This window comes from Mercenaria mercenaria, chromosome 6 (assembly GCF_021730395.1).
Source record: "Mercenaria mercenaria strain notata chromosome 6, MADL_Memer_1, whole genome shotgun sequence".
NCBI lineage: Eukaryota > Metazoa > Mollusca > Bivalvia > Venerida > Veneridae > Mercenaria > Mercenaria mercenaria.
Window position 1 is genome coordinate 70,154,091 of NC_069366.1, and position 72,089 is coordinate 70,226,179.

Sequence of the window (72,089 nt, forward strand, 5' to 3'; positions counted from 1 at the left end):
TGTATTTCAAAAAGGCCTCCATTTGCTTCAAAAGACTGATTTTTTCCATTATTTATCGAACACTGCATGTTGAATAAACAAAGGATTTGTTTTGGCTAATGGTATAGTGGCAATTGTATGATATGTGGTATGTGGCATATTCAAGATTTTTAAACTGTGTGACAGTTGTTTTACATCCCTATGTAACTGCTGTAATTTACACTACAGGCATTTATGTTGCACAAATATAAGTTTGTGTTTTAAAATAAAGTTCATAGTCCAGTGTCATTTGTATTCCAGCTCGAAAGTACTTGAAAAATATAACCACATATACCAAATTATTCCTTGATCTAAGATAAAAACAATACGTATGTATCTCCTACGGGAACCGCGAGTGAAACCAGAAATGACGTCATCATTATGGCGACCGATTACGAAAATAATATTCCTGAATAATGTCTGAAAAAATCAGTAAAAATGCTTAAAATATCGGATATCATGTCATTAAACAAGCCACTGGGACATTACACATGTTAATACTTACACTCAGAACAATTATACTTAATTTACTTTAACTGTTTAATTTGTACCCCACCCACTTACTTTACAATGCATTTTTACACGTCGCTTCTACCTCTTATATCAATTATTTTTTACTGTTCTTATGGTGTTGAATTTGAAAGATGACTATTTCCGAAAGTAACAAAAAATATAACATACATGAAATAAGAACCTATATAGCCGGGGAGCCAAGGCATGAAAGAATGGATTTACCTGTCCGGTCATACTATAGTCAGTCTCTATACATATTATGAAAGTACAAAGTCTCGCGAATCAGAAAAATCGGGCCTGCAAAACAAAAGCTCTTGCGAAATTTGAGAATATCAAGGGGAGATAACTCTGTATATTTGCAGTTTTTTAAGCATCAGATCGTTTTTTTACTAACAAAACATGGCATCATGTTTCTAAAATAAGTTCAAATATATATCTTTTAACATTACTTTTACGCATAAGGCTTATGCTTGAAAAATACACAAAAAGGAATCATTTTATATACATTTTTTTTATAAGATTTGGCACCTAAAATACCAGAGAATAAAATAAAAATATTTAACCTAAAATTTACAGTATGAAGAAGTAACCTTTAAGATGGTCTTATTTCTCAAAGTCTTTAATTAATACCGCTGCGAAACAGTCTGTTAGAATAGAAAATCATCTAGATACTCTAGTTCAGGTTTGGCTAAGAAATACGCAAATCCAGGGTATTTTATATACTCCACCCACTTTATATAATGCAAAAAATGTAGAATAAAAATATTCGACCAACAACCAAGAAGATATATTCTTTTTATCACGTATACAATAAAATCTATATTTTTGACCAAATAAAGCTGGATGAGGGGTATCTAAAAGATTTTAAATAGAAAAAGGGGGTAGGAAAACCTATGTATTTTACAACCGATAATTAGAATTAACTATCCGTTATTAAATAAGAGCAACACTAATGAAAGGCGATGAAACCTTTACTTACACACTGTTCAGTTGGAAAGTAATTTAATTAAATACTCTTTCGTGCAATCTACTCCAGGCGTGGCTAAGAAATACGCAAAACCGGGGTATTTTATGTACCCCACCCACTTTATACAATGCAAAATATTTATAATAAAAATATTCGACGAAAAATCAATGAGATATATTCTTTTTATCACATATACAATATAACTTATATTTATGACAATTTAAAGATGGATGAGGGGTATTTAAATGATTCTGAATAGAAAAAGTGGGTAGGAAAACCTATGTATTTTACAACCGATAATTAGAACAAACAACCCGTAATTTACCATTTAATAAATACAAGCATCAATAATAAAGGGCGACGAAATCTTTACTTGCTAACTATTCATTTGAAAGTTAATTATTTAAATACTCTTTTGTTCAATTTTGTCAAAATTGTGAAATTGTAGGGGTATGAACATTACCCCACCCATCTAAAACTATGTATAAAATGTGATTGATCGATCAATACAGTTTTTACAAATTAACAAAGTATAAATGCTTGCTTCGGGGTTGTACATATCTGTTTTTACCTTTCTCATGATAAACAGATAGATGTAATGTAGTTCTAATGTGTTGAATGTAATATAGAAATTTGACATAATGTGTAACTTTAATGTTTATAAAATGAGACATTTTGAATAATCTTTAGTATTCAGAAGATTTTAAAACTAATTGATGTAATAATAATTCATTATATCACTATTCAAGAAATTTTACATATCGTACAAAAAAGTCGTAATTATATCCCCCAAACATATATAATTCAAATAGATTCTATCAGAGTTTTAGATCACCTGTCACGTAGTGACACAAGGTAAGCTTTTGTGATCGCCTTTGTCCGTCCATACATCAATCCACAACTACTTGTGAACACGATTATATTAAGTGGGTGGGGTAAATAAAATACCACGGATTTGCGCTTTTTGTCGCCAACCCTAAACTAGATCGCACGAAAGAGTATTAAAATGAATTTCTTTTCAGACGAATAGTTTGCAAGTAAAGGTTTCATCCCTTTCATTAGTCTTGCTCGTATTTATCAAATGGTAAATAACAGGTTGTTAACTAATTGTCGGTTGTAAAAGACACCATTTTCATACCCCTATTTTCTATTAAAGTCTTTTAAATACCCCAGGCCTCATCCATCTTTAAATTGTCAAGAATATGCATTTCATTGTATGCGTATTAAAAAGTGTATATCTCCTTTATTTTGGTCGAATGTTTTCATTATGAATTTTTTTTTTGCATTATATAATTATATAAAGTGGGTGGGGTACCCACTTTTTCCACTTAAAATATTTTAAATTCCCATCATCCAGCTTTATTTGGTCAAAAACACAGATTATATTGTATACGTGATAAAAGAATATATCTCATTGATTTTTTGTCAAATTTTTCTATTATACATTTTTTTTGCATTATATAAAGTGGGTGGGGTACATAAAATATCCAGGATTTGCGTATTTTTTAGCCAAACCTGAACTAGATTGCATTATAGTGTATCTAAATAAATTACTTTCCAAATGAATAGTTTGCAAGTAAAGGGTTTTTCGACTTCCATTAGTGTTGCTCTTATTTAATAACGGTTTGTTTATTCTAATTATCGGTTGTAAAATACATAGGTTTTCCTACCCCCTTTTTCTGTTGAAAATCTTTTAAATACCCCTCATCCAGCTTTATATGGTCAAAAATATAGATTATATTGTATACGTGATAAGAAGAACATATCTTCTTGGTTGTTGGTCGAATATTTTTATTATACATTTTTTGCATTATATAAAGTGGGTGGGGTACATACAATTCCCCGGATTTGCGTATTTCTTAGCCAAACCTGAACTAGAGTATCTAGATTATTTTCTATTCTAACAGACTGTTTCGCAGCAATATTAATAAATGACTTTGAGAAATAAGACCATCTTAAATGTTACTTCTTCATACTGTAAATTTTAGGTTAAATGTTTTTATTTTATTCTCTGATATTTTAGGTGCCAAATCTTATAATAAAATGTACATAAAATGAGTACATTTTGCGAATTTTTCAAGCATAAGCCTTATGCGTAAAAGCAATGTTGAAATATATATATTTGAATTGATTTTAGAAACATGATGCCATGTTTTGTTAGTAAAAGAGCGTTTTGAATCTTAAAAAACTGCAAATATACAGAGTTATCTCCCCTTAATATTCCCAAATTTCGCAAGAGCTTTTGTTTTGCAGGCCCAATTTTTCTGATCCGCGAGACCTTGCACATTCATAATATGTATAGAAACTGACTATAGCATGACCGGACAGGTAAATCCTGTTTCTAGGCACTTTTCGCACTTTTGGCTCCCTGGCTATATAAGGAAAGGGATTTGAGAAAAATTCAGTACAAATCAATGTAGGCACAAGCAGCTTTCTATGCTCTTACTATAAAATTGTGTGTAAATTACATGCACAGTTTGCAATTTTATCTTGATTAGATTTAAGCGTAATCAAGACAATTATGCCAGTAGAAGTTTAACAGACTTTTTTTTTTAACTTACTGTAAGTGTTAAATTCTTGATAGTCTTCAGAATTACACAAACTTTCTGGTTAATTATATTCATTCAAACTTGACATCAACACTGAGATAGCCCACGATAACAAAGCTGTCTACACACAGCATTATTTATTACCCCTGCATTCAAAACGTGGGCTTTTCGCAATTACGTTCAGCTAATTGCAGAAGGAAGGGCATCAGGGACAGGTGGTAATGTTGTCATAACTTGAGCAAAGCTATCATTTCATTTACATAATTTCTTCTCTGCAACTGAAAGTATTTCTCAACAGATTTGACATGTGATAAAGTCTGATTCATGGTAATGCAACGTTCCAACAAAACAGCCTCTTTAAACCGTAACACTGCACCCATGCATGTATAGTTTAGAACATGATAAATACTTGAACGAAGTAAAGAACACTATATATTTCACCCCACCTTCACCCCCCCCCCCCCCCCCCCCCCCCCCCCCCCCCCCCCCACACACACACACACACACCCCGAGACAGCTAAATGTCTTATTCAGGCAAGTGAAACAAAATACTGGGGGTAAATAATTATATGAAAACTTCTGGTCCTTTAGTATTATGGAGATCATTTAATATAATCAAAATAGAATTCCGCTTAAGCTGGTGCTAGAGAGCGGGAGGATATTTCACTTTTCTTAACTTCTAACGAATAAACTCATTCAAATCAAGTCTTCTGTTGTTTTTTTTGTTTTTTGTTTTTTTTTTTATTTGTTGAGTTCTATACTTTCACTGGATCGTCTTAAAGCTTTCAACAAAACATTTATGTTCTCCATGCCGTTGCAGAAAGAACGATTAAAGCTCCAACATATCAGAAATATATCAAAGCAGCCCTGTACAAGTGGGCTTTAAGAACTACTTATCATGGCGTCCTACACATCTTTCGATTAACACGATTAAAAATTAAAGTGTAGCATGCAGCTGACAAGGAACTGAACATACATCAGCTTAGGGAAATTTTAATGTTGTTTTTATAGAGAGATTTTTGCTTAGGAGAGGGTCGCTCTTGAAAGTCGCTCTTTCAAAGATGCCTACAGACAACATGACCTTCAAAGCTATTGTGCGACAAACCAGGTATTCAGTAACAGATACTTGCGTAAGGGAAACATTCCAACTCTCCATCTAAATAGAGAAAAAACTGCAGTAAATATGTGTACTTAAATCAATTTCAAAGGAGATATGGCGATATGTCAATGGCAAGCGATGCAGTACTGTACTCTTAAAATTGTTAGTTCCACCTACTGCACCTCCTCGGCATACAAATATCAACTATACGAGCAATAAGTGAGTATCCGTATATGAAAACATCATCAAGAATGAGTGAATTATTGTTGATATAGTAACCACACCTGACAGTGTATGACGTTTCCTAAATCATAAGATAACATCTGCGACAAGCTAGAAAAAAATAGTTCTCAGTAATACTAATTACCTCTCGAAAACTGCATTCCCTAACTGGACATCAATGTTGTTCAATAAGATGGAGGGGTTTTTAAAAGCTGCCTCCCAGGTTCACATGGAAAACATGCTTAGCAATGCTACAAGCAGAAAATGTTTAACTGATATTAAATGCACAATATGTGCGTTTAATTAAAACAGTTCCTTTATCATTCATTAGATTATTTGGTAAATAGGTATAAAGAGTAAATAAATCATATGAAAACGACTGAACAGCAAACCTTGTAATTGTTGGATTTTAAGTTTTCTGAGATTTTGCAAGATTTTATACTGACTATTTATGTTTTTGCTAGAGTTTGCATATACTTTGTTGCAATATTTTTTTCACGTGGGGTAAATATAATCGACATGAAGTTATATGACTAAAATAGTATTGGTACATGTCTTAGAGGTTAAATTAACTATGAAATGAGCTAAATGTGAGTGTATATGCAACTAAGGAATCAAACATAATTTTGCTCATCATCTATGCGAACTTTGAAAATACAAACTTCAGGGATGTGATTAGTGACCAAATCCTGGACTCATTGTGTAGGTTTTAGTACTATAAAGTTCCTTATGTAAAACATTAATATATTGTAGGCATTAAACGATCATGACGTCATATATCATTCATTATGCTGAAACAAAAATAGAGAAAATCTGATGATTCCTTTTCGGAGATGTCTTTAACTCAGGTTTACGGGAAATTATGTATTAATTTATCAATTATAACAGGAGAATCGACACTATGAAATAGTTTGCGTTTTTCAGCTTTTATGCATTAGAAACGACATTCTCAAGATGCACCATATAACAATTTTTTTTCTATTTATTTTGCGTTCTGACCATAGAGGCATTAACCTGATCTGACACTCATACAAATACCAAGGGTATATGGATATATATAGTGATAGATAATCAGATTATTTCTATTTTAATCGAAAATAAATGCGCCATTAAACAGAAATTTGCTCACCTAATATCGACATTTAGATATTTCTAACAGTAATGGATTTGTTTTCATTTTAAGCATAATAAATCGAATCTTCTTTTTCATAAAAGTGTTTTATTTGCTAGGAATATACATAATTTTCATTAAAATATCATTTTTACAATTATAACACAATTTTCAAAGATATTGTAACCTGTAACTATTCAGCATTGATACATTTTTGCCTTTCTTATTTTCTCTTTAGCTGCCACATTCATGACGTCATTACTAAATTTTCCAGTCATGTGCCCGGAATGAGATAAATGGGACATTACTCAATATTTTCTCACGGTTGCCCATATCCCCACAAATCACCACGTACTACATACTTAATTTACTGATGTTCAGAAGACTTTGGTGGGAAACAGTTGATTTTCGCTTTCAGGAGTCAGTTTCTTACACCACCCCTTTTTGGCTGAACTCGGCCCTGGTATTTGTTAGATATGACCATAAACCATAAACAGATAACATATCAAGAGCAGTGTCTTACCTTTCATTTTGTACCATTCGACTACTTCACTGACTAAAACTTACCAAGAAATAATTTGTATAACTTTCATATATGCCCATTTTAGCGAAATTTGGTCATACTTTTACATTCTCATTAATATTTATAGATATGCTAATTAGTTAATTTACATGAAGTAACTGAAAAGGAAAGGGCAATGCTTTAGGAACATTTTGATACTATTTGGGTTCTTATATATCTAAAATTGACCAAGATGCATAGTTCTTATTGGTTGCATCACTGAATTCCATGGCCGCCATTTTGAATTCAAGATGGCCGCCAAAATATTGACATGAAAATTTGAGGATGATACTTTTCTTCACAAAGTGAAGACAAAACCGATGGATCCCGATGACAAAGTCTCCGAAACAGGGTTGAATCGAAGAAATCGACGCCATGTTAACTTCTCCCGTACTTTCGATAATTTTTTGCCATTCGCCACAGAGTTATATATGGGTATTTTCTCGAATTCTTTGATTCGTTTTGTTTTCAATTTTGTAACTAATGCAAGTATTCAACTAACTTATAAATTAAATGACGCAAGTCTGGAGGTTTGTCCCTTTCAGTCTAAACTTTCGACGGTGTACAATTACTTTCTAGCATTAATTAAAATGTATTTTAGGTAAAACGTGAGATAAGAAACTCTTAGTTTAAGTGTTCATTCCGCAGAAATGCACATTTCATTCTAAATTTTGCTAAAGCGCAAGTCTGGTCAAAGTCCAAAATCTGTTAAAACATACCGGCGTCTGTAATACGTCTCATACGTTCTAAACCTGACCAGTAGCCGCCTCTTTCCGGAGATCCAAACCCTATCCTGTAGTCAGTCCAGTATTGGTCAAAATCCACTGTACCGTTCTTCCGTTCCATGATAGAAATTGCAGGACTACCTGATTCAAAGCGGCAGTAAACCTTCGTCCAAAATAATATACAATGCATACATCTCTTCGATCAATTTAAATTCAAATGTAAGATTTTAAATACAAGAAACGGTAATTAACTGAGATCAGTAATATAAAACAGAATCCGAGTACTTACGCTGCAGCTTCATGTGCAAAGACGTCCACTATGGACCCAGCTAGTAAACGTTGCGAAAAACTGATCCAGTGCCGTTTTTTACAATATTTTAGATGGAACAGAATCATGCAACTTTGTGAGCATCATCAGCTTACACAAATCTCTGAATAAAGTAGAACTGATGAATCATTGAACATAGCCAACAAAAACCTCAATCAGATTATGTAAACAGCTCACCCAAGGATCATGTGAGTATACATCCACTGTAAAATTATATGTACAAAACTGACCAATTCCCATGGCTGTTTTATATATTTTCAGGAATTTTGGGTCACCGAAAGAATATTTCTAAATCGGACCTGCGGTTAAGGAAGGGATTTTATTTGTTTGTTTGTTGTTGTTTTTATAAAAGCTCTAGCTGCTCCAGTGTGTAACATAGCGGAACAGTTTGAACAGGCTTAAAAAGAGACACTACAAGAAACATCCAGGCTAAGTTTCATCAAATGAAAATTTATTTATATATATATATATATATATATATATATAACCTTTATAAGTACAACACCATCGGGTTGTATGCGTACCACTTGAACAGGTGTGCGTAACAAAATATTTATCTGCTCATCCAGACATATTTCTGTTTGTTAAGTTTTCTTGTTAAGTTATTTCTGTTTTGTTAAGTTTCCTTTCCTTAAGTTTTGTTTTTACAAATATACAGTCATTAACTCTTACCCTGCATTACAGCAACAATTTCTAACCAGTGCAAATCATTACCAACCTGCAACAACATATCCGATACTGTTAAATTTTAGACTCTAAATTTGAATTAACCTTTACGGTGAAAACAGTACTGTACATATTCTGAATGATAGACAAATTTGATAATAAGCTGAAGTAGGGTAAGGGTTCATGTTGCTTCCAACAATTCCAGAAATAAAGTATGAACGTATTTCAATATTGTCTGCTTACTGTTACCATATTTTAAGCACCAAAGGCTCAAAGTGAGCTTTTGTGATTGTTTGGTGTCCGTCGTCAGGCCCGTAGGCAGAGGTAAGAAAATAGGGAGGCACTTTCTAGGGATGTCCAGGAGCATGCTACCCCAAGAAAGTTTTTTAAGCTCAACTGAACCAAAGGCTCAGAGTGAGATTTTGTGACCGCTCACCTTCCGGCTTCCGTCCGTCCGTCCGTCGCCCGTCCGTCCACACTTTCCTTTAAACAACATCTCCTCCTAAACCACCAAACCAATTTTGATAAAACTTTACAGAGATGATCCTTGGATGGTCTTCGTTAAGAAAATGTTCAAAGAATTGAATTCGTACATAACTCATAAAGGAAAAAGTTTGAAAATCTTCTTGTCCAAAACCACAAGGCCTAGGGCTTTGATATTTGGTAGCATCATCTAGTGGGCATCTACAAAGTTTGTTCAAATTATCTCCCTATGGTCAAATATGGCCCCACCCTGGGGTTCACATTGTTTATATAGACTTATATAGGGAAAAACTTTGAAAATCTTCTTGTCCAAAACCATAAGTCCTTTGATATTTAGTATGTAGCATCAACTAGTTGGCCTCTACAAAATTTATTCAAATTATCCCCCTAGGATATAATACGGCCCCGCCCTGGGGCGTCACATTATTTCTATAGACGTATATAGGGAAAAACTTTGAAAATCTTCTCGTCAAAAATAAAAGGGCCTATGGCTTTGATATTTGGTATCTAGCATCATATAGTGGACCTCTACCTAGATTATTCAAATGATTCCACTAGGAGGAAATATTGCTCCGCCCAGGGTGTCATTTGGTTTATATAGACTTGTATAGAGAAAAAACTTTAAAAATCTTCTTGTCTAAAACCACAAGACCTAGGCTTTTGATATTTGGTTTGTAGCATTGCCTTGTCGTTCTCTACCAAGATTGTTCAAATTATTTCCCTGGGATGAAAAGAGGTCCTGCCCTGGGGTCCAAAGTTTTACATAGACTTATATGGGGAAAAAACGACCATGAATATGACCGACTGACCTACTTTCTTGTTTTTGAAGCTTTAGCAAAGAAATTTGTTCAAGCAAGCAAGCAACTTTACTCAGGTGAGCGATATAGGGCCATCATGGTCGTCTTGTTTCGAGGGTGCCATTTAGTGCATTTTCCTGCATTTCAAACATGTTTTTGTTACTTTTAAGATATCTATTTTGGAAGAAAATAAATGGCATTTAAAAGCTTCGCATACATTTTTGAAGAAAAATAGGAATTTTGAAATAGCAAAGGTATTTGCGATTATTGTCACTCTAAAATGCTCTTTTAAAGGCATATGGTCATGTTTGCTTGGTTCTTACATCTTATGTTTAGTAAATGTATGTTCACTTATAAACTTTTTAGCATGATTGACATGAAACGAGAATTTGAAAGAAGCAACATAGTTTATGCATATACAAATACAATACAGATATGTAATTATAAATGTACTTAATACATAGTATCAGATACTTTTTTAAATAACTTACTTAAATTTTCACCTTAACTAAAGTAAAGATATCAGGCAGATGAGTTCCTTTTATCTTATGTTATCTGTGTTTCAGAATGCAATAGAAGCGATGTTGCCGTTGATAGAATTGTACCATAAATAATTATTTGCATAAAGGTTAATTCTTTTTATGAAATTACAGTACGCAGTTTAAGCCGTCCGACTTTACTACGGATACTAATTTCTTTGTGCAATTTATCATTATGTAGAGTCAAGCAGAAGGAAGGCATATAGGAAGCTGGCCATGATGAATAAACTTGCCGGAACAACGTGGAGAGCAAATGAGCAAATACTGAAGACAGTATATTAGGGAACGGCGAGACCTTATTTAGAGTATAGCTCAACTGCCTGGTCCATTACTTCTATACCTAACCAACAGGTTCTAGACAAGGTTCAAAACCAAGCATTGCGGATCATGACAGGTGCAACAAAATTTATACCAATCTCCTTCATAGAGAAGCTAACAAGTACATACGTTACAGGACAAGAGACATGCAAAGGTCCTGCTTCAAGCAGAGAAGTTCAGGTCTTTTCAAGGCCATCACATGAAGCCAATGTTGAAGGCTACACCAAAAATCGGCTCAAACGTAGCAGCTTCGTTCACGAGGCAAAGAAACTCTGTCGAGAGTTTTAAACTGATCTGCACATACCAACGACTCTCCTAGGTAGTGAAGACATTATAAACCCACAAACGAATGACCTGTTCTCAGCGACTGTGAGACTTGCTGTTCCTTTTCTTGACCGCGGGAAGCAAGAGGATGAAGGCATTCGGAAGAGCCTCACACTTGCTATGATCAATGAAGACTATCCTCCGATAAAACATGGACTCATGTCTACACAGATGGAGTAGTCACATTCGCCATCAAAGATGGAGAAGCAGGAGTTTTTATTCAACCCATCTGGCAAAAGAGAAACACTACATGCAGCCACAGGAAAACACTGCAGCAATAACCAGAACGAGAGTAAAGCATTTATGAAGACTGTCTCAATGGTTGAAGACTTGGCAGAAGAAAGCTGCTCAGTCGTCTTTCTCACAGATGCACTGTCTGTCATGGAAGCTCTGTTCAACAATAAAGCTCCGCAGCTAGCCAGGAAAATAGAGAGCCTGACTATAACCTGCAAAGTAGCACTTTAGTGGATTCCATCCCATTGTGGACTTGCAGGCAATGAAGAGGCAGACCATCTGGCTAGGCTAGGAGCTCAGTCAGAACAACCAACAACACCTGTGAGCTATAAAGAGAAAGTCACCATCATCAAGGCACTAACGAGACCAAGGATTGAGGAAGATGCTTTTCATCTCCTTGATCGGTCTGAACAAGTGATGCTGGTCCGGCATCGCTCAGTGCACAACAAGCTCAATGCTCACATGTACAAGAAATACAGACTGGCACCATCACCAACTTGTCTATGCGTAGAGGAAGATCAGACTATGGAGTATAAACTTCAGATATGTAAAATCATAGCCAGGAGCGAGCTGCAACTTGGCCGATAGATACGGTAACCTCAATCCGCCAGAATCTATATGGAGGCATTGAGGATCTGCGGAAAATCACAAGTTTCATCGAGGCTACTGGTCAAACAGTATTGTCGTGAACGAAGAAGAAGAAGAACAATTTGACCTGGCCGGATGAAGTTAATCTCTGGCTGATACAAATAATGGTAAGCGTAAAAATCGAGCAAAATAGGTGGAGCTACAGTGGTTCCAGTAGAAGTTAGATGGCAAGTAAATAAAAAATCAGGTTGCCGAATATACAACATATCCTGCACAATAATGCAATGGACGGCCGCGAAACCCCGCCCCGCCAGATCGTTTAAAATGCACTATAATAAGACTTAATCAAACGCTATGCCCTGAGTTGAATCCCATTACTTTCAAATTCAAGGCTTTTTAACTTCAACGCAATGTCATTAAGGCGGGTTTGCAATGCGACTTATATGACAAGGTATAATGCAAGTAGTATTAAGCATACTTTACCAAGATATAGTTTTACGTACTGTATCAGATACTTTTTTAAATAACTTACTTAAATTTTCACCTTAAGGAGGTAGGTTACCTTTATATTTGTATGTGCGCATGCCCAACCGGAAGCTAACGTGACGATTTACGACGACGTTTACGACAAACTAAATGTGTTTGTATATTCATTCTTCTGAAAACAAATCATAGACCTGTCTTCGATCTGACGCTTTATGGTTTAATAATGCAGAAATAATGAATAAATTGCCGCAGAAACGCTTCAAAACAATGTTGCCTTAAAATGACGTCATTGACGTCATGACGTTACGTGCCAGTTACCGCGCATAATTAATAGCTTTTATCTTGTAAGTACGTAATTCTGTGCATTTTCTTTATTCAAACTATTTTCAAATAACCATTATTTGCTGAAATATTTTTTATAAATCTTTTGCTCTGAATAATAGTCAATATTTTGCTTCTTTTATGCAGTTATATTGAAATGTTATGCGGAATGTAAGAAAATGGATGATGGTAACCAATGTTATTTGGAATATAGTTGGGTGAGAGGTTACTTGTTACGGCCATTTTCAAATACAAAATCTAGCAGTTTGATTTGTAATACCTATTTTACAGGTTCCGTTGATAATTTGTTACTTATATACTAAAACTAAGATCTAAAATTGTTCAAATTTCTGTAGAAAATTGTGGTTTCTTGAATTGAATTGATGTTACCATGGAAACGAAGCCCGTGACCTATGTATCTAAATGTAAAATTCAAAAGCGTTGACACTAGTCTATTTAAGAAACACAGCTTCGGCTTTTTATTTTCATTTCAACAATATCCATGAGAATAATAGTAGCATGCTGAACGATTTTTCCATGAAAAATGCCAGACGAGGGGTACTACTGTAAGTATTCTAAGCTTAGAAATTTGTTTGAATAAATGCAGATAACACGAAAATATAACTTACGTTAGAAATAATATGTTTTAAAGCTACATCAACTAGAAAGATAATCTTATTCAATATTATTTTATAAGAAATTACGACAAAAAGCAAGATATAAGCCATTTTAAACATCTCTGTTGCCATGGTTACTTTAAACTTTAAGAAAAATAGGGTACCATGTATAGTGCTTGGTATTTTGCTAATAATATTACCAAAATATTCCATGTTGGTCATTAACAGAATGGCACTGAAACCGTCGAAAACCCCTATTTTTATACATAGTTGTTTAAAAATGAGAGAAAATGTGTTACCATGGAAACACGAGCCCCGCGACATATACATTTTAAGCTTATATTAGAAAGCTAACGTGCATACTAGTAAAATTGTCGATTATGCTGACTTCTACGGATTTCAATGAAACTAAAATATACTGAAAAGTGTTAAATATCCGTATTTTCCTTCTTCTTTCAATATGAAATACCTTTGGAGGGTCATGTTCTTCAAACCTGGATAAAAAATTAACTTGAAGGGACAGAGACAAGCGAAACTGAGATTTTAGCAGTTAAAACTTCATATTACACGAAATACAAAAAGATGCTGCGGTTCAACTAATTTGAATTTACCCTTGTAACAAGGTAACCTACCTCCTTAACTAAAGTAAAGATATCAGGCAGATGAGTTCCTTTTATCTTATGTTATCTGTGTTTCAGAATGCAATAGAAGCGATGTTGTCGTTGATAGAATTGTACCATAAATAATTATTTGCATAAAGGTTAATTCTTTTTATGAAATTACAGTACGCAGTTTAAGCCGTCCGACTTTACTACGGATACTAATTTCTTTGTGCAATTTATCATTATGCAGACTGTAGGTTAGGTCCTTTGAAGTATTATTTTGTATTCTCTTGTTTCATGAAGATCATACTGTGCAGTTATTTAGACTTCAAACCGATTTTTTATGGAAGGTAATGTATTTGCGTTGTTTAGTTTACGGGATCAAAACTATTTTATCGCAAGTTTTGCAAAGAAGCATCTCGAGGAAATACGGTATCTGACAACAGATCTACAATATAGAACAATTAGAACTGATAATGTACATAAACCAGTTGAATAAGAAAATATGTGGAGGGCATGTGGTTGTTTGCTGTCACCAACAAGGGGAATATTGAAGAGTTTCATAACATTCAAAACGATTTAAAAAGTTGTTTGGTTCTGACAAGTTCATGGTTATGTCTGCTAGTCCAACTCTCATTCGGCCAGAATGTTTATATGTCCATCTGTCGTAGAGGTTACTTTAATTTACTTCTAGTAGTTAAATGGATTGGAAATTGGAAGAAATCTTATTCATCCAAACTATAGGCAGCCGAGATGAAATATAATGTCATTTAATAGATGATTGACTCGTATAAATTATTCGACTAACGCAATGTGTTTATATTAACATCTTTAGATAATTGCAAGTTATTTCAGGGTATAAATTATTTATCATCTGTATTCGTAATCGAATTATATCAGAAAGTGTTGACAAAATAAAAAAAAAAAAAAAAAAAAAAGCACCAGGATGACATCTATTTTTCTTACAAGAGCGATTCCTGGCATTTACCGAGTCAGCTGCACCAAACATAATTTGTATTACTTCGGAAAGATTGAATAGCTCTGTATTGACAGAGAGGAAGCAAAATATTTCCCACTTTATACTCGTATAATACGACAAGTATCATAGCTTTGCAGCAAATATTACTTAGTAACAATTGTATTTATTAAATAATGATATTGTTTTGAGTTAAGATCGAAATAACCATGTGCAATAATTGCACTAGTGTCGAACGATCTGATGATTATGAATGGAATATATGAGCCGTGCCATGAGAAAACCAACATAATGGGTTTGCGACCAGCATGGATCCAGACCAGCCTGCCTATCCGCGCAGTTTGGTCAGGATCCATGCTGTTCGCTTTTAAAGCCTATTGGAATTGGAGAAACTGTTAGCGAACAACATGGATCCTGACCAGACTGCGCGGATGCGCAGGCTGGTCTGGATCCGTGCTGGTCGCAAACCCACTATGTTGGTTTTCTCATGGCGCGGCTCAATTATCTTAATCTAACATGTAAAACAAAACACATATTCCTTTTCATTTCATGTTTCATCAAGCTTTTACCCATTTTACCTGCGCAACACCACATGAAAGCACAATTTCCCGCACGACTACTTTGCGAACTTAAATATTCAATATGATTTACAAAAATCTTATACATTTTGATACGATAGTTGACTACTGTCATGTTGTTGATGTTGTTTATGTTAATCTTTGTCTTGATTGAAGTACACTTTTGTACAGAAAGTCAAACGTTTTATAACCCGTATACTTTGGGTCCTAGACTGAAATCAAAATAGCAATTTTTTCTGAATGCTAAAATTTCAATCGTCTCCTCTTATAACATACAACAATGATAATTAAAAAATTAAACGAATAATTATTATTACTGCCTTAAACAGCAAAAGTACGCTTTTAAATTTACAATACACGTCAAAAAATTCAAATTAGGATGTAACTTAGCTTGCGAACACATCATTAGGAATATTGTTCTGTGCATATAATATATATTGTTTAGGTATGTATACGCTTCTTTACAATTAATTATCATAAATCTATGCCAAGAAATATGCTCTTCTAAAGAATGGGAACATTTAAATATTTGAAAAGAAAACTTTTGATTTCAGATGCTTTCATCTATTTGAAGTGAAGAAATAATTTATCCATTTTCCTTTCTTGATTTAAAATATATACGTGTTAGTTTCTTTTAAATATATTTTTTTGTATATAGCCATTTTTTTTTCAAATATACCTGCTATTTTTTTCTAAATGAAAACTCAGACTTTGATATTATCAATGTCGACTTATATTTATTCTTTTATGACGGAACTTTATTAACTATGTTACTTTTTAATATATGTTCGAAAAAAAATCGTACTTGTATATATTGCAAACATTAGTAAGTGTAGAAGGACATGGCGTAATCAGACCTTTATTTTTTTACAAATATATGTAAGCAGATATTTAAATAAGCGTTAAAACAGGGAGGCACCGGCCTCCCTGTACCTCAGTGTAGCTACGGGCCTGGTCGTGTGTCCCTCCACAATTTCTAAACACAGTCTTCTTCAGAACTACTGTCCTCATTTATACAAAACTTCACAGAGGCCCCTTTCAACATTGCCAAAAGATTTAAAATACAGGTTTCTGTCCATATATAACTTGTGCTTCAGTTACATTACGCCGACCATCTTTTTTAAAGATAGTTCTTGTTACAAGTAACAACGCTTAGTAAAATGCCTCTGTCTTATTATTATAAACACAATGTAAAAGGTACGTAAAATGATATATTTGTCATTCTATGCGCAGACTCTATGCGCAGACGTTACTTTCATGTAGTGGTCGCGACGGAAAATATACAGACGCATTCCGGCGTAGACTTAAACTGGATAACATTCAAAAAGGTAAAACTGTTTCAAAGTAGGTTTTAAAGATATAATATATATAAATAATTTTAACAATAAGCCACGACAAAAAGTTTGAAATCGGGTAGTTCTTTGAGAGTACTTTATCAAAAATGCAGACTTGTACATTGAAATCTGCTATTTAATTTTTTAACTGTTCAGAAGAAAAAAACACAACTGCGTTAGTACAAAACTATGAAAAATAATTTATTCTGTGTTTCATGAAATTTAGTACTACATGGAAAGTTTTTAAGAAAATTATTATTATATTAATTCCTTACTAATTCCAATGAAAAGGATAACAAACCGAAATATATAAATAGAGAACAACACTAACGCGCGATGCCGCCAATTTATTTAAGAATAGAATGCTATTTTTGTGCATTTATACAAGTATAAACCACATTGTGACTTCTTGCAAATCCGTGAATCGCGCTATCAATTTTTGGATGATTTCCAAGAAGTCCCAATGTGGTTTATATCCGTATACCCGTATAAACGCACAAAAATAGCATTCTATTACTATATTTACATTTATACGGTAGCTTACTACAGGAATCAGTGGTCAGGAAATCAAAAGAAATGTCAGGACATCGATCGTTTCAACATCTAAATACAACGGCCAAAAAAGACCCACCCACGTTCAATTGTAATTTGCCGTCCGATGAAAATACAGCTCTAGGTTTTTATTTAGAATATAGTTAAATTCAGTGAAAAAATCTACCAGTTGTGGCGATTCAATTTTGATCTTTACTATAAGAAAAATCAGTTTTCATAAGCTGTCATTTAATGTTCTTTTCGAAATTTTGGCGTCAAATTTTGAAAAGAAAATTCGAACAACGCCATTTTGTTAATGATTTTTGCGAATGACATCAGGTTGCGCGTCCAATCGCGCGGAAAGGTCCGTCTTAGATATTATAATACCAATTTTTTTTATACGAAAATAAACGCTTTTTTCCTTTCCATACAAAATTTATGTTGAATGTGAATATTCATAAATGTTTTCAGTGACTAAAAAGGACGTCCTCGGTAAGCAAGTCGTAGTTCATTATTGAAGCCTTTGTGCGTTTTGGGTAAAACATAGCATCATTTGGTACTTTTAGTAAATCATAAATTTTACCAAAGCACCTGTATATACTGCTTGAACTGTTTCAGGCATTTCGTCAAATTTACCATAGTTTATGCTGTTGTCTTATTGTCTTTGAGCTTCAGTCTGTTGTTTAGTCTTTTCTATTCATCAAAACAGTCATATAACCTTTTATGATGTTTTCTAACCGTATATATGGTCACTTCTATTCATCGCAACAGTAATAACCTTTTATGCTGTTGTCTAACAGTCTTTGTTCTTCTGCTTTTTGTTACTTCTATTCAGCACAACAACATTATAACCTTTTATGCTGTTGTATAACTGTCTTTGAATTTCTGCTATTTAGTCTTTTCTATTAATCACAGCAGTAATACAGCCTTTTACGCTGTTGTCAGGCTCTCTCAGAATTCTATTATGTAGTCACTTCTATTCATCACAACAGTAATATAACCTTTAATGCTGGTCCCAATTTCACGAAAAAACTTAAGTAATTCCTTTGTTAAGTCTGTTATCTTAAAATCGTGCTATTGCTTACGTTATTGTTATTTAGTGTTGATTTTTTTTCTATAACAATGTATTTATAGCTAAATGATACTATGGTTAGTAGTATTTGTCTCCAGTACTTATTTCAGTCACGCAATTGTGATATTTCTATTTAAGTCTGATAAAACGAAATATTAAGTATTTGCTGAAATATATTTCTTATTTCTATACTTTATTTGATATATGTTACTAATAGACAAAATGGATTTTATTAATTTAATTTGATAAGCGTATGTATCAGGTTATTTCACACCTTTTTATCATCCAGGACAAAAATGTTGAGATCGGGTAAACGTAGGGATGATGCAATATCGACAGGCGACTACACAATTTGTGTTGAATCTGCTGACAAACCAAAAGGAGGGTGCAGAGGCATAATTTATGTAAAACTTCTTGGAGATGGCAAAGTCGGTGATGAGGATGAGTTGTGCGTAGCTGAATTTCCAGAAAAAATTTCAAGAGGTCACAAGAATTTTTTCAAAGTCGATGAACCAAAGGTTACACGTTTACTAAATATTTTAGTTACATATTTAGGTAGAATGTGACTAACAGCAGATAATGTGCCAAGATATATGCTTTAGCCTGCTAAATTTCTTAAATGGACTAGTCCATCATTCCATATGGGCGTTCACTGAAAATTTTCTGACTGAACAATGAACAGTGCAGACCATGATCTAGGCAAAGTCACTTGCCGCCAGCAGGCTAAAGGTTTGAGTCCAGCTGGAGTCATGAAGGTGTCTCCCCATAAGGCACTTTGTTTAATTAGCTACAGCGAAACTGAAAAATTAATTTGTGTATGCTGACTTAAACATTTACTGTTCAATTCATGTTTCTTTACTTTTTAAGTTGGACTGTAGAACTTATCGCTTGATTTGTTATAGCTTCAGCGATATTCAGTGGCACTTTTGATTAGTGTCTATCAAAATATAGTTATACTTTCCATATTGACAACACCCGTACAAGACAATAACTTGTAAAACTACCAACATTTCATTTACACAAAATCTTAGTTTATATTTCATTTTGTCCTAATATAAATATCTCTTAAGTTTCAAGCTCAGAATCATGGATTCAAATGAATTTTGAGTTTTTCACAGTTCAATGTATTGCAGAAGCTTAATATTTTGCGTAATATTATTATTAATATATATTATTATGTAATAGTGTTAAATGTATTAGTATCATTTATGTACAGATCAGAAACATTGATGGGATTGAGATTCGTGGGGATGCGATGGTCGGTAAAGGTGGTTGGAATATCGATAAAGTGATGGTTACAAACAACAAGACAGGTGTTGAAACGGTATTACCAGTGTTTGCCAACATAAGAAGTGACAGGACATACAAATTTACGACGGACGACCTTTCATTGCCGCACTTGAGCTCGAGAAAAGGTATATCAGAATATAATAGACAAGGGATTCCTAGTAAAATATTTCGATGTTATTGTATTTCAAATGAACATCAATAAAGTACTAAATATATATAGCGTAAAGTTTGTGTGGTCTATAGGTTTTTCAAAATGTTCTGTTTAGTTTGTGTTAATTTAACAATTCCAGAGGACAGAAAACGTGATCTTGAAGAAATGAGGGAGCTATATGAGCTAACAGAAAAATATCCGGGTTGTCCTCCCCTAGTAAAACAGCTACCACCAGAAGAAGAGTTTTCATATAAATATGAATTTCATATTGGTGGGAAATTAAAAGCATTAGAAACGTTAGCAGTATTTGATAAGGCAATCACTGGTGCATTCCATAAGCTGAACGATATAAAGAGTGTGTATGGGATTGTCTTCCCCAAACCTTCAAACCTAGAAAGGTAATTCTCTCTTACAAACAGTCTTAGACCGAATTGTCCATGGTTGCAATCTTTGTTGGTTTTGCTTTTTTTAATTGGACATAAGCTATGTGAAAATAAAGCAGTGGTTGCGATATAAACAGACAGATATTATTTAGTCTTGCTGATATTGTTTAAATGTATGTTTCCGAAAGTTATATTCTAAATATATCAAATACAAATATTGCTTTTGATCAAAACATTTTAGATGATTAGTGAAAACTTTTCTCAAGCAAATAATACTGTCTGTTTTTTTTATTCTTTAGGCAAATGAGAAGTTATTACAAATAGTTTTTTCTTGTGTAAAAATGACCTTTCCGACAATGGTCGTGCAGTCGAGCGTAAGCTTTTTGTACAACTTCATAAAGTACAAGTATGATTCTAGTCTTTGCACTTACGCATAATGCCAATCGTTGTTATCTGTATTTCTTACAGACACGTTTTGGAAGAAATATAAAACTAAATTTGCTAAAATGCGTTGATCGTGGTCTATAAAACATAACGAGGTTAATTAAGAGCAATCCGTTTAATTGAGGAGAAACAGATTAAACAAGCATTTTCTTCTAAGTTTTGAAGTACAATAACTGAGATATTTGGACACCCTAACCTGTCGTTGTCTGATAGTGCTATTTTTTTTACAAACTTTACTTTTTGAAATATTTTCCTTACAGTAGAGAAAGCCCAGTCTAATATGACTAACGATGCTTTAATCATCACAATGATATTATGTTAACGTCACATCAACGTGATATTTAGCGCGAAGTACGCATCGAGAAATAGCGCTTTCAGTTTGATAAAATATTTCACTAAAACATGTTTAAAACAAAATATCACGCAGTGTAACTGTCTAAATTAATTTACACACAAAAACGGATTTGGTTATTAGCTGTTCAGAATAATTCGCCATCATTTGCACCGTATAGAATGATTCCGCAAGACGTATTACCGTTTCCGGCGTGCATAAAAAGGAGCGTGATGACTTACCATTTAGCGCCATATGTCACCCTTTTTCTCGCTCCTAACTAGCTCATTTATTTTATAGTTGTAGATGACTTGGCTACATGGTTGTATGAGGGGGTGGGTCGGATGACAAACAATTTTTAATGTTCAATTATGGGTTTGATAATAATGTTTAATATGATTTCATTACTATCATAGATGTACTCTGAAAATATAAAACAACAAATAGTAAATATAAACAAGAAATAACAAACATCATTTGACAGATGACAGCTGTCAAAAAAGTAAACAAACGAGCATTACAATAGGTGTGATGGCGCGTAACTGACCGCTCTCTACACAGTAATTTATAACTCGTAATAATTCATTAAACACATGAAATATCAATACAGAATTTCAGTTACATCAAGAAATATGATTACAAAGTACAAAAATGTTAATTACCTGAATATATATGGACTATATCCAAAGGTATTTGGTTTTATTTGCACGGTATCAAAGTATAAACGTTTTCAAAACATTGACCGTTTATGAGTGACCAGATCGTGATTGGTTGGAATAAGTCACATGCATAAATATTAGTAAGATTAGTAAAGGAGGCGATGATTTACTTCTCTTAGACTATATATAAATATTGGAGGATTTGGTAAAAGTACAGACATTAACGGGGAAAATGAAATAAAACAACTAAAACATTAAGGATTTACAGGTGCTGCTATTTTACCCTACGACACATACATACGTCAATAAACAGTTCTCTACCATATTATATCTAAATTGTACAACAAAAGATACAGTACATTAGAATCGAAATAATTTATAGCAAAACCGTGTTTAAACACTATTAATACACTCGTGCGGTTATACGTCGTAAGAAATAATTTTACTCCGGCTACGCCCTCGTGAAATTATTACGCCCGACGTTATCGTATATAAATAGTGTTTTGCTATAAATTATTTCTTAAATATAAATTGTATATATATAGTTTTTCTTTTAAGTTATCAGAAGTTTTTCATGTCTTTAATTTTCACGCTCATAGAAAGGTAATGTCGATATAATTGTTACAGGTGGAAAAATGATAAATTATTTGGAATGCAGCGTCTAATGAGTGTGAACCCCGGCGTGATACGTCTTTGTACCAAAATTCCAGGCAAACTTGCAGTAAACGGTCGAAGGCTGAAGCCATTTCTGGAAAGTATGACCTTACCACAAGCTTTACAGAAGAAGCGGATATTCATAATTGATTATGACATACTAGATGGTCTACCAACAAAAGCAGGGTATGTCATGTGTGCTCCAATTGCTTTATTCTATCAAAAGAATAATGGCAAACTAGTACCTATCGCTATCCAGTTATTTCAGAAGCCTAGTGCCAACAATCCCGTCTTTCTCCCAAGCGATCCCCCCACAAACAAATGGATTCTAGCAAAGATGTGGTTCAATGTAGCAGATGCAAATTACCACCAGTCCGTTGCACATCTTGGGTTTACCCATTTAAAGATGGAAGGTGTCGTCGCTAGTACTCACAGGCAGATACACAAGGGTCATCCTATCTTCAGATTACTGATGCCCCACTTTCTTTATCTTATTGCCATAAATAATCTTGGCATTCCAATATTGCTCAACGAAGATGGATACGTGGCAGAATTGCTGAATTTAGGCACAAACGGAATGGTAGAACTTATGAAACGTAAAAACGAGAAGTGGCGAATGGACGTTGATGGTACTCTACCAACTGACTTGAAAGTACGAGGTGTAGACGATCCAAATCTTTTACCGCATTATTACTATCGTAATGACGCCATCCCGCTTTACGATGCAATACGCACGTATGTACGTAAATATCTGGATCTTTATTACGCCTCAGATGTTGACGTGCAGGAGGACTACGAGCTGCAGAATTGAAGGCAAGAAATCGTTGCCCCTGTGGACCAACAGGGGCTTGGCATGCTTGGTGTGTATGGGGAGAACGGCAAATTCATCACTAAAGAACAAGTTTGTAATACCCTGACAAGCATTATTTTTACATGCAGCGTGCAACATGCAGCTGTCAACTTCCGTCAGTATGAAGATTATGCCTATCCTCCAAACTATCCACTAGGACTTCGGGGAAGTCCACCAAAAGGCAACGGCCAAATAGAAGATACTGAACTGCTTCAAAGCCTGCCACAAAAAACAACAACATATGACACCTTGTCATAACGAATGTGTTAAGTACGAGACGTATGAAAAAGCTAGGGGATTTTGAGGTTCACTCTATCATCGATAAAAAGGCAATTGAAGTAGTTGAAGAGTTTCGAGCCGACCTGGCACGCATTGCAAACGAGAACAAAGAAAAAAACAACGGGAATCAAAGAATTGTAAACTATTGGTGTCTGAATCCCAACAATGTACCAAATTCCATAAGCATCTAATGGATGTCTAACTGAACAGCAAATGCACTTTTGAGTTGATTGCTGTGAAATGAAAAAACTTAACCACTTGCAAAATAATACTTTTTTACTTCCTGATTGCATTTTTTTCTAGACGAATTACTAACACGTGTTAACTTCAGCTGTGAATATAGATAAAGAACGAATAAGATGCCACAATGTTTGATCGGTGTAAGGACTAGTGGTCTGAAGTTCTTCTCTGTATCGATTCCACCTCGTTTGTTATGGACAGAAATATTTTATCTCTACAAGTAAGGTTCATTATATATCAATATGTTAAGCTGTCCATTTCTTTTATTTTGCTGTTATCCATTAGCTATTCACTATTTCTTGTAGATGGAGATTATAAGTGTTGAAATATACACGTGTTGTATAGTTTATGTGAGTAAAACATTGTATTTCTTGTGTATTTTGACGGTTTTTGTGGTTGGTATTTCTTGTAGGCTTGCGTCTTTTTAATACAATTTAAACTTTCTTTCGAATTACTTACTTCTAAGAAAATATAGCACATCTAGTATTTTTGCCTCTTTCCGTTAGGGTGATAACAAATATGGGACACATACGTAAGATGCGTCTGTCCTTCTGTCCGTCCGTCCATCCGTTTTTCACACGTCGTAATCTGTTCATAATTATGCCATCCATTAAGTGATACACCAATGATCCCTTTAATAAGATGATGCATCGCGTGCAAGACCCAGTCTCCTATCCACACTTCAAGGTCAAATGTTTACAGGGACTGTTTCATGTCAAACATCGCCATTCCTTAAGGGATTTTGATATTACTTGATACATTTGTTTTCTCATGAAACGTGATAACGTGTCGCACACAAAAACCAGACCTTTGACCAAGGTCACACTTTGAGATCACTTTCTTGTCCGCTTCATAAACTTTACATTCATCAAGAGATTTCATATTATTCGGTACAAGTCTTCCGGCAAAACGTGTCATGCGTAAAGTTCAGATCATTACTTCACGGTCAATGTAACACTTCTTGTCTACTCCGTAACTGTGTCATTAGTTATCACTTGGCAAAACTGTTCCCCAATATTAAGACGATAAATAAGGTTACTGTCAAACTTGTTCAGTCTGTACCTTTTTACACATGGATGGATATTCAACTAACCTCGCACGATATGTCATATGCAAGAGTCAGACCCTTAGCTTAATCAAATGTGAAAGTGAAAGCACATAGGTTGAAACCTTTCAATATGTTGTTACAACTCATAATCTGAAGAAATACATGTTGTTCTGGTAAGAAGTGTGTGTGTAGCCTTCAGTGTCACAGGAGTTGGTATTAAAGGCATGGAGGGAGTTATTCACAGGATATGTAGTACATATCAATATATTGTGCAGTTTTCTCGCCTAGTAAAGTCCATTTTCATGCCAAATATAAGCTATATTGATGCTTGACTGTAAAGAGAATGTCTGATGATTTTAAGCTACGTTATATGCTTCAAAAGGTGAGTCGAAGCTGTTTGGTAAAATGAAAGTGAAAGTAGTTATTTCTCGATTTCTACCTACGCAATATTAGCGTTTTCGTCACGTGTATCAGTCACGTGACTATGGTTTCACTGCATTATGGTCAACCCCATAAGTAGCCATGTGCATCCCTTCAGATCTTTGTCTATACAAAGAGCTAGTTTTAACATGTAATAAAGTAGTAAAATATCTCCCCGATATCGATCTGGATTCTGAGCAGACGACATGAAGATTATATTTCAATGAAAATAAAAAAAAGGATAGGTCAAGGTCTGTGCACCCTGAACAATGAGAACAATAGAGGGACAATGGCACAGATGACGGTCTCGCTTAGGTACGACTTAATCAGTAGCAAACGATGTTTTCAACCGTGTTTATTTATAATCTCATTCAACAGTAACTACAAAATCGTAGTGTACATAAATACGCTCCCGCCGCTCCCAAACTGTGCTCATCATTTAAGAAAGATATATCAAACAGAAGGGCCATTATGGTCCTACTGCTCATTAGGGTATCAGACGCTATTCTCCAAGTTATCAGATCTCCAACAGTTCAACTCCAATAAGTTTTTTTTCTGCAATTGTAAATTAAAGCATATTTCCAAGAATTGCTTAATTGTGGTGATAAATCAGTGAATCAAAAGGATTATTAAGCGTAAACTAGAAGAATTTGAAAATAGTAGCGAAGCATCAGACGACTACAGGCAATGCACTCCGTACAGTAACAGAATGCACTTACAACAGCCAGAAAAGTTCAACTCAAAGAATTCAACACCTCAAAAGTTCATCTCCAAGTTCATTCTCCAAGCAATCAGATCTCAGAAAGTTCAATTCCAAGATTATAAATTTGCTCAACCCCATATTATCAATGTTTGCCAGGTTTCAAGTTTATATATATATATATATATATATATAGTACAATTCGGGCTCGTATATAAAGCAGTATCGAAACTAATCTTATTGGGTTAGTGGACTTGCTGTGGCATGTGCGTGTTCGTTTGTACTGCTAGGCGCTTTGCCGTTATTGGTCTGGTATATTGTGGTGGTGATTTAGTTCGTATTAATTAATTCTCTCTACTATATAATAATTTATAATGCGAACTTGTATCCTAGCGGATCTCACGTATGGGAAAGTCAACTGTTCTGAATATAATTATATCCCTTAACGCAAATTATCTATATATATTCAATGTATCCTCGAGATCCAGTTAACTTTCAGAGAGAGAAAATATAGCTTCTCTGGTCCCAATCAGTTATAAAGACTAAAAAGTCACTACTGATTTGTGAGACATGAAAACAGAGATTTGAGTATATATATATGCAAATGTTGAACCAGTACGAATGTGTAGTACAATTCGGGCTCGTATATAAAGCAGTATCGAAACTAATCTTATTGGGTTAGTGGACTTGCTGTGGCATGTGCGTGTTCGTTTGTACTGCTAGGCGCTTTGCCGTTATTGGTCTGGTATATTGTGGTGGTGATTTAGTTCGTATTAATTAATTCTCTCTACTATATAATAATTTATAATGCGAACTTGTATCCTAGCGGATCTAACGTATGGGAAAGTCAACTGTTCTGAATATAATTATATCCCTTAACGCAAATTATCTATATATATTCAATGTATCCTCGAGATCCAGTTAACTTTCAGAGAGAGAAAATATAGCTTCTCTGGTCCCAATCAGTTATAAAGACTAAAAAGTCACTACTGATTTGTGAGACATGAAAACAGAGATTTGAGTATATATATGCAAATGTTGAACCAGTACGAATGTGTAGTACAATTCGGGCTCGTATATAAAGCAGTATCGAAACTAATCTTATTGGGTTAGTGGACTTGCTGTGGCATGTGCGTGTTCGTTTGTACTGCTAGGCGCTTTGCCGTAATTGGTCTGGTATATTGTGGTGGTGATTTAGTTCGTATTAATTAATTCTCTCTACTATATATATATATATATATATATATATATAATTGCTAAACTGTGATGCTTAACCGGTAAATTAAACGAGGATTATAAACTGTTCTAACAAGGTTGGCATATAAGTGGAAAATATTCATATTTCCCAGGACTGTTCTAGAAGGGCTCAGTATTCAAAAGCTATATACCATCTAGGATGTACCTCTGCGTGTCGTTCTTTGGATTACAGTATGTTATAACGTTTCGCAAACTTACGAACAAATCTACAATTGGCAGCGGGCTACTTCAACCAAAAATTGTTCTCAACAAATAATGTATATCTTTGACGTAATCAATTTAAATTTTACTTGCTCACCAGTCTATTGTACATATTTGAGTGATTTATTTTGACAAATCGTTATGTATTAAGTAAATAAGGCCACTTATTAAGAATTGCCCTACGGTGCCGACTTCCACAAAGCTAAAACACAATTTTCAGATAAAAAGAATAATGTTTTGACAAATAAGTATCAAGGGTCCCTTCTCTTATTCTTAACTAAAAGATATAATTTTTAAAGTGTTTCTATCTAGCTAGGTTGAAAGTATCGAGTAGAATATAAAAATCTAATTATTTTTCAAAGTTTTCACAATTCTTGGAGCACGGGTTGTATAATTCTACACATTTCTGCGAAATCAACTTCTAGTTTAGCCGACCCTGGAATTCGAAATGCAATGTAATTATTGTTACGACTTAACCCCACTTCTTTAATTCATGGACTGTTGCCTTTAAACTCCGCTACCTTGTTAAAACAGTTTCTACAAACGACCGACTCTGCTAGAAGTCAGTGGGGTCCATCAAGCTAGAAACTAGATTTATCTACCACAAAATCCTGCTGTTTCGAATTCCGCACAGTTTTCAGATAAACAAAGAACTGTGCACATGAAAATCTTGTTACTGTAAAGCTATATATAAAATGTTCCGACAATTAAGAAACACGGATCTCTTCTTTTTTTCAAAAGATATACTGCAAGTCACTAAGCAAAGCGCTGGCGGGGCAAATGAATGTAGGGTTACATCGACAAAACTGCACATCACGCAAATGCTCTCCCCCCACCCCCACGTTAAGATATTCTACGCTATTTTGCTTAAATGAAATCAAACAGTTTCATTGATCGGGAACACATGTTTGTAGGCCTACATCGAGAAACTTCACATCATGCAAACGCCCCCATGTGATATTTTTCATAACTAATCACTCGTTACTGATATGATTATATTTTGTTTAACAATCTATTTTTAATGACTCTATCGTTTTCACTCTGTTTTTTTTAACGTTTCGGCCTTATAGCCTTTATCAAAATGACAAATTTCGTGTAAATTTCTACATCATGGCGTTCTTTCAATTCAACAACAATAACGCCCTCGTGGTTCAATTCATACGCATCTGAACTCTGAACCATGGTAAACTAGACGATAAACCACTCGAATGCCTTGATTATTTGTTAGATATATACTACAATTATATTTACAACAAAATAGATAAACGTAAACAAATATTTTGACCAATTTTAAATCAATCGTCTAAAAATATTAAAACATAATATTAAATATAGAAAATAAATAATATGAGATCTATCATTATAAAAACTCTAAGAAATAAGAAAAGTTTAAGAATAAAGGGAAGTAATTAAAAACATTTTTAACATAAGAACTTATCTATTTTAAGACGAAATCATAGACGGGGACATGTAGGGAGAATCGCATGTCTATACAAGTATAAAATAATTCAGATCTTATGATGTCTTATTACTGACGAGTCCAATATGTAATCTTAAAGATAAAGATTTTGATTGGCCTGATACAATAAAAGATCTATACCTATTCAAGGAAAATATTTCCCGCCTAATTCGCTTCGCTTAACCGACGGAAAATATATGTCTCAACCGCTTCGCGGTTTCAACCTTAAAACCAATGTAAAAGGGATCCAAATTTTCATTCTTTCTTTGTTAAAGTGCTATACCATGTTTCCTTCAGTTTCCGTACTTATTCAAACTGAATATTTATCAAGTAAGACGACTTATCTTGAAAAATATCAACAAGCAATAAACAGTTGTAGGTTTTTGGAATGGAAACCCAGGGATTTGCGCTATATATGTTATTAAAAAATGTATGTTTTGTAATCTGTGTTTATCAAATAAAAGATCTGTTCTGTTCTGTTCTGACTGCATGTGCAGTGTGAAGATGACAGGAGTGATAGTGAATTTACGAGTAATATGTACGCAATTTTATCATTTTATCATTTTAGGACACCTAAAGTTCATCTTGAAATTTCATCAGATCCGAGTGCTGCATGATTTCGCTAGAATTTTCCAGTCATGTATTAACACGTTCGCAGTCAAACCGATGACCGCACGTATTTTAGATGGTGTTTTTACCAAGTATAGATTATAACAGGATGTCGACGTCATCGATCCCGGTCTTTGTTATCATTTTGGAAACATACCAAGTGATCAGCCTGCAGTTTGTCGAAACACCATATACACTGTATAGTTTATTTAAGAAATAATATATATCAGAAACATATTTTATATATTTAAACACGATAATTCTAATATGTTATATTAAAGTACGATAAGGTCTTACGGATCCCGTGAAATTATTTAAGAGTTAATTTCTTTTGCGCTCCAATAATCGATTCAGAATGTATCAGTTAATTGAATTTCCTTTCTGTTTTGATTCTGAAATGTATTTTAAATAAGATAGAAGATCCAATATGGTAGCACTCTTCCTCCGGGGCAGGTATCACACCAAATAATGTATATCAATATATAAGTGTTCAACCATACAGAATTTTACTTAAAACAATTTCCTAAATATACGGTTCTATACTATAATAATTAGAAAATGCGGAAAGACGGAGACCTACACATGCATGAAATAATAATCCCTCGTTCTTTTTAAATTAGTTTAGACATATCAGTAGTACTCATATCAATATACCAAATACAAATAAAAATGGTACAAAAATCTTCAGTACAACAGGCATGATTCATTTATGAGTTCTTCGCTTCGTCATACTACATAGATTAAAAAAGTATTTTGGGTTCGCTGTATACCAGGGAGTTATGTAATCTGACTGCCTTCTGTTTGCAAGTGCCGTAGTTATAGTTTTAATGATCTCAGTAGCCTATTACTCTAATCAAATTTGGCATCGCATACAGACCTTATGCCAAACATGATAAATATAATTTTTATTTTCAATGCTTTAAGAATCTTTGGAAATATACCGGGAATTAAGTAAGCTGATAACGGGCAAATCCCTGGGACAAGTTTGGCAGCTATATTTATTACTATTGGAAAACATCATTTGCTCCGGAATCGCCAAGTTTACAATATATACATTAATATGTATCAATAAAACATGTACGTTTTTTTGAGAAATCATATATCTACATATTTCTTATGCTCTTACTACAAAATGTTTTACTTTTCTAAAATCATTTTCCGTGGCAAACTAAAAAGTCACTTTGACGATGTAGTATTTTTTATTTCTACTATTATCGTTAACTGTACTTATCATGTTTAACTAGTGATGGGCAAATCGGTTAGATTTGCCAACCGATTAATCAGCATAATCGGACAAGCCAACCGATTCGATTAATCGGATATAATCAGATAATCGGTTTCTCTAGTTGCATATCTATAAGCTCAACTCAGTGTCTATGTTTTATGTCATTACTTAAGAAATGAACCACAGGGATATCAAATATACTATATTGTATCCCTTCACAAACAGGAGTAAGTTATCAGCATAAAAGTAAAATATATGTGAAGATAGTAAACTTCATATCTGGAACTCGTCTTAATTTCACCAGGGGCAAATCCAGTGATATTGTGTTATTAAGTCAAAATTATTCGGAGCAAAAAGGTATTAACCATTTATGAATTCTTAGTTAACGGCTGGAATGATTTCAATCATACAAAATCAAAAATTGAAAATACCTTTGTTAATATGCTTGCGTAAGTGTTACGGCATGTTATGCATACTGCCATACTTATGTCAAGAGTTTAGGTTGATGGTTTTTCAAGCTTTATTTTGTAAAAGCCATATATCTTCCAAAATCTGGGTGATCACAGATGAACTCAATTTCTTTCGAGACTTTGAAGGAAGCCATTTTTACATAGAGTAGTTTCCCTTGGAGTAATTGTCCCAAAGAACCGTAAATACCAGAAAGAAAAAGGTCAGAAACAACTAAATTGTCCGTTTAGGGTGCCAAGTAATTAATCGGTCAGGAAAAAGTGAAGTCGGCGATCGCGCTCATAAATGCAACGCCGACGATTATTCGATTGTCGCCGATTGTCGGCCAATCACTATGTTTAACCCCTATAAACATTAATTCTCTATGTATATGTTATTGGTGAAGCGATTATATGTCCTTGTTTGTTTGTTGTTTGTTTTTGGTTATATATCAGCCAGATTTTAAACGTATTGTCTTTGTAACGAGAGGTATGCAGTTTTGCACACATTCATTGATTGTTTCATTTTTACCGCAAGATATGTGATTCAAAAGTATGTTTCGCATTGATATCTACTAAAAGTAATGCGATCGACCGATGTGAAAAAGTAAGGACCTGCATGTACAAAGATTTCATATTTCAAGATCCTTCAAACGAATCAGCGTATCTTAAAGATAAGTGTAAGATATTTTACTGTCTGCTAATAGATATCAAACATGTGTATTTATTTATCTATCTATTTATTTATCTGTTTATTTATTTATTTATTTATTTATTTTCCACGTAAATACATGTTAACAAAATATAGAATAATTACGACAACTGTGTTTATTCTTTAGCAAAAACGAAGTATTATTTGTTTAAACTATTTCATTCTTCAGTAAAGTAACCTGATAAGCAATATTTAGTGTACACGTCATTATTGTTATTTACCGCTACGCAAAATAAATCATATACGCAAAAGAAATATGTAATAATAAACATGAATGTATATATATAGGATTGGGTTTTCCATAAAAGTTTGCATAGCCCGTTAAAAGGTGACTTAAACAGCAGTGATTTAAAGGGATATCAGGAATACAATTCAGCTCAAAATGAATGTGCACAAAGCAACTGGTTTTATCATTGTAACTTGTATTTTCGTAGTGTTTGTAACTGGAGTTACGGACAGATTTGTGTTTAAATTAAATTCCGACATTCGTGAAATGGAGGAACATCTCCGAGTCTTTAATTTTATAGACATGTTAAAGGTATGTAGCTTTCAACCATAGTATTTGTGTATATGTTTGTTTCAAACAAAGTGTCACGCATTGTACGAATACAATTATTCAATTAAAACGAGTTCAACATCATTTGTAGGGAAGAAAACGGACCTGCGTCCGCCCCAACACACGTTTAAGAATTGGTGGTTGAAATGTTAATAAAGGATATACTTCATTTTTAAGTACTGAGAATAATATATGGAGTAAGTGATTTATGTCTTTTAGAAATAAAGATTTGGATTTGTAAATTTAGATTTGATTTAGAAGTAGCTGTTGTTATTATTTTGTATGTTCTATTTAGTAATAATATAACACTAATAAACATGGTGTGAAACAAAAATATAATTTACAATATAAGCCTATGTACATATGAATCACTCTGAACTCTGAAATTTAGGCAGACAGTCCGATTGAAAGCCTGACTTAACTCTTCAATATGCATTATAATTAGAAAACGTGGATTTATCTTATCAGACTTACCTCTTTTCTCATTTAATTGTCATCCGGCTGGATTTAGAAAAGGTCGGTGGCTTTACCCTGGTCACTGCCTGTGTCTACTATAATGTCAGGAAGGTAATTTGGGGTCCCTACATCTGCCACGAAAGCTGGAAAACTTGTCATTATGTACCTGTGTTGACATTAAACCCAGCCAAAGATACATGTATGTCTCTATTTGTTCAGCTACCTGTTTAGTATCAAATAAACAATTAAGTTTATTTAGTGTATTTCACTCATATGTTTTTTGCATTTTTGTTTGCTTTGTAGGTAACTCCGGATGTGTTCAGTTTTAAGTATGCGGGATCACTCAGTAAAGCAAAAATAAAACACGTATTGTCAGAAGTAAAAAGGGTTTATGGTAATAAGGTATGTATTGACTTTAATGAAGTTTACATGTTGTGGTATTTACGTCATATGATCTGTAAGCGTTTGCTATTGGTGTTGTTTATGCTGCTGAAGATAATGCTGCTGCTGTTGGTAATAACATACAACAATTGTTTTACTAGTAAAATATATTTGTTAGATATTTTTAATACGTTTGATTGTCAGAAAGGTTCTGTCTTCCTGTCTCTTCTTAATTTTCGTCCTGGCATGCCAGAAAACAAGTTGTGTGAATATTTAAGGTAGTTCTGCGCGTTTGATAAGCCGCAATTGATGGCATAACGTCATTTATTAGGATAACCTTTGATAAAGTTTTGATTCGGCGTACGGAAACGAAAATCATTTTATGAATTAATGACAATCCGTGAGTAAATTTATTACAATGGCAACGTTATTATCTTTAAGTCAGAATATGATATAAAAACATGTGACACGTTAAGTAATAAACTAACAGCTTAAAAACCAGCTTGAAAGGTGTAGACCACTTTAATCATGGGCAGTCATCTCGGCCGATACATTTTATTTCACCATACTACAGGCCATTTTTTTGTTTACGACTGTGAGACGTTTCATTAAAGTCTACATTGTAGAAAAGAAACTATACGCGAACATATTATGAAAATTGCGATTTACCCTTAGACTCCCATTATGAAAACTTGCGTGAGGTCCAAATTTTTCAAATCAGTCTAGCAAAAGATCAAGCACACGAGCCTATCTTTACTTGCTGAATTTTCCATGTATATTTTGAGGTTTTGAAAATCAGGGTTTGATCAGATTCTACATTGTAGAAAAATAATTTGTTCCGAACGTACAGAACTACCTTAACGGTTTAATTCAGTTTTTTTTTATATATAAACCCTGGTATGCACAACATGGTACAGATATAACAATAAATTTGAATTATTGTTAATTACCTTTGATTGTGTGCATTTAGAGAATATAAACAACTTCTGCTTGTCAAATCGAAGACAAAGATTCAAAAGAAACCAAACGCTCTAAAATGTAGTGGGGAAAAAGTTTTAAGAAAACATGAATGTATGTATGCATGTGTAAATGAAAGACATTTGCACAAACATGTATAGATAGAGTAAAGCAAATAGAAAACAAGCACGACATAAACAGTTATTAAACACAATGAGGCACAACATTAGAACATACAATCATCACCGTGTATATCCAGTAACACCAACATGCGCAAATAACAGATCATTCGTGCAAAATATAACACTAAAATGTGCAAATAAATGGCGGAAATCGCCGGAGAATGTGCACACGATGAGTAAACTGGCCAATATCTTTTGTACTAACCAGTGTGGAAACAACTGAAGGCGTACATACGGTTAATCAGAAAACATTGTTTCAATCGGCAATGAAATGCTACAGAACATTGCGTTTTCAAGACCATTCGTGAGAATGACGATCTGGAAACCGTTTTGAAGGCGAATTTTGTGTTTCGTCGGTCTTCATTGATACAGTAATGCACATTTTACCTAATTTAATAGGCAGTCTGGTGGCTAATTACGTGAGTCGAACGACTTGTGACATTTAGTAATGAAAGAGAATAGATAAAATGTGTTCCATGTACTTTTTATGAGGTAACACCTACATATGGGAATGAAGGATCAGCGTAACACCAAAAATGGAATTTTTGAATATCAAAATATTAATCTTTAAAGGTTATTGGTACCAAATGTCGGCAAAATATGGTTTTAACTTGATTAAGCCATATGCTTACGGTACATTTATTCGTGTGAAGCACAATTGCCTTATTTTAGATGTCATTTGAGATGGTTTAATTTATTACTATTGTTGTACAAGTGTTGTGACGTCCTTCTAAGGAAATGGGTATGTCGATAACATTTTCCGTTATGTATTATATAATTATAATGCGTATAATTATATTATATATATTACAGTATTTCCTGCCTATAGACTACTGACAAAGCTTTTCGGTGTTTACTTTTATGCAGCTGCTTAATTTAACTACGACTACACAGCCATCCGGTATAGCCGCGAACGACAAGAAGAAGAAGAATTTACCATTTTAAAAAAAAAAAATGTAACCCTATACTTACAGTAGTAGAAACTCTTTAAAAAGCCGAGCTAAAATGTGTACCACAACACTACGTACCTGAACAATATCATATGAATTTATTTCAAAAATGCTACTCCTAGATCAGCAACTGCTGAAATAAAGAAAAAAGTCGCTTCGAAATCTTTCATTCCGGCTCAACTTAATATAAGTAAAATAGTAAATAAAACATCATATTAACAAATTGTCAAGTTATCATCTTTCACGAAATCATTCGAAATAAAAAAATCATTTTGTGATGTTGCATAAGCCTGTGCCCGTATTCCTCAGTCTGTCTAAAACTCAGGATACACATACTTACTTTGCTATGACTTTTTATAGCATAATAATACTGATGGAATTTTGCTTAGCTGTTTATTTGTGAGGAATATGTAAGTGTAAATGTTAGTCGAACACGGAGCCAAAATGTATGTATTTTAAATGTTCGAAAAGTACACTGTATAAACGACAGTAAGCAAATGCATTTAAGTATCTTATAACAGGGTTGGCATTAAAACGGGAAATACTCACATTTCCCAGGACGGCGGGGAAATACAGGGAATACCAGGGAAATACTGGGAAATATTATTCAAACAAATACGTTTTTTCGTTTAGATAAGCTATACAGCCTAGATTATTTTTATAATTCTTTATACCAATTCAATTAAGGTGAGAAGTCGATGACATAATACACTAATAAGCTGGTCGGGAACAGTGGTAATAATACACAATGCATTGCATCTGGTACTGCCTGATTGACCATATCACATGTTACAAACAACTTAATAGCACATGTTTGTATTACTTCAGTAATTCATAACAAAATTCATGTTTCTGACAAATTTCCACTAGGTATAATAAATGTCTCACCAGCCCATTGTTGACATCTATACATATTTTATTAGCATTTGGATATAGCGCAGTGTGTCTGAAAATTGTGTCCGCTGACTGCTATTATAACTATTATAACATTCTTACACTTCTTCTTTTTTATAGCCTAGTATACTTTTTATATTAATACTGTTTACTACTATTTATCATGGTGGGTTGTAAAAGCGTATAAGTGCTTATGTTCATCAGTTCTAGTTGTGTTGACCCAAAATAAATACTGCATTATTATGGTAATTTTAACCAAGATGAAATCAATTCAAGAAAACATGAAATTCACCCTTAACATTTATTTAAATACATGTAAGTCTTGTACAACTAATGAAATCCAAATACACAGTTTTGATTAAGACATAATTTTGTCATTTGACACACACACAAAGACATATATAGGTTCTGCACGAAATGTTTTTAGATAACTGCGAGTCTTATGATGGCCGAACTATGTAATATCGAGTCTGTTTTCTCAAAAGTAAACTATGTTATATATATCTGCTAAGTATTTGTAAACTATGTTATATATATCTGCTAAGTACGTGTACGTTACTTTTCTCATGTATGTTTTAATTTAAATGTTAATTATCTCTCAGATATTTGTTCTTTTTGTCACAATAAACAACATTTTCTTTTCAAATTGGAGTCACTTTTGCAATATTCTCTACTATTTCACACTTTTTGCAATTTAAATATTTTCCAGGACGTCAAGGTAAATACCGCCGGAAATTCCCATCCCTGAGAGATACCGGCCAACCCTGTCTTATAACAGATCTGAACTTGAAATCATTCCCATTTCTTTCTTTCATGTAAAATTCGGTCACTTCAGTACTTTCTTTATAAACCTACTTTCCGCAATACATCTTTATTTTATTTGTTACACAAAATCTAAACAGAAAGTTAACTTCAAAATTGTGGAGTGAAACTGTAGCTAGTGGCTCATAAATCAGCTTTAAAATTGTCAAAAGGAAAACATTCAACTTCAGTTTCGAAGTTTAGAACTGTGAAATGTTCTGTTAAAAATACCTTCGGCAAAAAGTATGAAAATCATGAAAATTTGTCCTCTTAGCCATCGGACCATTACTAGTTGGGCTTAAAAATGATAAGTAAAGGCTCTGTCAGCCACTGTGTCTGTAGGCAAGAAAGACTGCAAAAAATATATCCGGATAATGCTATCGATATACCCACTTCCTTGAAAGGACGTCACAACCCAGATACAACAATAGTAATAAATTAAATGATCTCAAACTGCATCTAAAATAAGGCAATCTTAACTTCACACGAATCAAGGTACCTTCAGCATATGGCTTACTCAAGTTAAAGCCACTGCTTTACCAACATTTGGTGCCAATAACCTCTAAAGATTCAATATTAAGATATTCAAAAATCCCAGTTTTGGTGTTACGCTCATCTTTCAATCCCATATCTAGGTGTTACCTCATAAAAAGTGCATGGAACACATTTTATCTCCCCTTCATTATTAAATGCCACAAGTCGTTCAACTCATGTAATTAGCCACCAGACTGTCTATTGAATGCGGTAAAATATGCATTACTGTATCAATGAAGGCCAACGAAACACAAACTTCGCCTTCGAAACTGTTTCCAGATCGTCATTCTCACGAATGATCTTGAAAAAGCAATGATTTTCTGGAGCATCTACTTATTGCCGATTGTAACACAATGTTTTCTTAGCCGTATGCACGTATTCATTTGATTCAATACTGATAAGCACATAAGATATTGGCCAGCTTACTCACCGTGTGTACTTTCTGTGGTGATTTCCGCCATTTTTGCGCGTTCTAGTGTTATATTTTGCGCAAATAATCTGTCATTTGCGCATGTTGGTGTCACTGGATATACACGGTGACCATCTTAAAACATTTAAAGCTTAAAGATCCCTTATGGAACTGCAGAAAATTGCCATCTTATGATATACAAACTAACGTAAAAGAACAGTTACCAATTATTGCTTATATGTTCTTCGGATGACGTCATTGTGTTACAATGAAAAAGATCTCAAGATCCACGTATTAGGCATTAAAATATACTCCTACCTGTTAAGGGAGCCCGGTATCTAGAAATAAATAGATTTTATAGAGAGCAATGAATAAAAACACCTACTCATAACATATTTATGGTTAAGCATTATCATTGTAATAATTACTACAAATTTTAGTTGGACCCTTTGTCAGTGTTTGTTACATTTAGCTGTTTTATGCAAGATTTTAGCAGGGTTGGCGTTCTTCTTAGATGACACTGCCTTAAGGACAAAGAAAAAATAAATAAACACAATCACGAAGCATCCTAAGTCATGTTATTAAGAACCTAATATAATAAACAGGTGGAAAATTTCCAAAAGTATTGAACTGCTGAGTTTTGAAAATTATAAATTTGTAAATTATAAACGTAAAAATGCAAACTTTAAATGTTCAACCATTTTCACTTTTGCTTAGAAATCACATTGATTGTTGTCAAAATCAGCGTGTATCATCATTTTTAGATAATCGAGATTGAACAGGCCAAAGAATTTATAAAATGGATTCCAATGGATAGTACAGATGTAATGTCAGTTTCTGCAGGACATGAAAGCGGTCTCAACGCACAGGTTAGTTAGAGTAGTTTTAACATAATAAAACTCAATCAAAATTATTTAGTCGACCTAGGTAGAGCTGTTTTTAACTTTATCCGACTGGATTTTAATCAATTTTACAAGCATTGCTGTGAAACATAAGTATGCCTTTTTGGTTTTACTGTAAATACTTTTTTGTTTGACAATGCTTTCTTAAATTTTGAAATATAACCATAAAACTTTATCGACATAAAATGGAGAACAACTTGATCAAAGGCCGTAAAAGAAAAACACACTGGTTCAACATTTCATTGCAATATCTTTGTTAACCAATAATCTGTGATAACAGGCCCATTTCGTTAATGTAGACTTGGTTCGTTTGCTATAATTTTTATTTTTTATGTATACATGTACTGTATTAGTTTGTAATTCATTGCGGACCCGAAAGCCAATCGATCGATCGGACTATGCAAGCATATCAATTTTGTTACTTATGTGAAGTCTGTTCTATTACTTGCCGTTCAAATATTACAGCCATCGCAATGTCAAAATGACATAACGCCTATAATCAGACCAACACTGTTACGGTGTTTGTACACAAATGATTGCCTGGTATGTTTTGCATTTTTGCAATATCACAATATATCACGTCAGTAACCCGGTATCAAAATTAGCGTAAAAGTCCCACAATATGTATTTATACTTATCTGGCCGTCTACAAGTGTCTTGAATTTGTACTGGTCAATAGACGTCTTGTGCGGCAAAATGGCTGTCATTGAATCAAATCAGATTAATAGTTTCAGCTATAAATATCGTTTTCGAAAGTATGTCAGAATAATTCGTAGCTGACTGTTGCAAAACGGCGTTAATCCAGAAGTTGTAAATATATATTGTACACTAGCTATAACAGCAGAGAGAAAAAAGTTTATCTGTATTTACATGTTGCTACATTGTACGGCTTGTTAAACCTAGTTGATAAAATAATTACTGCAGTATAGGGAGAGAGAGAGAATGAGCAAAATAATTAGGTGTTGATAGGTACATGGAATTTGCACAATTCTATCCAAATCATAAACTTCAAATTCACAACAGAACCGACAATTCCAACCGCCAACAACCAAGTATCAACTTCAAAACAAAACCACAATTAATCAACCAAACAATCAAAATATTCGCCGAGCAACTCGACAATTATGTACAATAAAATGTACGCCACCAATCTGCAACAAATAAATCAAGAAACAAATAATCTTTCCTTCAAAAAACGAGCCACCATTTGACTCTAAACAACATTAAAAATACTACATGTATAGCATGCGTCTTTCTCTCGCTAAAGTGCTTACAACTTCTGGTTTAACGCCGTTTTGCAACAGTCAGCTACGAATTATTCTCACAGAGTAATTTTAGTGTTTTCTTGCAGTTTTATTTCTCCTACTTAGTGTAGGCTCGTGACGTTAACCGTAAGAAGCGGAAAAAGAAGAACAATAACTCTGTATAGGAGACACGGTCATTGAAATCTTGTTTTAAATAATTCATTGTAAGATTCTTTAATCTACGTGCAAGATAAAGGATTTAACAGGAAACGGGTTTCAATTCATTTCTGACCACGTGAAATCTGAATTCGAAAGGATGGAATAATTTTTTTGTGTTTTTGTTTTCAGTTATTTTCATCAAAACCAGTTCATAACCTGTATAAATGAGCTTTTGTGTTTTGTGAATCGGTCAAAGTACAGTTCATTGTGCATTTTATGACTTGTGTTAATCAACTAGCGATGAGCCGACAATCGGCGACAATCGGATAATCGTCGGCGTGGCATTCATGATCACGATCGCCGACTTCACTTTTCCCTGAACGATTAGTTAACTTGGCACGCTCAAGTTAATCAACTATAAACAAAACATGATGACCAAACAAATCATTGCAGGATGCCGGTCCGCACTATAAGTAGATTTGTTAATTTACAAAATGTATCGGTTATAGCATGGAAGTAAAGGGAAGTATATGCGGCTAGATTTAATCGTTACGTGACAGGATATGGGATATACTCTGTTTCAAAAATCCATATCAGACTCAAGCGATTTCCGAAACAGCGTATATACCATATCACCAACAAGCAGTGTAACTATTAAACTCATCTATTCATATAATATATCGTTATATGTAAATGTTGATTTACCTTCTTCAATATAGATATTAACTGATAACATAGCCCTAAAAGGCAAAGTGCTGGTCACAAATGATCCCTTTATATGAAGAACACTGTGAATTGGAACGCCTCACTGTATTAATACAGTCAAACCTGTGAACAAAGACCACTCTTCGGAACAAGTAAAAGTGGTCTTTGTTCACAGGTGGTCTTTATTCGGGGGGAAGGGTCACTTCTCAGTTAGCCATTATCATGCTGATAAAACGTATTTTTATAGCTTCTTGCTTTCTTTATGTTCTATGTATTAATTCGGCCGGTGCAAACTTGTAAATTTTCAATCAAGCAGTAATTATTATGTTTGCTATAATGCGGAAGTCGGCGGGTTTCAAATATTTTCATGCCGGTGTAATGAAGTATTTCGACCCCCATAGAATAATGACCCCCCGGTCATTATTCTAAAGAAAAAGTGACCCCCCGGTCATAGTATTATGACCTCCAGATCATAGTACTATGACTCCCCCACGTGAAGAAAACTGAACCTCACGAAGAATATTGACTCCCATAAAAAAACGACCCCCGGTCATTTGGTCAAATTTAGTGATAACTCATGTATCTAAGGCCTTATTGCTGCATTTTATGCCCCCACTCGGGGGAGGGGGGCATATAGATTTGCCCTTGTCCGTCCGTCCGTCCGTCCTTCCGTTTGACCATTAGCCCCAGATACCATCACTTGACACAGAAATCAGAGCATTCCGCAACGGGAAAAGGGTTCTATTTCTAGACGCTGTATCTTGGTGTATACATTTTTTTTCAGGTAAATAACAATTCACAATACGTTCACAAAACACACCAGTGTCAATAATCCTTGCAAACTTCGGTATGAAGTAATTCTTCAGAAGAAAACTGCACAAGAAGCTGCTAGCATAGAACTTAGTATTAATAGAAGTTGCAATACTTAGCAGTGGCAGTAAAGTACGGTAGCGGCAACAATAGAAAGTAGTAGTAGTAGTAGTAGTAGTAGTAGTAGTATGACCTCCAGATCATAGTACTATGACTCCCCCACGTGAAATAAACTGAACCTCACGAAGAATATTGACTCCCATAAAAAAAAAACGACCCCCGGTCAATTGGTCAAATTTAGTAATAACTCATGTATCTAAGGCCTTATTGCTGCATTTTATGCCCCCACTCGGGGGAGGGCGCATATAGATTTGCTCTTGTCCGTCCGTCCGTCCTTCAGTTTGACCATTAGCCCCAGATACCATCACTTGACACAGAAATCAGAGCATTCCGCAACATGAAAAGGGATTCTATTTCTAGACGCTGTATCTTGGTGTATACATTTGTACATTTTTTTTCAGGAAATACAATTCACAATACGTACACAAAACACACCATTGTCAATAATCCTTGCAAACTTCGGTATTTGCTCATGTCCGTCGTCCGTCTTCAGTTGACATTAGCCCAGATACCATCACTTGACACAGAAATCAGAGCATTCGCTAACATGAAAAGGGATTCTATTTCTTAGACGCTGTATCTTGGTGTATATTTGTACATTTTTTTTCGGAAATAACAATTCACAATACGTTCACAACACACATGTATAATCTTGAAACTTCGGTATGAAGTATTCTCAGAAGAAAACTGCACAGTAACTGCTGAAGAACTGTATTAATAGAGTTGCATACTTAGCGTGCAGTAAGTACGTAGCGGCAACAATGAAGTAGTAGTAGTAGTAGTAGTAGAAGTAGTAGTATAGTAGTAGTGGCAGTGGTAGTGCAGTTGCAGTAGCAGCAGCAGCAGTAGCAGCAGAGGAATAAGTGACAGCAACAACAGCAGCAGGAGAAGAAGAGGTAGATGTACAAGACGTATTAGTGGAAGCACGTATAGTAGTATCAGTAGTAGCACTTGTAGTAGTAGTAGTAGATTTATTTATTTATTTTGTTGGATTTAACGTCGCACCGACACATGATAGGTCATATGGCGACTTTCCAGCTTAAATGGTGGAGGAAGACCCCAGGCGCCCCTCCGTGCATTATTTCATCACGAACGGGCACCTGGGTAGAACCACCGACCTTCCGTAAGCCAGCCGGATAGTAGTAGTAGAAGTAGTAGTAGTAGTAGTAAAAGAAGAAGAAGAAGTACATGTAGTAATAGCAATAGAAGTAGCGGCACCAGTAGTAGTAGTACAATCAAAATGTTAACTATTGGCAATGGAGGGTATTAGAGTTGTAAATCTAGTAAAATTGTCCGTTAGGTTTGGTCGGGATCACTTTTTAATAGATATTATCGTCGAGTCTTTTTAGGAGCCGGTGTTTTACACGGAAAGAGTAACTTTTTTAAATGAAATAATGTCCGGGAATCGATATTGTATGAGAGTTTCGGCAGTGAGTATTTTACATGGAAGGAGTCACTTTTTCTATAGAATAATAACCGGGGTCGTTATTCTATGAGATTCGAAGGGAGTCATCTTTAGGGAGTCAGTATTTTACTTGGAGGGGTCAGTTTTTCTATAGAATAATGACCGGGGGGTCGTTATTCTATAGAGTTTTCAAAGGGAGTCAGTTTTTTATAAGGGGAGTCAATATTTTACAGGAAAGGAGTCACATTTTCTATAGAATAATGACCGGGGGGTCGTTATTCTATGGGGGTCGAAATACTTCATTACACCGGAACGATCCAGCTTGGTCGTTATTGGGGGGCAGATACGACCTTTGGGAATGAATTAGGCCGGTCGCTGCTCGCGGTCGCCAGGTGGTTGCTATTCACGGCCTTTTTAGAGCATTTTTCTACGGGGGGACCGGAGAGCGGTCGTTGTCGACAGGTGGTCGCTATTCACGGGAAGTCGCTAGCACAAGTTTGACTGTATCGCATATCAGGACATGAAAAGATTTTTTAAAAATATTTTCTCTCCCACGTCTTGCCCGTGCTGCCGAGGAAAACATGTGAAATCCATATGTTCATTTCAGTGACAGCGCAAAAAGGTAAATACTTTCAGACAAAAAAAAAATCCGATAAGAAGAAGAATAATGCTGGAATCTTAAGAACCATTTTAGCCGGCATATCCAAGTAACACTGATCTTTTATCTGCTGGTCATACTAACGTTATTTATAATGTATAATGAATTTAGCTTCGGACCCAGGAAAGTGAGAGCTATTTTGGAATGAACGTTGAAGCTGCTTGGTTGCATGGATACAATGGCACGGGTATTTATGTCGCTGTAACTGATGTTGGTATAAATGCGGATATAACAGACCTGAGAAAAACCCTGGTAAACTTGTTTTCTTGATATTAGTTTGTTCATTCTTAAATTGAAATCAATTAATTTTCTTAACTGGTGGTAAGAATAAAAACATATTGATTTAAATATAATTACTATGTGTAGTGCTCCCGTGTTGCTGTTTATATAGATAATGATTCCCGTTTTAAACACGAGGATGTGTAAATAAGCAAATTATATAGACACTAAAATGTTTTGAATCTTTTTAATTTGACAAATGTGTTTCTCATTAAGGATGTGAAGAAGGCATTTAACTTCATCAACAAAACAACTAATGTGACGCCAGAATACTTCCATAACTATCGGACGGATTCCTTGCGTTATGTCGAGTGAGTAAAAACCGTTAATTGATATATTGTGATACAATGTGTTTGTACTAAACGAAGAGCATATTTATATGTACATCTATACAGACCAAGTAGCACAAGACCTCTACAAAATAAGATCTTAAGGCACCTATAATGATCGTTATTAGCAAATTTTCTTAAATCATTTTTGACTCCAAAAATATGCGGTTTATTACTGTTAATACGGGCATGAACATTGTAACTGAATAGTCAGTACATGGTATCATCTTAAAATCTTATTGTATCACACAATGTATATTATTCATGTTGTTATATGTAAATAGTCAACATTGTTAGCCCTTTCATAATCTTACCTAATTCGAAACCATACCATTTATATAACATAGTAACAATGTTTATTGCAGTCATGGAAATAGGGTAACAAGTATAATTGGAGCCGAGAAAGGAAATGGTTTATGTAGTGCCGGTATTGCTAATGGGGCAAAAGTTGTTTGTGAGTATTTTTTTTATTTTTTAGATTTGAGTGTTTCAATCAACATGCAGTTTTCCGAAGAGAACACGAATAATAACAGTAAGGCAAAACCTGTATTTTTTCATGAGATAGGACAATTACATATTACAAATATGTTCATCATTAGTTCGAAGAGGTGCAGGCAATATTTTACTGTCCCCGAGAAGAACTATCATATTCTATTTCGAAAAGTGAAAATGAAATTGTATTTCCGCAGTTGCAATTAATAAAAACTAAAATCTTATTTAAGGTAAGTGAGAACACGTTTGTATTGTAATAATTGTGTTTTACTTTTATTAGTTTTGCATTAAAATTTATTTCATCGAATAGAATGTAAAAGAGGTTTTGATTTCTATTTTATTAAGTCTGAGTAATATATACAACTATTCAAAATGCATATATCACTTGGTATTTACATTTCAGCTTTGAGGATATTTTCGGTGACGCATGAGTACCATTTATTCAAGTTAAACACTACTTCCGATGTCATGGCCGCTGGCCTAGCGTATCGTCTAGAGGACATTCATATCTACTCAAACATTTGGTCTCCATCTAAATCATTGGAACCTCTAGATATGGTTACAAGAGAAGCTATTCTACATGGAGCGACAAAAGTACGTTTTCTTTAATTCTGATTAAATGTTGTGGTATATAAACAACAGTAAAACTAAATTAATTATTATTATTATTATTATTATTATTATTATTATACCAGATTTGTTGAGCGCCCTTTTCATATGAATTATACGTTCAAGGGCGCTTTACAATTAAACATGTGACATATCGCAGATATGAAGTAAAATCACAAAACATGACATATGCAATCATAAAACTGAAACTGAATAATTTGATTTTTTTTATATATTATATTTTGCCTATTTTTATAAATGATATATACAATGGCATTACGCCCAGACGAGCTGCATATAGAGGTTCAACCCCCCACCCCACATCCTCACCCCCGTTAATGGTGCCATCATATACTGTATTATAAGAAATACCACACACCACCCTACCCATAGAGCCTTACCAACAAGTGCGTTTATTTAACAGACCTCAGAAATATAAATGTTGAAATGTAAAACATTTTACAAAAATGTGTTCCAAGGAGATCTTCGTCAGCGACGAATGACTTGCCGTAGTTCTGTATCACAAAAATAACAATAGCATATTTATTATAGGTAGAAACAGTCATAGTTGTTGGTATCTATGTATTGTAGAAAATTTTGAAGAGGTGTGTTTTGAGAGCTCTTTTGAATGAATTTAGTAATGAATCTTTTCTGAGATTGTGAGGAAGAGAATTCCATAGTTTTGCGGCGGCAGCTTTGAAACTTCTATCACCGTAGGAAACTAGTCAGCTTTTTGTGGCACAAGGCTTGTTGCTGCACTTGCTGATCTCAGATTTCTAGTTGGCACGTAAACCTCCAGTAAGTCTCTCATATTCACCGGCGACTGTCCATGCAAGGCCTTAAATATTTGAATGAGAATTTTGTATTTGATTCTGTCATGTATTTGAAGCCAATGAATATATTAAAGGATTGGTGTTATATGTTCAAAACGGGTTCTTTTCGTAATTAGACGTGCAGCTGTGTTTTGAACATTTTGCAGTTTGCTCGTCAAAAGAGCATTGCAGTAATCTGATCGTGAGGTCACAAGCGAGTTTATAAGGCTTTTGGTGGCGTCATTTGTCAAATATGGTCGAATCACTGGCACCAGATCAGAAAGAAAATGCCTCCGTACGTGTTATACCCTACCACTAGGTATTCTATAAGAACCATGGTCATGAACGGGAACATTTACTAACCCGTTTCAATATCGATTTTTTTTTAATTCTGGTTTTGTTTGTTTACATTTCGCCAAACATGTGCACACTGCCGTGACCTCTAGATCGGATGTTCATTAGGGAATGTGCAAAATGAATAAAATAAACAGAACAGATGCAGACCAATGTACGATTTCAAATTAAAGATCATATACAAGATGAATTTCATTTATCATTTCCAGTTTTAGTTTAAAATTGTATTTTTTTTAATTCTGTTTTTGTTTGTTTACATTTCGCCAAACATGTGCACACTGCCGTGACCTCTAGATCGGATGTTCATTAGGGAAGGTCAAGCAAGTTTTTTCTGTAGCATTTTCTTTCTGATCTGATGCCAGTGGGTCGAATGTAACCAATTTGTCGTATTTGGCCATAGCATGTTCGAGTCACAGAATTAACATGATGGTCCATGTGCATGTTCGAATCAAACGTAGCACCAAGGTTTCGAACAGTTTTTGATTGTCTTTTGCTCGAATCGCCAACTTTCAGTTCTAGATTTTCAACATGTTTGGAGTGTTTTTGACTCGAAAAAAGTATTACTTCAGTTTTGTCTGCATTCATGTTTGAATTCATCCATGAGATGATTTCTTTTAGGCATTGTTCAACTTGCGTGATTGTGACTGCATTTGATGCTCGGTCAACTGGTTTAAACGATAGATAGAGTTGGGAGACATCCGCATAAAACCATCCATGTCTTTGATAAACAATATTTGTGGTAATTTATTTCAGGGCCGACACAATCTTGGAGCAATTTATGTTGTGCCGGATGGGTCGGATGGTGTATCTGGCAGTGGTCTTGCAAACAGTTTGTATACTATTGCTGTTAACAGTGTTGGTGTAAACGGTACCCTGCCGACGAAGCCCCAAGTGAGCGCATGCGTTTTAACTTCTGGCCTTGGAGAAGGAAGCAAACTCCACACAAATTACATGGTAAACTTATTTAATATAGATTTGTTCACTAAATCATGAGATGAATAATTATCAAATAAGGTTGACGTTTTTTGTAGGAGCGAAAAATATATAACTAGGATTTTCTTTTAAAACTAAAGTAAAGGTATAAAAATAAAAGCGAAAATGATACAATATTGTCACTGCTTATAGAGTTTACGAAGAATCTATATAATTAAACATTACAATGAATGATTTCTTACGAAATATCTTCCCGAGTGATAGACAACATTCAAGTAAAGATAAAATGAAAATATTTGACCCATATCATTTTGCTTTTTATGAAAGCTATCGATTTTGGATTAATACCTATTTTTATTTATTTCAGTTGACATCATCTTCCAACAATACATGCAGTAGATCATTTAAAGGAGTTTCAGCAGCGGTTGCAGAAGTATCTGCTATAATTGCTCTTGTTTTACAAGCAAGGTATCAGCTTCTACTGTTAGTGAACACACTATTTTCCTACCTACTTGCCAAATGTATGGACCAAATTGTATGAAAATTCAGTCTAGACAAATAAGTTAAAAATAATGTGTAATTAGAGAGGTGTCCTGAACATAACATTTACCCTTTAAATGATATCATCCATATGTTGTGCGTGTTACAGTTGAATACTCAAACTTATCTTCTTGTACTGCTGTGAAATCCACAAATTTGGCTTTAGAAAACCGGTACTGGTACTTTAGTTTCAAATTATATCAGTTTCTTTTTAAAATGTACATGAACTGCAACTGTATCATGTTTGATAATCAGAATATTTGATATGTTTACTTTTTTGTATTAAATTCTATGACGTCAACTTAAAACATAAAATTGATATAACGTCAATTTCAAAACTGCTGTATAAAATATTTTACGTTGATCAGCCCTAAACTCAATCGATCTTAAGCCTAAAGCAGTAATTATTCGTTCTGATAATTTAGGCTAATGAGAATATATTTTAAGTTAGAGTTAGAATTTAAAGTGATTCAAACTAATAAATCTTAAGTAAAACACGTCGAATATGCGAACACAGATTATGTGAGAGATCTATTATATCATATTAACGAGTTAAAGCAGACCTGTCTGCTGATGTATATTGCATGATTCCGATTAGTTAATACAAAGTTATGAGGCTATTATCATAACTTCCGGAATACCCCTCGTATAAAGGTTAATATAAATATAAAAACATACATAAAATATTGATATACTAACAGCACGAATACAGCGTATACAGCGTACAAGTCTTTTAGTAGAATCCAACAAGATATAGCTGTCATATTTTACGATGAAAATGTATCATGCCGCTCAGAAATCAGTCTGAATCTATGTCTGTCTACATTTGTAATGTTGGTAGCTTTGCTAAAATATAAAGATACTTCATCTTAACCAGAAACATGTAAGTGCGATTATGCTTGAAACATACCATTTGACTACTTATAGACAAATAAAAACATTTCATCAGTGATGCTGATGTATTTGAAGTAACATAATGAATGCTAAACATTTGCAGACAAGATCTAACAGTAAGAGACATTCAACATTTACTTGTGGAGTCATCGGACCGGCGACGACTTACAGTAGCACACTCATTTCAACGAAATGGCGCTGGAAAATTTTGTAAGATATTAACGCTTTTTATCTTGTAAATGTATGATCATTTTTTCACATACTCACAACTAAAGGAATATGACTCTTTGATCTGTTTGTTTCTTTCATTCATTCTATCTGTGTATAGATCCTTTGGAAGCAACATAACAGCAGACTCGGTTGGACTGAATCTGTTCATAAAAGGTAATGAAATGTGCAACACCCCTCATGCCCTCTAGCACCGGCTTAATCGGAATTCTACATGTATTAAAGTCGCACAGGCACTATCTAGGTCAAATGGCTTTGGTGTTCGTAATGGTGGAAAAAGTACCAATAGTGACATTTGCGGTTATATTTCAGGCATGGGCGGTCCAATGCAGAAAATAGATCACTGAGGTTACACAAGCTTCCCTATATAATGGCACGAGCAAGTCATTCGAAGTGCGCGACCTGAAATACTCAGCTACGACGGTTATTGCAGCTGCAATACCTTTGATCTTTTAAATTATTTGCATCTTTCTATTACTATTCGAACGATATGTTTCTGTTTAACGAGCTAAAAATAAACCATTACTTTTTTAAAATCAAGACTGTCTTTATGTTTTCAGTTAATCCTTTCTTGGGATTCGGGTTAATTGATGCCGAGAAGATGGTGACATTTTCAAAAACATGGCATCTCGTTAAAACCGTCTACAATAACACGCTACGCTACGCAGGCAAAATTTCTATGCGTTTGAGGAAGCCCACATTTCCGCACACGTATGCATAATTAATTTGTCAGAGTTCTTCGCTATTTTACCAACTTGTGATTGAAATCAACTGAACATATCAATATATTTTTCTTGATATAATAATGAAGCTATAATTTATCTATCATCTATTTTCTGACTTATTTTATTATTTTATATTATTATATTATTTTAGAATTATCTATAAATCTGGCTCATTATGTTTGCATTATCTAAGTTTACCTAGTAGATTTCAGCTATAATGATGTTTATATACTATAAGAATTTTGGTATACCTAAACATTACATCAGACAAAATGTATTGCACAATCAGTGCTAATTTCACCAAAACCCTTGCAAATATGTCAATGCTGTTTGTATAATATTTTAGAGTCCTAATGATGTCCATAATAGAATTCAACATAGAAGAGGATAGATGCAATCCACACGTTAATACGATAGAACATGTGGTTTTACGTATTAAACATGAGGTTATCAGCCAAACAGACGCGCGCCTGGAAATAGTATCTCCATGTGATACAGCTTCTGTCGTGGTAGATAATACAGTTGTAACTAATTTGAATGAGGAAACTTCACTCAGAGAGCTGACTTCTGTACATTTTTGGGGTGAATCGCCTTTTGGACTTTGGAAAGTTAAGATACAATTAGGACACGAAATGGGTATATGCCTTTTATTGCTATTTTATTTACTTTTTATCAATATGACACTTTTAATATTTTAAAGGACGAAGCTCTGTTACTTAAGGTTACTTAAAGCTTTAGGAAGTTTTATTTGCTAAACATCTTGCAAGGCTGTATCTTTTCTACGTTTCTTTAAATCGTTATAAAACTATACATTTTAAGTCTTTTAAACGATAAATTGAACCCGGTCATAGAGCGTATGACTGCAAAGATATATCAGTCACTAGTAAGAAAGCAATTGATGTAAGTTATCTGTTCCCAGAAGATTTACTGCATTGTATACAGTATTTGCTATTTTAAATCGGGCTTATAATTGATATTATGCCTTTCTTGTACAGTCACGGATGGCTATACTCCGTTCCAAAATTGGAACATTTATGTTTCACAAATCTGTGACATGGTTCTAATAAGCAGGTAATGGTGTATTCAATGCAGTTTTCCGTTATGATAAGGAACGTTGATATTTGAAATATCATTGACTTACTTTAAATGAACTACAGGAACAGCTAAATTGCCTGAATCGTTTTTAGATATTCAAAGTAAATCTGAGTTCTTACAAATATCACCGTAAGGGAAAGTTTTTTTTCCCTGAAACATGTAATTATCAGTTTATGATTAAGGTAAATGTAAGCGATAAATGCAAGTTAAGGAAAAGACAGATACAAATGGCGGCTAAAAACAGAACGGACAAAATTATAATACAAGAATTAAAAATCTCTTTGCAGCTGCAGATCTTGTTGCATCGACATCCTTAATCGTGTATGGAACATTTAACGAAACTAAACAAAAACAAAAATGTGCACGTCCATCAGATGAACCAGACTTGAGTATCAATACAAAGCAAAGCAAGACCATCCAGACAAATAGATACACTTCAAAGTCAACCGAGTCAACCGGAAATAAATACAAGAAACAGTCAACAAAAGGTGGTGCAACAACTCAAAGCATATCACACAATACATGCATTCACCCTGTTGTGTTTGTAGCATTGTTATTCTATTTCAGTTTTATATAGCACACTATGCACGTGATATATGCGTTCAAATGTACTGTAGCAGCCACCCATGGCGCCAAAGTCCTCTTTTCAATGTATAGATACAGAAAGAGATCTGACCAGAAGGAGAGAGCGAGGGAATGCTCAAAGAAAGTGAGAGAAAATTATTTTAGATATAAGCATCTTGTGCTAAATTAGCAAAGTTCTTTGCGAATAGAAAACCTGTTTTCTAAACGTGCCGTTTGTATAGCACCGATGCACACAAAACAGTATTTCCTGGGACGAACAGTTGATAAACTTTTAGTTGGTTGGGAGATACGCAAGAACATCTCAGATTGCCAGTGTCTAAATCGGAATCTAAGCCCTAAACCTTAGGATTGATAGGCAAGCGTGTTACGACTACACCACCTGGTTGACTCACTAAGGATTTACATGTTTTCCGTCCTTCGGCTATTGTTAATGCGTTTTTATCACATGTTATTAAATAGAGTATTTTGAGCTATTTTGAACGTCAGACATTAGTAAATGAGATATATTCTCAAAGATACAGGGGTTGGACATGAAATAGAAAAAACAAAAACGGATTCCTATCAACTATTATAGATAAGGGAGACATTAACAGTGTTTTCCCTGGTCTGGAAAAACATAATAAACAAAATAAATATTTTAGATTAAGATTAGTGTGTAGTCGTAATTATGTAAGAACTAAAACACTGCCATTTCAATGACTGTAGACCTCAACGATTGGGTCCCATCAGTGTTTATCCTTAGTTGATAAACGCTTATTTGTGAATTTTAGGGTCGATACTTCTGCTGGAAAATAGAGCAAACTGAATGTTAGAGGTTTATTATCACATACATCATGTTTATGCATTGAAGGTAGTCGAATTCTATGAATGAGATTCGTATTTTGTGAATTGGTAAGGGGATTCTTATAAGTTCTGTTAGAATTTTAATGTGTTTCAAACCGCAACCAGTAAAAGGAAGAAGTTGTCCAACACTTAGAAATTTCAGAGTCGTATAATACACTTGGTATACTGCGTATGCCACAATATATGATTTTTTCCACATTTCATTATGAATACAAGACATTATGGCGTGTTGTTCGGTAGACAGAATAACTTCCGGGTTTGTGGAGCTAGAATCATCTTTATTTTAGTTTTGATACAAGTTGCAAAGAAATTTAAAGAAGCTGAATTGGCGGTTAAATACATAACAGCCAAAGTGCTACTTAACCTAAGAAGTTGCCTAACTTTAATGGCTTTTCAGTAGCCATTACTTTAAAACATTGTTGTAGTATTATGTTTAATAATTACTTTTGTTTTTTGTAAATATTTGAGTTTCAGTACAGTTTAATGTTCATAAACGCTTATTAATGTATTCAGTTAATTGCCTAATTAGCTGATTTTTGTTGTCTAAAGGTCAGGTTAAAAAATTTTCCATACATTATAGAATAATTTTTGTTACTCTTGATATCAAAACGCTTTTTATTGGTGATGCATTTGTAAAGTTTATGAATATGTAAGTGTAAATATTGATCTATACAATTCGTTTTTATGCAGTATTGCCTTGCAAAATAGAACATTTATAATAATTTATATGTAATTATTCAATCAAAACATGTAAATCTTTTGTATAACGATGTTTCTCATTACAGAGCTCGTGCAGCCGTTCTGCGCATGCCCGGAATTATTATCAATAGGTGCGCACGGCAAAATTACGCAATGTTTTGCATATCCGCACGCATTTAGTGTATAATATGCATAATATACTGACTAAAGGTTAGGGTTAGTATCACCATGGTTACAAAGTATATACATTTAAGATATTTTTCTTTCAAATTTAGTTAATCCGGTATATACCGGAGCCTGTAATATATCACGGGCGCACCAGCTCTGTTTTTAGTCACAGCCAAATAATACAAATATGAGTTTACAAGTTTTAGTCTCCCTTTATATGAATAATGTAACGTGAAAGTTATTACTGTTATATGTTATAGACATGTTTTTCACTAGAAACTTACTGTTATAGATATTCGGTTTACTGTCAGTGAAGAAAATTATATATTTTACATGCTCAGTACAAATGTAAACCAATAAGATAATTTTAGAAGCATGTATAATAAAGTGAATATTTTGGTAAATATATTGTTACATATTATACTATATAATAATATGTTTAGCAGATCAAATGTAAAATAAATGATTGTTTGATACTATGTTAATACTTTCTGCATCTGGCATTGAAGGGTGTTTATTGGTACTGACCTCTGTTCGTACAACGTTCCATATTTTGTCATGTTTTGACACGCAAATGTTTCATTTTCTGCAAAATGGTTGTGATTTTAAATACATATTCATTGGATTATTACTGGACTGTCTACAGAAATTTATGTGTTTGTTTTATTTTCTATTCTCAGTATTGCTCTATCCTTTATATACACGTAATTTAGTATTTGTAAGATCTTCTACATTGCTTTGTTTATCAGTCTGAGTTTTTTCATTTTCTAATAATTGCATTTTTATCAGTCTGAATGTTCTCATTTTCTACTAATTGTAGCCCGCTTAGCTCAGTAGAGAGAGCGTTTGTCTAGAGATCGCGGGGTCGCGAGTTCGATCTCCGGACGGGGCGTATGTTCTCCGTGACGATTGGATAAAAGACATTGTGTCTGATATCATTCGTCTACCACCTCTGATAATTCATGTGGGGAAGTTGGCAGTTACTTGCGGAGAACAGGCTTGAACAGGCTTTATTCCATGAACAGGCTCAATCAAACCGAGCCTGCAACATTTTCGTTTTTGTCGTGTTGAGCGACCTGTGAAGTTTCCACTTTTCTCTATTTTTGTACTAGTACAGAATCCAGGAACTCTGTTTAGGTTAACTGCCCGCCGTTACATGACTGAAATACTGTTGGAAAACGGCGTTAAACCCAAAACAAACAAACAAACAAACAAACTGATTGTATTTTCCTTCATTTTCGTCGACTATTTTTACCTCTTTAGCTTTGAGTTTTATCATTTTACGTATTACTTATTCATTATATCTTCTATGTAAATATACCTTACGCGTGCCAGTTAGCTGCCACTCACTATCTCTGTATTATATCGACATGTGGGTAGTTTAAACCATAAAAAAAATAACGGAAATAAAGATATTCACCCATTTTTCATTTGACGATTTGAAATAATAACAAAAGTAATTTGATAGAAAGCTCATTGGGTGAAACATTTTTATTCTATTCTATATCACCGATTATATGATTACTATATCATTATAATTATTCCCTTAAATGAAATGCGAAAACTCACGGCTGTCAGTATTTTCACATCGTCTTTTTCATAATGATCATTCTTTGTATAAGAGTTTTGCTACTTAGATGGTAGATTCACTTTTTGCTTTTATACGACATTTGCATGTTTTTGGTAGCTTGTTCCTGTAGAAATAATACATATTTCACATTTATATTTTGTCTCTTGTTTTTGTTGTGTTTATATAAATTCAAAGAAGTAGTAACAATATAGGCGACTGTGTAAACATATCTAGCTTCGGATATTCATTTATTTGTGCAAGATAGCAAAATAGGTGATGACATGTGCGAGACCGCTTATGTCGCTAAGCGGAACTCTGTTATGAAAAAAAAAAACATTGAATATACACAATGATCCCAAAGACAATACAATATGACAACGAGTACAGAGAGTCACATATATTGTTCATATTACATGTACACAATGTGATTCGATATATAATCATATCAACATAAATCAACAGTTACGTTGAGATTTGCATTTTGCAACAACTTTTAATCAGCGCGGGAAACAGACGCGCGTAAACAGACATGACGTCAGACGTGTTGTGACGTTAGAAAGACGCACACAACATAAAGTTCCACTTTATTTTATTTTTTGCTGCATAACGTTATGAAATTCTCATTAAGTAAAATAATTTGAATAGAGAAATATTCTATAAAGAACAAAGTGCGACTACAAAATTCATCCTGTTTTAAGCAAATAATTTAAAATTCATACACAATGTATGAGGGGACGGAGCTATATCTCTCACAGTGTGAAAATATAACTTTCATATTTTCATAGTGTGAGTGATGAGATATAAAAATATTTAACTGATAGGATACAGTATTTCATTAGTTAGCATAAAATAAATATCAGTATCTTCTCACGGCACACACCAGGAAAATAAGCGTGGTACTTATTGTAAAAACCAGGTTCATTGATAAAATATTTTGAAGGACTATTAAGGGCATAAAAAGAAACCAAGCAGAATTATACCAGGCCTGGTTTCCCCGAATCTGTTTACGAGAGGCAATAATATGTGCAACAATCCTTTGCCCCACACGCACCATCTATATCGGTACACATTGAACGGACTACATCGTCTATTACGGAGGGCCGCTGCCGTTACAGTTTAAATTGAAATTTACAGAAGATCATTTGGTAATACAGAGATAATCAGGCAAAATAATAGTAGTCCCGGTTTGACTGATTCTGTGTTTCATGCTGGTAATTAAATGTGCAGCAACTATCACATCGGCATCCGCACTTTATCAATAATCACAACGGACCAAACAATATACTACAATGAGTCCTGGGGCCGTATTCATAACGCATCTTAAGTATAAGTTTTGACTTAAGTTGAAGATTTTACTTAAGTTTTGGTGATTTCAGCTTAAGTCTAAGTAAAAACTTAAGTCCTAGTCATAAAACAGCTTAAACTTAAGATACGTAAGAAATGACTTACGTCAGAAAATAAAATAGCGTGGAGAGTACGATTAAAGTGTTGTTTTTCAGATAAAAGCACTTTAAACATAATTGTGCATGTTGTATCTGTCTGAAATTAATGTTGTTTTTTGTAATGTTTTCGTCCACAATAAAAAACAAGAATTATTTATTAAGTTGTTTTATGAATAACAAATACACTTAAGTAAAATAAATTTCTTACCTAAGTAATACATAGGTAAATAATCAAGTTCTTATACTTATACTTAAGATGCTTTATGAATACGGCCCCTGATATATAAGAGGATACTTTGCCCATCTGATGCTATCAGAGTAATAAATTTTAAACTTTATGTGTTCTGGGTTTAACGCCGTTTACAACTGTATTTCAGTTATGTATCGGCCAGCGGTTAACCTAACTTCCCCGTATGAATAAGAGGTGACGGAAGAATGATTTCAGACACAATGTGTTTTATCAAACCGTTACAGAGAAAATACGCCGCGACCGGGGATTGAACTCACGACCCCACAATCAATAGTTCTACACTCTCCATACTGAGCTAAATGGTCGAGTGTTGGATTTTAAACCAATCAAATTTTAAACAGTATACTAGTATTCTTATTGCAAAACATGGCACTGGTCATTTATAACCAGTGGAATTGTACATGTTTTCTATGCTTTAGATAGTATGGTGTTCTATTTTAAGGTTATGATGACTGTGTTTGTAATGCTGTCTTATTGTCAGTATACAACAATAATAAATATTCTTACATTTCTTACTTAATAAATGCTTTATAAAATTTCGCTTTCTATTTCAGTCACTTAATTCTTAAAAAAAAAAACGATCAGAAATATTATTAAGTATATATAATATTAAGTTTGATAAAAAGTGGATCAAATTTCTTTCAGTTTTATCATTGATCTATAATGTACTTTGCTGCGTGAGCTTGTAAGCCGTGCTCTATGTTCCTGTGTTCCATAACCTGCAATTAGCTTTTAAAGCAATTAAATAATAAATATTTCATTTGATTTTTATAGTTTAAGTTTTTAAAACTTGATTGTTGATGCATTTTCACGGACTATTAATACTTTATGTAGTAGTTTTCAAACTAAAATAGTACGCTACAGATCAATCAGCTTACATTATCCCTAATGATAAACGCTTGCTTGTGTTAAACAACATATAATTCCAAGCATAACGGACTACAATCCAATGGAAGCATACCCATGGACATGCGAACAAGCTTGAAAAGTCGTTTTATGGGATATGTCCTTGTGATCCTTTAAAAAAAAAATCTTCCTTAATTTTGCGTCATAACCTGCACATTACATAGAGGGATATGAGTATTTGTGTGTAAGCTTATATTTAATACGACAAAAGGGGTAGAATGAATGTCTGTTTCATGTACATGTCTTACTCAACTTGACATATGTGTCAGAAAAAAAAAGAATTTAATGTATACATCGATGTCATCCGACTAGAAATAAAGCGTATTATCTGATATATGACTACAAATGGGGAAAAAAATCTAAGAATAGAATACATAGAAAGGCAACATGAAAGTTAACCAGTGCCACATACATCGCAAATCGAGGTAGCCACAGATCCACCATTTAATGAAAAAGAAAAAAAAAGATATTATACATCAGACGCATATTTCAAAGATACATTTAAAATCAGAATTATGAAACACTCGATATGTAGGTACAAATATAAGAAAACCATTTGACAAATGAAGCATCATGTTATGCAATAAATATTAATTAATATTATACATTATAAAGCAATATTTGGAAAATAAGACATATATACTCCGTTCCAAAAGAAAGTGTGCACTTTTTAAGTTTAATTATTTCAAAAAATTCCCCGACGTTTTTGTTTACGAACTGATTTAAATTTTGGTATCAAACATTATAAGTTCTCATGAAAATAACCGAGAAAAAATAACAGAAATTTTAGTGCACACTTTCTTTTGGAACTGAGTGTATTGTGATTAAATCGTACATTTTGTATCTGATGTTTAAATGCACTTTAATCCGTTTGTTGTAGACTTTGTTCACAAGCGCTTGAAAAATGTAAATTAAAAGTTCTAGAAGACAGTATTCATTCCATTTCTTTTCAGAGTACGGCAATTTCTGGACAATGAAACAAAATAAATTCGCCAGAACATTGTACACTCAAATCCACCTACAGTTTTCATCCAATTTAAATAAAACTCGCTATATAGAACGGATATAGAAATGGATATGCCAATATTGTCGGTACATTCATAGACTTGTTTTCATAGTTAGAGGCCGATTTTAGATTTTGAAATGACACAACTATATTCAGAACATTGTGTACTAAATAATAAACAAGGCAGTCTGAAAGACAGCTAAATCCCCCGCCACTGCTATGGATAGTGAAAGGGTAAACCTTTGATTTTAGCTGTGACCTTGACCTTGAACTGACATGACTGACTCATGAATTCTGCACAACGTCTTGATGAGGTGATCATTTGACCAAAGTTTCATGAAAATCCTTCAAGGGGTTTAGGAGATACAGAGCTGAAACCTTTGACCTTCAGTTGTGACCTTGACCTTGAGTTGACATGGCTGACTCATGAGTTCTTGATGAGGTGATTATTTGACCCAAGTTTGATGAAAATCCTTCAAGGGGTTAAGGAGATACAGAGTGGACACCAAATGGAAGGCTCAAACCTTCGACCCTTAGTTGTGACCTTGACCTTGAGCTGGCATGGTTGACTCATAATTTCTGCACATCGTTCTGATGAGGTAATCATTTGACCCAAGTTTTATAAAATTCCTTCAAGGGGTTTAGGAGATATAAAGCGGACACGAAATGGAAGGCTCAAACCTTTGACCTTGAGTTGTGACCTTGACCTTTAGCCGATATGGCTGACTCATAAGTTCTGCACATCCTCTTGATGAGGTGATCGTTTGACCCAAGTTTGATGAAAATCCTTCAAGGGGTTTAGGAGATATAGAGCGGACACAAAATGGAAGGCTCAAACCTTTGACCCTAAGTTGTGACCTTGACCTTGAGCCGGCATGACTGACTCGTGGGTTCTGCACATCGTCTCGATGAGGTGATCATTTGACCCAAGTTTTATAAAATTCCTTGAAGGGGTTTAAGAGATATAGAGCGGATACAAAATGGAAGGCTCAAACCTTTGACCTTGAGTTGTGACCTTGATCTTGAGCCGGCATGGCTGACTCATGGATTCTGCACATCGTCTCGATGAGGTGATCATTTGACCCAAGTTTTATAAAATTCCTTCAAGGGGTTTAGGAGATATAGAGCGGACACAAAATGGCAGGCTCAAACCTTTGACCTTGAGTTGTGACCTTGACCTTGAACCGACAAGGCTGACTCATGGGTTCTGCACATCGTCTTGATGAGGTGATCATTTGACCCAAGTTTCATGAAAATCCTTCAAGGGGTTTAGGAGATATGGACCGGACACGATTTTGTTACGGACGGAAGGACGGACGCAGACCATGCCTATAATCCCTCCGCCACGGCGGGGGATTAACAAGTTCAATCCAGCTGAAATGAAACTTTGTATGAGTTGGACATGCGCATATTTTCTGCCCTTTTGTGTTTTAAAGATACTTTCTCTGCATTTAAGGCTGTATTGTTAATTTATTGTTGTCTCAAGCATGTTTATTGGATATGTCTCATATAGTGTTGACATCATTCTTGTCTGTTATAAAATTTATTTAGCAAGCGTCCGGGTGGTCAATTTTCAACAATAACCTTTTAGATTACTTACAGTTTAGATCTGAATAACGTGTATTGAATAAACAAAAAATAAAAGGAAAAAAAACACGCTAAAATGAAAATAAAATTTATATACCTATGACATTCTACTAAAAAATCGGCTTGTATTTCACAAGTAAATATGAACAGGCAGAAAAAAATCCGTACAGTACCTTATGTATAACAAAAATTATGTATTGTATGTCGCCGGACTAATTTCATTAATCTGCATGACATGACACATGTCAGACATAGCGTACGTAAAAACTTCGCTAAGTTCCATATCCTTAATATGAATTGAAGATTTCGTTCAATACAACACGCAAAAAGGTGGGGTATACAATAAAAGGGTTATATTAACTGTAGCTCGATCTGGGATGCTGTATTCGGCTCTCATGGATTTTGCTTGCGCGGTACGTGAGATCCGACCTGGCAAAAATCCACTCGAGCCGAAAAAAAGAATCCCAGATCGAGCTACTGTTGTAATAAACCTATTATATTAGTAAATAACTTTCAAGTGTCTATTTTTAAGGTAGTTTTGCACGTTCAGATAAAAAATATACAATGAAGAATTCGATGAAACCCTGGATTTTCAAAACTTTAGCATATACTGATAACATTCCGCAAATAAAAAGGATATGGTAGTGTGCTTGAATGTTTCATAGACTGACTGAATTTCAAACAATTTTTATAATGGGAGTTAAACTTCTCAGTCATAAATAAACATATTTAAGAAACATAAGAAATAATATATCCCAAACAGTGATTTTACATTGAATAAAATAATTGTTCTGATATATGTAGTTTAATTTGTTTAATAGATTGTGTTAGAAATTATTTATAGTTTCCACCCATATGGGCGACTGCTAGAGAATGATAATAATGTGAAACACCCGAACACGGGTTAGTGTTTAAGTAGGATGGGCGTGGGCTTGGACTCAGTACCCCCGATTCCGTTTAAAGACAGTGTTACTACTGGATTACTGCGTCAAGTGTGACAACAATTTTCATCCTGTTTTAAGCAAATACTTTAAAATTTATACACAATCGGCAAAGCTATATCATTTACAGTGAGTGATATGCAAAGGATAATGTAGATTATATCTCAATGATAAAAAACAGTATTTCATCAGTTGGCATAAAATAAATGTCTGTACAACTCTAATAATCATTGTGCTTGTCGAATTAACAATTAAGCTGTGAAATTCTGCAATTAGCAAAAATGTCCCTTTTCAAATCTAACTTCACTTAAATGTCTTCATTCATTGTGTTTCAGGAGAACCGGTGCCTAAAGTTAGAAAGTCTACACAGTTGGTAATCGAGGGAGGGGAGAACATGCCAGGAACAAAATCCACGCCAGTTCTTCCGTCGTTTGCTTCAAAATCAAAAGGTAACATTTAACAGACTAGGGACAATTCCATGGAACTGTTTAATCCCACTATCATACCTCATCTTAATTCTAGCTTTTTGAAATAGTGACATTATGGGAAAATTATAACCATCGATGTTTCACAAATTTAAACGTAGTGCAAAGCAGGCGTATTTTGCCTCATTTAAGGTTTTTAGAGGTATTTTAGCTTTGCAATTGATGTGATGATATTCAAGATATTGTCCTTCATGTGAATATTTAATTTTGATAAGAATTTAAGATTGCATGAGCGTGCGTCTTTTTTCTCTGGATATCCGCCTTTTTGAAAATGTTTCTTCAAATGTTAATTATTTTCTTTCTGAAAAAAAAAACCAACATCATTATGCCAAAAATAAATGCTTAATTATTGAAGTATGGCAAATGATTATTCTTGTCACGAATTTAGCTCCACTATTCAGAGAATATGGGGGGGGGGGGGGGGGGGGGGGGACTATTCTACCCGCCCGGTGTCGTTGTCCGCGTCGGCGTGAGCTTTCTTGGTTAAAGTTTTTCGGTAACCTTTGTTTTCTGTCATGCCTTTGTTACTATTGCTTATATTATACTGTAAATTCCCGTAAGCACTGTCCGGCATACTAACAAAGTATGTGCAGGGGTTGGGCACATTATACATAAGGTCAATGTCACCAAGGTGTTATACTTGGGTTATTTTTAAGGTTAAAGTTTTTCGGCAACCTTTGTTTTTCTGTCAGAACTTTGTTACTATTGCTTATATCTTACTATCAGTTCACATAAATACTGTCCAGCATACAAACAAAGTATGTGCAGGGGCTGGACCCATTATACCCAAGGTCACCAAAGTTTTATATTTGGGTTATTTTTAAGGTTAAAGTTTTACTGCAACCTTATAAGATTCTTTCACTGGTTGTAGGTGCAGATGGTAATATCCGGCCTCGAGGGTAACTGTTTAGGCGGTAACGAGGTTCCTAACCAGTGACAGAATATTTTTCTTGCATACCGATTTCAAGAAATAATAATGAAAATAAAATCAATCGGAAGGCTTTCTTTTTAGAACTATTTCTTATGGCAGTGTATTTAGACAAAGCGCGGGAAACCAACGTCCGTAAACAGGAAAGACGTCATGACGTTTCAAAACAAATAACAATGTTTAGTTCCGGTTTTGTTTTATCAGTTGCAGCGTAACGTTATGAATTTATAATAAAATAACGTGATTTGAATCGAGAAATATACCATCAGGAACACATAGGAACTGTCAAGGTATTGATTTTTTATTCCGTTTTTTTTAAATAAAATGTAAATTACTACAAATCTTCACATACAATCATGTAGTTCGTAATACGTCATTTACAGCACGAGAGTCATCTTACACCCTGGGGTGTAAGATGGATTTTTCCAGCACTGGTAAAAATACCGGAAATCCCCGTCTGGTATGCAAGAATTGTTTTTCTGTCATATCTTTGTTACTTTTGCTTCTATCTTACTGTAAGTTCAAAAAAACATTGTCCAGAATACCAACAAAGTATTTGCAGGGGCTGGGCTCATTATACCCAAGGTCAAGGTCACAAAGTTGTTATACTTGGAATTATTGTCATGTTAAATTTTTTCGAAAGCTTTGTTTATAGACATATCTTTGGTACTTTAAAAGATGATGACTTGAAAATAAAAATATTTCTTTATAATTATCATCTGCATGTGTGGTTACAATCCTCATAACTCTTTTTTGACAGAATTATGCCTCTTTCATACTTAAAGTTTTTTTGGCAATTACCGCTTTCTGGATATATAACTTTAGTACAATATAAGATAAAGACTTGAAACTTAAAATGTATCTTTATCATCATCATCATCATCTGCATGTGTGGTAACAATCCCCATTACTCTGATTTGTATTTTTGACCAAATTATTTCCCTTTCATACTTAAAATGTTTTTTGGGCATAACTTTGGTACTGTATAAGATAATGACTTGAAACTCAAAATATCTCTTTACCATCATCATCTGCATGTGTGGTAACAATCTCAATAACTCCAATTTGTGTTCTTAACAGAATTATGCCCCTTGGTATATCTTCCTTTTAAAGTAGAGGTCTCGTATTGAGACATATATTCATTTTACTATCAAATCGCCGAATAGTGGAGCGCGCTGTCTTACGGACAGCTCTTGTTTATCCATACTTTTGGACGGCATTTGCCTTAAATTGATTTAAGGAAATGTCTTACCTTTATGTGCGCATGCTCAACCGGAAGCTCTTTTCAGGATTTACAACAACGTTGTAAACGACAAACTAAATATGTTGGTTTATTTATTTTTCTCATAAATATTAACTTGTGTCTTATCTGATGTTTAATGTTTTAATAATTCGAAAATAATAATTCTGACATTTCTCGATTTGATCGCCAGTTAAAGGGAATTCTTACAGTTTTTTATGCGCATCTTCCTGCGCAGCCGACACTATTTATGGAAAATTGAAGTGAAGACATTTGTTGAAATATGTGACAGACAATCTTAAATATGAGATATCTTGCAATGAATGAAATGACTTTATTATGGCTGAGTTTTTGTCAATATTTGACCATATTTATTTCTAACATTCAGATAAAATCTTCCATCGTTTTTATCGGTATTTGTATTGTCTTCAAATTTGAATAACCTGAGTATTATAGCTGGATCAAGCCGCTTAATCGCTGTCATTTTCAAGTTCAACTTGAAACAAAACCTCGAATCATGATCGCTCGGAGTATTTTAAAACGGCACTATCAAAAAACATTATCATATATGTTAAAAAGTAAAACATTAAATTAAATATGAATAAATGGGAGGGAGTAGTGTAGTTGTAAGTTACTGTGGGAAAAGAATTTAGTGCTTGTAAAAAATAAAATATTGACGAAAACAGGCATAAAACCTATTAAATAAACAATAATTATTCCCGGCTAATTATGACTTTTAAGTTGGTCGAAATATGCACAGTCAAAACGAAATGAAGTTAACGTCAGACGTTAAAAGTCCGCGGACATGAAATAAATAAGTTATTGCACTTATGCATTTGATAACCATTATTTGTGTTGGATTTACGCTGTTTCTCAACAACCTTAAATTATGTCACGCCAGTCTGCTTACACAAACAGTCTTTGTAGTTTCTAACCAGCAGGTACTATCCGTTAAAAAAAAGACAATTTTCCCACTTCATGGAACGCTGTAGCTAGTCGGGCTCGAACTATCATTTCTGGATTCCGGGGAAATTTGTATTTAATTATTTATGAAGTAGTTGAAACGGATTGAAACCAATAAATAATGCAACAAGCCGTTCAATAAATGCTGCAAGTAAATCCTAAAAACAGACAATGTGAACTTGGTTGAAAAAAGCGCGAAAAAGACGTAACGTTTTAAGGGGAGATGCGCCTAATTAGAAGTTCTTAGGTTCCGTTTCGACATTTTGTTTAATATAAAATTCAGCATATTCTTCATATGTGCCGCTCTGACGTCACTTTAACGTAGATATCGACTTCAACGTTAAAATGATCTCCACAAATTACACACCATTCATTTCAAAGACAATTTTAAATGAAAATATGATGAGAAACAATCAAATCGATAATTCTTCACTGAATTAGAACGATTTACAAAAAAAAAACGTCTGACGGACTTGAAATCTTGGTTCATCAAAAATGGACGTCAATGGTCGTGTTTGAAGGTTTGTAGAGAAAAAAAGGTACAGAAATATCAAAAAAGGTAAAAAAAACGCATTATATGAGCTGTGTGAAGTTGGCTAAACAAACGAAATACGACATTTATAAGAAATATATGTCGTTCAGTACACGATATACGACATTCGAAAAAAAATTGAATGTCGTGCAAAAATGACATTGGACATGCGACATTCGAACTTTGACACACAAAATTTGAATGTCGTTCAGTGTTTGACTTACGACATATGACATTCAAAAAAAGATGAATGTCGTACAAAAAACGACATTGGACATACGATATTCGAAGTTTGACAAACAAAATTGAATGTCGTTAAGTGCGCGACATACGACATTCGAAAAAACCTTGAATTTCGTGCAAAAAGAACGACATTGGAGGTACGACGTTCGAGCTTTCACACACACACACACACGACATTCGAAAATAGGTGAATGTCGCGCATAAAATGACATTGGACATACGACATTCGAAATTTCACACACAAAAGTTGAATGTCGTTCAGTGCGCGACATACAACATACGACATTCGAAAAAAGTTGAATGTCGTGCACAAAACGACATTGGACATACGCGCATTGAACGACATTCAAATTTTGTGTGTCAAAGTTCGAATGTCGTTTTTGCACGAAATTCAACTTTTTTGCGAATGTCGTATGTCGCGCACTGAACGACATTCAATTTAGTTTGTCAGAGTTCGAATATCGTACGTCCAATGTCATTTTGTGCACAACATGCAACATTTTTCGAATGACGTATGTCATATGTCGCGTACTGAACGACATTCAAAATCTTTGAATGTCGTATATCGTTTGTTTAGCCAACTTCACACAGCTCATTATATGAGGAATATGCTGAATTTTATATTAAACAAAATGTCGAAACGAAACCCAATAACGTCAAAACAGGCGCATTCGACCTTAACTGTGCTTTCGTAGCATTTTAGCATGAAAATGAACTCGAGCTGATAAACATGCAGTGCTAGATTTTTTAAACTTCAGGTTCAATTATGTAAAAAGTTAGTTTCACCTTCAATTCAAGCTAATTTCGAGCAAACTTGGAATATAATACCAGGAATAGTATATCTAACTTCTAAAACTTACACTTGAATTCCGATATATCAGCTCTGGTACGGCTTTTAAACTTAGAATTATGATCTTTATCCGATTCCAATATCAGTACTACAGTGAAAGTTTGAACTACTGTTAAATACTAGCTCGATATACAACTTTGAAAATTTCAGTTTCAATCTCTGAACTGACTGCCGGGTTGAAATTCGGGTTTTGGAATGTTATGAATTTCGATCATTCAGCTGGCTCGAAATTAAATGCCAGTTTGAAATTAGACTTTTTATACGCCCGTCTCTGAAAGAGCAGGGCGTTATTATGTGGACATGGGGGCGAGTGGTCGGCGTCCAAAGCATGTCCGCTCTCTAAGTCAAACAGTTTTCATCCGATCTTCACAACACTTGCTGACAAGGTTTCAGGGTGTACTATCTCGGCTGAGTTTGATAACCAGCCAAATCGCTCTAGGCACTCTTGGATTATGGCCCTTGAATTACTCCAAACTGATTTAGCCTTGTCCGCTCTGTAAGTCGAACAGTTTTCATCCGATCTTCACCAAACTTGCTGACAATGTTTGTGGGCATAATATCTGGGCCGAGTTCGATAACCAACCAAATTGCCCCAGGCACTCTTGGATTATGGCCCTTGAATAACTCGTAAAACTGCGAATTTAGTTTTGTCCGCTCTCTAAGTCGAACAGTTTTCATCCGATATTCACCAAACTTGCTGACAGTGTTTATGGGTATAATGTCTCGCCCAGGTTTGATAACCACGGAAATCTCCCCAGGCTTTCTTGGATTATGGCCCTTGAATTAGGCAAAGTTTGATGACGGGCGTATTTTGTGACAGGCTGGCACTCTTGTTGATTGATGTTTAATTTCGATCTTTGTGTAGCTTGGGATCGAACTTTGGGATGTTATGAAGTTGAATTTCGATCTTCAGTTTGGAATAAGATGCTAGTAAGAAAATGAAGGCAGTGTCGTGACGGCCAACGATTTGGCATTGAATGTGCAACCACAATCATTTGATTACGCTGAAGATTACTTAATATTAAAAGATACATGTTAGAAAGGTCGTACGTATGGCTGTCTTTCGAACGGTTTTTGCATTTATCGAGGTCTTATTAAGTTAAAATTGGTATTTTAACTATTACAACAAAGAGTGAAAAACAGTCATGTAACGACTATATGTTGTAAGGAAACATACACGTAATTTCTTAGTATGTACTCTTGGTTTTATAGTTGATAATCATTTATGTGCATATTTCTATTAGGTGTATTTAGTGTTGATTTGAAACAACTGAACCACTGCCCGGATAAATACAGAGTGCGACAGACAAGACAAGAATGGGTAAAAGACATCAAATCTTCGATGGTCATAGACGGGTCCATGATACCACCTACTATTCTACCAGTAATCTTACCTAACAATGATTTCAATGAAGAACATATAATGAATTACCAGTTTTATGTGGTTGGGGGAAATCATATGCTAGTCGCTCTTCGAGAACTTCAGGAAGAAACTAGAATACAGAGGTACTTTTTTTTTTCTCTTATGAAATACAAATCCATCATATAAGGATAGCTGACAAACATTTCAACCAGAGTAACATGGTAATCATCTGGTTTGCAAGAAAGGGAAATGCTGAACATGCTTATATATATAGGCAGTCGAAGCTGTAATAATTTGGTAGCTGTGTTCAAATAATGTCCCGGTTCCATTTCAACCTAGCTGGAGGACTTCACCTTGCATATGCCCGTAGCCTCACTGAGGTACATCGAGGTATCTGCCTATGTTAACATTTCCAAAAGCAGACAGAATGTGAAAAAAATTCTTTCACAGATGACATGGAATCTTTCAAGGAATGTTAATGTGAAGTAGCGAAATAGCAGTACTGTATGAATATGCTATTGACAAAATTATAGCAGATATGTTCATAAGCCTAAATTTCTTACTTCAAACGTTGATGCATATAGATCTGCTATAAATACTGTAAGAACAGTTTAAAACATATCGTAATATGTGCATTATGTTGGGTTTATTCTTGCTGGTTTCCAGAAATGTTAAAGTAGAAGTATTTGTCACTGACGATGAAATTAGATCAATCGCCAACACACACACAATTCTAAACTTAAAACGCTTCCTGTCACATTTCAGGTATGACAAAAGAAATTTAATGGTAATTTCTATAAAGAATTCGAATTACAAGTCTGTATACATGAAACTATTTTGATTTCGTCTGCATTTACAGTTTTGTTTGAATTTAATGTTTTAGATCATTATACTAGGGTTCTGTAACGTTAATGCATGGGCTTCCAAAATTCCCAAACAGGAATTGGAATTAATATTCACCTACTCTTCCAAAATGTGACTATTTTTGAGGATTTTATATAATGAAATCTCTTTATATAGCATGACATTTATGTTTCAGGATAATGTATACCAGGCAAGGAAACTTTCAGGATAATGTATACCAGGCAAGGAAACTTTCAGGATAATGTATACCAGGCAAGGAAACTTACAGAAGTTGTAGATGAAAGTAAACTGAGCCAAGCTGTGAGTAAAATGCTCACTGAAATTACACTTCAGGTGAAGTATAAAATGGTACTAGACTTTAGTCTATTGGCTATTATTTTAAAGTTGTTTTGTTGTAATACAATGTATATCAATGTGCCTATTAACTCAAACAAATATTTCCTTTGTTTGATAACTTTTACATTAACGACGGTGACGTCCTCACAGGTCTGAAACCACTTTATGAAGAAAGTACAAATATGGTAACTGTACATTTAGAAACATGATAGTTCGCCAAAGCTGATCAACTATGTGAACAAAACCAACATACAGTATTTTTAGCTCGACTATACGTCCTTTCGCGTCCGCACTTTGGTTAAAGTTTAAATGCACTTTCTCTTTATCTTTGTTATTACTTGATGGATTTACTTCAAACTTAAAATAGTTGTTCCTCATCATCACCCACATCATGTGGCACACGGGTCATAACTCTGGCACCAATATTTTATGAATTATTCCCCCTTTTTACTTAGAATTTCAGGTAAAAGTTTTGGTGCACTTTCACTTTATCTCAGTTATTACTATATTGATTTGATTCAAACTTAAAATAGTTGTTCAGCATCATCACCCACATCATATGGCAAAAGGATCATAACCCTGGCACCAATATTTCATGAATTATCCCCCCTTTTTACTTAGAATTTCAGGTTAAAGTTTTGGTGCACTTTCCCTTTATCTCAATTATTACTAAGTGGATTTGATTCTGACTTAAAATAGTTGTTCAACATCATCACTCACATCATATGACACGGGTCATAACTCTTGCACCAGTATTTCATGAATTATCCCCCCTTTTACTTATAATTTCAGGTTAAAGTTTTGGTGCACTTTCACTCTATCTCAGTTATTACTAAATGGATTTGATTCAAACTTAAAATAGTTGTTCAACATCATCACTCACATCATATGACACAACGGCCATAACTCTTGCACCATTATTTCATGAATTATCCCCCCTTTTTACTTGTAATTTCAGGTTAAAGTTTTGATGCACTTTCACTCTAACTCGGTTATTACTGAATGGATTTGATTCAAACTGAAAATAGTTGTTCCACCTTATCACCCACATCATATGACACAAGGTCCATAACTCTGGCACCAATGTTTCATGAATTAAGCCCCTTTAACTTAGAATTAAAGGTTATTTTTGATGCATTTTCACTATATCTCAAGTTATTACAAAATGGATTTAATTCAACATGACACGAGATGCATCACTGTTGCACCAATATTTTTAACGAATTATGCCCCCTTTTTGCTAAGAATTATACTAAATATATAATGTTTTGATACACTTGATCCTTATCTCTCTTATTACTTAATACTTTTGACACTGACTCAAGCTATTATCTAATATTTCATCCACATTGGAGTCATTAAACACTCCAGTGACAGCTCCAGCTTCGTCAAATTTGCCCAGTTTCAGTACCCAGCATCGAAATAGTCGAGCGCGCTGTCTCCAGTGACAGCTCTTGTTTGCTTACATATTTCGAGAAAATTTGATATAATTGTATGTGAGAGAAAGTTTCAATATAACTAATTATTAAACTGGGGGACATATCAATCACAAGAGAAACAAATTTATCCCAAATGGTCTGACTGACATACTATATGTTATATACTTGGACAATACATTAAAGTGGATTAAACTTCAAATAGGAAATTAATGGAACAGATACACTCTTTTAAGAGGTGATTAACGAACAACATCACAGTAATCACTTTTAGTGATTAAAAGCATTCCATATAATGAATGTCTGTAAGTCATAGTTCATGGGGGCGTGAGTGGTGTAGCACGTTTTCTACATGTCTTGAATAGACTTTGTCAAGCCAAGTCTGCTATCGTTTTGTTTGGTTGCGTTTCCAATTGATATTAATAATAATCACAAATACTGTGTTCAAATTTTATGTTGTTTGAATCAGTGTATCATAAACAAATTTTGAAATATAAACCTCGTACGCACGTAGAAACAATACGGAAAAGTGACAGTTAATGCATATTCAGAATTCTACTTAAACCTGTGTTGGGGGCGTTTGCGTGAGGTAGATTGAACTGCCTTGAATCAAATCTTTGTCCCTATATTATGCAGCTGCTTGTATTCCCTACTACAGCAGGTGTCACCAGGAACTTGTACAACGATTGTTTCCATTGCAAAATACTCTGCAGAAGAGTATGCCTTGGTGGAAGAGATCTTCCAGAATTATGAGAGAACGGCAGAAGCAGGGAAAAGTATTCCTGTTAAGGTAAGCGATGTATTAAATTATCATGTCGTAAAATCTACATGAATTTTTCATAATTTATAGGGAAAAAACAATATTCATAAAGGTGTTCCATTCACTGAAGCTATGCACAGACCCAAGAGACGACTTATAAACGTTAACCACGGAATCAACTCTCACAGTATCTGGGGAACAGAGAATATATTATACATTTAATAAGGAATTTTGATTATAAGCGTACATGAATGTTGTCATCATCAACAAACCGTAAAATATAGCAATGTACGTTAAACCAAAGTAAATTGAAACTCGACGAGAGCTATTGTGATCGCTCACCGTTCGGTGTCCTTCTATCCGTCCGTCCGCACTTTCTTTCTTTTAAACAACATATGTATTCTCCTAAACAACTAGTTCAGTTTTGATGACATTTCACAGGAATGATCATTGTATAGCCTGTTTAAGAGTGTTCAAAGAATTGAATTCCAGACACTACTCTGTTTGCCATGGCAACCGAAAGGAAAAACTTAAAAAATCTTGTTGTCAAAAACCACAAGACGTAGAACCTTGATATTAGGCTTGTACCATCATATAATGGTCTTCTATGAAGATTGTACAAAGTATGCCCCTGGGGAGAGAAGAGGCCCTGCCCCGGGGGTCCCAAATTTAACATAGACATATATAGGAAGAAAACTTTAAAATTCTTATTGTCAGAAGCCTCGAGACCTAGACCTTTGATATTAGGTATGTAGCATTGC

General features: G+C 34.3%; 2 protein-coding genes and 1 pseudogene across 4 annotated transcripts in view; all 3 read left to right on the plus strand.

Moving 5' to 3' along the window:
* Positions 1 to 15,975: 15,975 nt before the first annotated feature.
* Positions 15,976 to 24,219, plus strand: LOC123550058 (allene oxide synthase-lipoxygenase protein-like; annotated as a pseudogene).
* A 7,980-nt stretch (positions 24,220 to 32,199) lies between these two features.
* LOC123548657 (proprotein convertase subtilisin/kexin type 6-like) lies at positions 32,200 to 55,349 on the plus strand. Of its 3 annotated transcripts, none has more exons than XM_053546266.1 (13): positions 32,200 to 32,456; positions 33,234 to 33,332; positions 38,803 to 38,907; positions 44,153 to 44,293; positions 44,537 to 44,631; positions 45,015 to 45,103; positions 45,545 to 45,735; positions 47,670 to 47,870; positions 48,217 to 48,332; positions 49,387 to 49,493; positions 50,072 to 50,222; positions 50,583 to 50,872; positions 51,619 to 55,349. In XM_053546266.1, exons 1-13 carry the CDS (start codon positions 32,301 to 32,303, stop codon positions 51,906 to 51,908), a joined length of 2,031 nt encoding a protein of 676 aa, XP_053402241.1. In that variant the 5' UTR covers positions 32,200 to 32,300; the 3' UTR covers positions 51,909 to 55,349. The 3 variants fall into 3 exon arrangements, with proteins under 3 accessions (XP_053402241.1, XP_053402242.1, XP_045192063.2); XM_053546267.1 differs by having other exon boundaries at positions 32,203 to 32,456; positions 48,217 to 48,317; XM_045336128.2 differs by lacking the exon at positions 32,200 to 32,456 and adding an exon at positions 32,466 to 32,671.
* A 4,815-nt stretch (positions 55,350 to 60,164) lies between these two features.
* LOC123550075 (uncharacterized) overlaps positions 60,165 to 72,089 on the plus strand; it is an 18,932-nt gene continuing 7,007 nt past the window's right edge. Inside the window, exons 1-4 of the mRNA XM_053546881.1 lie at positions 60,165 to 61,777; positions 67,814 to 68,075; positions 68,599 to 68,697; positions 71,205 to 71,358. Of these exons, the coding sequence (XP_053402856.1) occupies positions 61,723 to 61,777; positions 67,814 to 68,075; positions 68,599 to 68,697; positions 71,205 to 71,358 (570 nt within the window). The 5' untranslated portion in view covers positions 60,165 to 61,722. The remainder of the gene's footprint in view (positions 61,778 to 67,813; positions 68,076 to 68,598; positions 68,698 to 71,204; positions 71,359 to 72,089) is intronic.

Excerpts from the sequence above, each read along its gene's own strand:
- LOC123548657 (XM_053546266.1), top strand. The coding sequence starts at position 32,301 with ATGAATGTGCACAAAGCAACTGGTTTTATCATTGTAACTTGTATTTTC. Across the intron at positions 38,908-44,152 it reads AAAGCGGTCTCAACGCACAG|CTTCGGACCCAGGAAAGTGA; the intron begins GTTAGTTAGAGT and ends TAATGAATTTAG. Across the intron at positions 47,871-48,216 it reads AACTCCACACAAATTACATG|TTGACATCATCTTCCAACAA; the intron begins GTAAACTTATTT and ends TATTTATTTCAG.